Source organism: Gymnoscopelus microlampas (genome assembly GCF_963454915.1).
Source record: "Gymnoscopelus microlampas genome assembly, chromosome: 21".
Taxonomy (NCBI): domain Eukaryota; kingdom Metazoa; phylum Chordata; class Actinopteri; order Myctophiformes; family Myctophidae; genus Gymnoscopelus; species Gymnoscopelus microlampas.
The window spans coordinates 10,456,244-10,516,243 of NC_139958.1; the positions used below are offsets into that span (position 1 = coordinate 10,456,244).

The 60,000-nt window shown below is 42.2% G+C and overlaps 3 protein-coding genes across 3 annotated transcripts in view; 2 read left to right on the forward strand and 1 right to left on the reverse strand.

Annotated features, from left to right (window-relative positions):
* Positions 1-22,974: 22,974 nt before the first annotated feature.
* Positions 22,975-32,650, reverse strand: alad (aminolevulinate dehydratase). Its single transcript, XM_084046142.1, has 12 exons — positions 32,602-32,650; positions 31,583-31,710; positions 29,988-30,038; positions 28,817-28,913; positions 27,195-27,330; positions 26,982-27,065; positions 26,271-26,359; positions 25,938-25,993; positions 25,210-25,297; positions 24,306-24,392; positions 23,731-23,860; positions 22,975-23,629 (listed from the first exon to the last, which is right to left on the reverse strand). The coding sequence occupies exons 2-12, from the start codon at positions 31,699-31,701 to the stop codon at positions 23,571-23,573; spliced, it is 996 nt and encodes a 331-aa protein (XP_083902268.1). The 5' UTR covers positions 31,702-31,710; positions 32,602-32,650; the 3' UTR covers positions 22,975-23,570.
* A 740-nt stretch (positions 32,651-33,390) lies between these two features.
* Positions 33,391-36,994, forward strand: tmem203 (transmembrane protein 203). Its single transcript, XM_084046762.1, has 2 exons — positions 33,391-33,509; positions 34,428-36,994. The coding sequence occupies exon 2, from the start codon at positions 34,841-34,843 to the stop codon at positions 35,255-35,257; it is 417 nt and encodes a 138-aa protein (XP_083902888.1). The 5' UTR covers positions 33,391-33,509; positions 34,428-34,840; the 3' UTR covers positions 35,258-36,994.
* A 2,411-nt stretch (positions 36,995-39,405) lies between these two features.
* Positions 39,406-60,000, forward strand: part of tprn (taperin) — a 40,314-nt gene continuing 19,719 nt past the window's right edge. The window contains exon 1 of the mRNA XM_084046366.1: positions 39,406-42,021. Coding sequence (XP_083902492.1) covers positions 39,595-42,021 — 2,427 coding nt within the window. The 5' untranslated portion in view covers positions 39,406-39,594. The remainder of the gene's footprint in view (positions 42,022-60,000) is intronic.

A 60,000-nucleotide genomic window follows, 5' to 3' on the forward strand; every position in this document is an offset into this window, starting at 1 on the left:
TGCCACATCGTGTACATTGTATTTTTAGAATGTACAGTATGTGTGGTTTATGTGTCATACTGCATTGTTTCCCACATGGGTCGCAAGTAGATATCCCATTTCTGTATGTTTCCCATATACATTTTTAAAATATATATATATATATATATATATATTATATATGTTTTTTGTTTTTTTTTACATAAATCTTCTCTTCGTGGGGTCCCTGGCACAAAACGTTTTCAGATGGGGGTCCGCAGGCTTATATATATACCAATTTGGGGGTCCTTGACATGAAAAGGTTCGAGAACCACATGTGTGTGTTTGTGTGTGTGTGTGTGTGTGTGTGTGTGTGTGTGTGTGTGTGTGTGTGTGTGTGTGTGTGTGTGTGTGTGTGTGTGTGTGTGTGTGTGTGTGTGTGTGTGTGTGTGTGTGTGTGTGTGTGTGTGTGTGCTGTGCTGTGCTGTGCTGTGCTGTGTGTACAGAGAAGTGTGCTGTGTTTATCTGCTGCTTGTTGTTTGTGGAGACTGTGAGAGTTAATCAGTAATAAGCTGGTGGGTCACCAGCCTCTTACATTTCTCTCAATAGGATCAACCTAGGCTCTATACACACACACACACACGCACACACGCACGCGCACACGCACGCGCACACGCACACGCACACGCACACACTGCCTGTTTGCTTTGGCTGGCCTTGATCTCCTCGTATGGTCATTCAGTTTCCTACTCCCTCTCAGAAAACGGCATCATGGGTCTGTTTTCTAGGTCCATATATTGCACGATTACGTGACATTTTTGATTAATCCATCATAAAATGGATAGGATGGGATGAACTTTATCATTGATCCTCAAAGGTCAATTTATTTTCCGCCATACAAAGCCATTCACAATACAAACAATAAATAACACTAGGTGGTGTGATGATGGCCACTCCAGCAGCCCCACATTAAGTAAATGTGGCAAAATACTGTTCTTTTTTTTGTTTATTAATCTAGTTTTAGATTACTTTTCAGCACTACAATACACATATAAATAACTACACCGGCTAAATTATATTCTATTGTAAGTTTGACAGAAAGCTTGCTGATTGCATTTGTTTAACCTTTGTTATTGTTAAGTTGCTTTATTATTTTATTATTAAATTAGAATTTAAGTTTATTTAGTTTTCTTTGGGTTATCAGTTCTGAGGGGTGCTGCTTGGAGGTGATTGGCTGGCCAATTAAAGAAAGGGGGTACCAGCTGCTTCAGATCAGCTTTTAAGGAGCTGATGGGGACATTGGACTGCACCATGTTCCGTTTGAGAGGGACGGGGGTTTATTCGTTTGATTCTGATATCAGGTTTTTTAATAATATTGTTTTCTTCTTTTTTTTCTTCTTTTTCAGTTGTATTGTATTTTCATTAGTTTAATATTAGTTAGTGTTGTATTGGTTTAGGTTGTAGTTATTGTGTCTAAATGTTATGTCTCGTATAAAGTGTATTCCCCTTTGTGTGTTAAGAGTGGACCGATCTCCCACTATATATGTTCTCATTTTAGTTAGGTACGTTGTGCTGCTCAGTTGGGTTCTGTTTAGTTCTGTTGTGTTGAACTCATTTGTTTGGGCCCAGAATTACGTGGAGGGACTAGGCTCTGTCGGTGGCCTCCTGGCCGTGCTCCTCCTTCGTCTCACCAGGTCCAAGACCTAAGCGCTGTACCAGATCCTCTGCACCATCCCGATCCAAACATTTCCTTCTGGCGTGATGGTTCCTTGGGCCGATACCACTAGATTGGGCCGTCTAATGGTATTAGCACCACTTGCGGTTTGCTTGAATGGCCCTCCTAAAGGTCTCACCGTGGGTTTGTTGGGCTTCTTCCTCACGGAAGACACAGGCTGGGGCGCTAACCCATACGGCTCCCGGTATGCCGTCTACATTCCGGCTGTCACCCGTCTCTCCGTCTCTCTCTCAGTACTTGAGTAGTTACTTTACACCACTGATCACTGCACTATATGGAGACAAATCTGGACAGCGAACACATCAAAGTAGCGTGGCATGTTGTCGTCATCACTGAGACCAGCATGGTGGTACAATGTTATAGCTTAAAGGTCCATTCATAGGCTATAGTTGCTTTTCCACTGTTGGAACCGTCAAGAAAGGAATCCACTACCAAATCCTGCTTACCACCCACAAGGCAAGGCACTCAATAATCTGGCTTCCCCCCCTACCTCTCAGATCTTCTCGAGCCTCACGTCCCCTCCCTGTTCCCTCATGGTCCAGTGAAGCCAACCTCCTGGAGGTCCCCAAGGCCAAGTACCACACCTGGGGGCGACCAAAACTAAGAGAGGCGGTTAAAAATAAGAAATCCCCGCCCATTCACTTGGAGTTGCTCACCCAGCCATAGAGTTATAATATATCACTCCTGCTCCCTCTCGGTTTTCTGCGGGGCTTTGGGGGGGAGGGACAGGGCTTTCTCTGTTGCTGCCCCCTCCCTCTGGAACCCACTCCCCAACCATATTAACCCATTAAGACCTGGAACGCATCTGTGTCACTTCTTGATTTGAGCTAAAAAAGACATTATTTTACACTTTAGCTATTAAAACATAGCAGATACACAAGCTCATAGCGCGGCACTCGTGCCATGCTATGAGCTTGTAGATCTGCTATTTTTGAAAAATCCTGAAAATGTGTGCAAATCTTTGAATATATATATTTTTAAAGCGAACATTTTTAACTCAAATCTTTACTTCTGGTCCCTGGAACAACATATTTTGGAGATGGGGGTCCGCGGCCAAATACGTATTATTTTGGGCATTTGACATGAAAAAGTTTGAGATCCACTGATGTAGCAACAAAAAAATGTTTTTGAAGATACTTTGTAGAATCGGTACCTTAATGACACCCACTACCTCACTTCCTTCAAAACCACACTCAAAACACATCTCTTCAGGATTTCCCAGCTGAGTTCTAGTTAGGACGTCTCCCCAACCCATGCTTAACTTTTTATCCTTTTTAATCTAGCACTTATATCTTTATTGTGTCACTTATGTCTTCATTGCTTTTGTTTTCCTCTTGTTAAAGTTGGTTCCTTCCTTTCCCTATGTAAAGCGTCTTTGGCTATAGAAAAGCGCCATATAAATTTGAGCTATTATTATTACATCGTTTCCCAGTTTGGTCTATCTATAGCAAACAAAGGGTAGCAGTCTCATTTCTACCCATCTGTCCTGTCGTTTGTGCTCTCTTCTGCTCCTCCTTTCTGGTTTCTCCTCTCCTCATCTCACCTCCCCTCTATTCTCCTCTCCTGTCCTCTTTTTCTCTCTTCTCCCCCCCCCCTCCCCCCTTTACTCTCCTCTCCTCTCACTAGAGAATATTAATATAGTTATCAACGGTGGATGCCGGCAGGGACTGAGAGGCCATTACACAGCAGCTAAAAATAGTCAAGTGTTGTGCCATGATGTTGCAATTAATGACTGCAGTCCAGAGGGACAGACAGAGAGAGAGAGAGAGAGAGAGAGAGAGAGAGAAGATAAATGACACAATTAAAGAGTGCTCGATGACACCTTGGTGACTAATGGCTTTCCCTTCCTGTCTATCTGTGAGCACAGACAAACACACAGCGGCAGGGAGTGTGTGTGTGTGTGTGTGTGTGTGTGTGTGTGTGTGTGTGTGTGTGTGTGTGTGTGTGTGTGTGTGTGTGTGTGTGTGTGTGTGTGTGTGTGTGTGTGTGTGTGTGTGTGTGTGTGTGTGTGTGTGTGTGTGTGTGTGTTGACACATGACTGACAAGCAGTGTAGAAGTATTTTTATTTGTGTACAATTTCTGGATTTATATCAAGGCCATCATTTTCTGGTCTGCTGTAAATTTAGAGGTCAAATCTCGTAAGTTAGTGTGTGTGTGTGTGTGTGTGTGTGTGTGTGTGTACGTGCGTGTGTGTGTGTGTGTGTGTGTGTGTGTGTGTGTGTGTGTGTGTGTGTGTGTGTGTGTGTGTGTGTGTGTGTGTGTGTGTGTGTGTGTGTGTGTGTGTGTGTGTGTGTGTACGTGCGTGCGTATGTGTATCTATGTATCTGTGTGCATGTATGTTGTGTGTGTGCATGCCTGTGAGCGTATGTGTGCGCGATTGCGTGCCTGTGTGTGTATGTGTGTGTGTGTGTGTGTGTGTGTGTGTGTGTGTGTGCGTGTGTGTGTGTGTGTGTGTGTGTGTGTGTGTGTGTTCATGTGCATGCGTGTGTGCACGTGCGTGCTTGTGTGTGTGTGTGTGTGTGTGTGTGTGTGCGTGCGCGCGTGCGTGCGTGCGTGCGTGCGTGCGTGTGCGTGTGTGTGTGCGTGTGTGTGGAGAGCATTAACGACCCTCTCTATCTCGCCGCTGGCAGGTGCGTTTTACAGGAGACGGAGAAATAAAAAGCTCATTATCTCCCCTCATCGCCACGCCGACAGAGACTAACAGCGTTGTCTTCCCCTAGAATTACTTTTAATCATATGAATGAGCTGTTGACTCGTGTCTGTGTGTGTGTGTGTGTGTGTGTGTGTGTGTGTGTGTGTGTGTGTGTGTGTGTGTGTGTGTGTGTGTGTGTGTGTGTGTGTGTGTGTGTGTGTGTGATTCAAAAGCTGCACGTTAATTTAAATATCCAAATATCCAGCACTAGAGGTTATCTGCTATTTTCAAATGATTTTTATGTATATTAAAACTTGTGAAATGGGACATTCATATTTTGATGCCAATACTTTTATACCTTTACTCAAGTAAATTTTGAATACCGGACTTTTACTTGTTACAGAGTATTTCTACATTGCAGTATTAATACAGCAACAAAAGCTTCTCACTAGATCTTTATTTTCCTCCATTGCTTCATGTTCCATCACAATCATAATTTAAAGAATATTAATAAAAAATATGAATTAAAAGTAGTTCACGAAAGTGAAGTAATTAAACCACATCCAACCCATGTCTAAACTTAATCACCTGCAAATTATAACCATTAATAGAGATTTGATCACACACACACCTGATGAATGAATAAATGGTTTATTTTCGGTCTTTGTTTACAATGAATCAAAACACACTTGTGTGGGCTTAGAACAACAAAATCATCATCATAAATCCAACCAACTCACACACAAAATCCTAATTTATTGACCAAAAAAAATAATATTCTGTAGCACAATGCTTATTCTTTGCCTATCCTTTACAATCTATTACAAAAAAACGTAATATCTACTGCAAGATAAAAGAGAAAAAAGAAAGAAAATGCTTCACTCAAAATTGTAATCCTGAATATTTTTTTACTTTTTAAGGCTTTTTTAAATCTCCCCTGAGATCCACACAATTTCAACTCATCACTCAGGCTATTCCATAGTTTAACTCCCAAAACTGAAACACATCTTGCTTTTACATTCAAACTTGCTTTTCTATGTGTTTTAAAAATACATGACCCTCTTAAATGATACTTTCCTTCTCTTGGTTTAAAAAAAACGTTGAATACAAACTGGAAGGCTTTTCCACAAAAAAAAAATTGTAATGTTTTTATATACACCATATCTACACATTTTAATGTGCAGGACTTTACTGAACTGATCAAAAGACCTAAAACACATGCTTAAATATTCATAACCAATCATTTCAGTTAAAGTGGTGTCAAATCACCTGCGATAAGCGTCAGCTTGAGGAGTAATCATTTCAGCTTTTGTACACTTTTCATTTTGATTAATAGACACACATGCATTTAGCCTGAGAAACAATTGTTTTCATGATAAAAAAAACGACTGATGAACAACAACATATAATTACATTGTCATTTTCGAAAAACAGTTTTCTCTACCATTAGTATTTCAATAAATAACAACATAACACATAGCTGAATGATTTAAATAAGTTTATGACTCAGTGGAAGATTTAGATTAGGTTTAACCCATTAAGACCTGGAACGCATCTGTGTCACTTTAGATTTCTTTGGCTATTAAAAAATAGCAGATATACAAGCTCATAGCTTGTAGATCTGCTATTTTTTTTTAATCGTGAAAAACACATTTTTAGATTTTTTTTCCAAAAAAACGTTTTTAGTATCGCCTCAGGTCTTAAAGGGTTAAAACATAATGTTACACACAGGTCTGGTTAAGGGATCTATTCTGCTTTCAGAACCCCTTGAAGCAAGGCAGTTTCCTTACTTTATGGATGTAGAGCAAAGGATGAACAAACATTGATATCATGGTTACTGCGATATATGTGATGGCCGCAGGAACTGAATAATACATTGACAGTATTACACACAGACAATAGGGAATAAAACTCATTGTAGTCAGCAGCATTACTACCAAGCTGATCAGAATAATTCTAAAAGCCCTGCTCTTCATGTCTTTTCCCTCCCCACTGTTCCTCTGTCCTTCTCCTGGTCCAGGCTGTTTCAGAGCTCTGAGGACCGAAACGCAGCAGAAAGACACCACAGAAATGCACACAACGGAAAAGGCCAGTAAAATGTAACTCAACACTATTCTTGACCAAAAATATAACAAGCTGAATATAAGCACCATCAGCCATTCAACGCAGCACCAGCCCACCCTGTACCGAAGAGCTTTGTACCTGATAAACACCACAGGGTGAACCACGGCTATGTAACGCTCCACACAGATACAACACTGGAACGCTAGAATAGAGAAGAGGAACAAAAAAAGAGAAAAGTTACAAATCCCGAAAAGAATAACGTTGCGGGTGAAGAGCCATGCAAAGTAAATGACAGAGTTCAGGGAAAAGACGATCAAAGATGCAGTCAGGTTGAGATAGAAGAACTCTGAGGCTATCGTCCCACCAGCTCCACTCAGTATCAGCCACAGAACGTAGCTGTTGATGGGGAGACCCGCGATGATCTGGATAGAGTTGAGAGCAATCGCTAGCGCCTGACTGATGTCGTCTATGGAGTTGGTGCCATTTTCCAGTGTGTCATTCATCTTAAGACTCTGGTGTTTGCCCTGCCACTGGTACAGAAGAGCAAAACGTGATGGCTGGATTTTAATGCAGTTGACTGAATATAACGATCAATGACACAACAAAACATTTTAAACAACTCTTCGCAACATTCCTCTGAAAATAACAACTGTTCTAATGAACAATGAACACAAGGTTTAAAGTGATCTCACGTTTTGGTGTCTCAGATCTCTGAGTTGGATGTTTTGGTGAAGTTCCTTCTGCCGACACTTTCTTCCTGATAGTAAATCCTCCAAATGATGTACTCTCTTGCTTTGTCCTCTAATCATTCCCTTCCCTCCTCCTCATTCCACTGTATTGCTTGTTGTACGCCTGCGGTGCACATATAAGAATTTTCATATTTATTTTGACAGCTAATCCATCAAAAAAATATATTTATCATTTGGACAGTCGTTATCCAAACTTTGACAGGGTCTCATCAGCGCCGGCCCTTGGTTGGATAACCTCAGTCCACAGCAACGTGTCAATATTTGTTTATTCCACACCTGCATGTGGCCTTTATTTGCTCTGCCTGGGTTAAGAGTTGATGAATGAATCAACCCCACATTTGAATAGCATGGTGACATGACTGACACAGCCCTGGGTAGGCCACCCAGCCTGGCAAAGATGTGCGCTCCAAGGAGCAGCCTTTTCTAGTTTGATCTCTTTCGTTTCTTATCTTGGGTTAATATTGTTTATTTATTATGATTATTATTATTATTATTATGATTTTGTATGTCTTTCGTTTACTACTTGTTGTCACTTACAGTGTGTTGTTTGTGTCAGAACATCATTGTGTTGTGATGCCTTGTGAGCTTGTAGATTGGTTATTTTTGCTGCGTGACAAGTATAGGGCTCAATTGGCTAAGAGCTGCACAGCAAGGATTGCCTTGTGAGCTGTCAAGAGGAGGATGACAAAAAAGCCTTCACATTCGTAAACAAGCTGTTGTCATCATTCTCTCTGTTTGTATCTAGGTGTGTGTGTGTGTGTGTGTGCGTGTGTGTGTGTGTGTGTGTGTGTGTGTGTGTGTGTGTGTGTGTGTGTGTGTGTGTGTGTGTGTGTGTGTGTGTGTGTGTGTGTGTGTGTGTGTGTGTGTGTGTGTGTGTGTGTGTGTGTGTGTGTGTGTGCTGCTTATACAAGTGTGGCATGTGTACCAACATAACGAAAGTTGCGTATGTAGGGGCCGGGGCGGCTGTGGCTCAGGAGGTAGTGCAGGTCGTCCAAAGAACCGTGGGTCGGCGGTCGGAATCCCGGCTCCTCCACATGTCGAAGTGTCCTTGGGCAAGACACTGAACCCTGCATGGCCTCCAATGCGTCGGTCGGCGCTAGCTTGCCACCATTGGTGTGTGAATGTGGGAAAAGTGAGGACGCTGCAGGCGTCGACTGTTCGCCGACTTCACCTCCCAATGCCCCCCCCCCCTATGTATGAATGAATGAACCATTGTAAAGCGCTTTGAGTAAGTTTGAGTACTTAGAAAAGCGCCATAAAAATGCAATTCATTATTGTTATTATGTAACCGTGGTTATGTGAGCGATTGGATCACTCCAATATGACATATCCCTCCGCGGCAGCGGAGGCACCGAGGTAGACTTAATACCAGATTAATCCGTGTACGGCGGTGTGCCGCGGCTGTGGGTGTCGCCCTCTGCGATGCCCAAATCCCCACGCGGCCCACCTTTCCACCTCGTGTCCTTCTCGAGGCGCCTTAGAACACCACCAGACGATTGGAGTGATCCAATCTCTCACATAACCATGGTTACATACGTAACTTTCGTTATGTAGCGCTACTGTATATTGGATCACTCCAATATGACATAAACAATATCAGATAAAAGCTAGGAAAGAGCTAGGAAAATAAAAAAAGCACAAACTCACCTCTTAGAAGGGGTTGGGCTGAAGTCCTCACAACAGAGGGCTGTCGTCCGTGTCCATATATTCGGAGTTAACCCCCAAAACGGCTTGTTCCACGCGGTAGAACCTAGCAAAGGTGCTATAGGGGACGTCTATCTGGGCCGAGGCACAGATATCAGACACGGGAACCCCCCCCCCGGAGCTGTGCCCAAGAGACGGCCATGCCTCTTGGGCACAGTGGAGTGTGCCACCACAGAGGATGGCAAAAGTCGCCCTGGGCCAACCGATACGCGTTAGGGATTACATCAACAAGACAGTGCGAAAGTCTCTGGTTTTCTCACCATAACAAATAAAAAGCTATTCAAAAATAGCAGATATACAAGCTCATAGCGCGGCATCGAGTGCCGCGCTACGAGCTTGTAGATCTGCTATTTTTGAAAAATCCTGAAAATGTGTGCAAATCTTTGAATATATATATTTTTAAAGCGAACATTTTTAACTCAAATCTTTGCTTCTGGCGGGTCCCTGGAACAACATATTTTGAGATGAGGATCCGCAGCCAAATACATATCATTTTGGGCATTTGACATCAGATCCACTGTAGCAAAAAAAAACTGTTCGGATTCGAATACATTTTGTGGAATCAGTACCTCAGGCCTTAATGACACCCACTACCTCACTTCCTTCAAAACCACACTCAAAACACATTAGATCACCATAACAAATAAAAAGCTGATCAGTTTGTCTGAACGCTCAAGTCCGCGTGATGTAAACGTCCAAGGCCCTCACTGGGCATACAGTAGGTCACTGCGGGCAGCCCTCACATCACCTTCACCCGAGGGAGGGATGTAGGCCGACAAGTGCAAAGGCCGGTTCACATGCCCAGAGGACACCACCTTGGGTAGAAAAGACATAGGGTTAGGTCGGAGGGTGACACTCATCCTGTCAGGACCCATCCCAGAAGCGAACTTGTGAAATGGGACATTCTGCAGAATGAGTACTTTTACTTTTGGTACTTTAAGTACATTTTGATGCCAATACTTTTGTACTTTCACTCAAGTAAATTTTGATTACCGGACTTTTACTTGCAACCGAGTATTTCTACAGTGCAGTATTGATACTTTTTTACTTAAGTGAAAAAATGTAGTACTTTTTCCACCACTGTACTTTTATACACATGCTTCCATATTGCAAGTGCATGCATGCGTATGCATGTGTACTGTACCATAGTAACCCTGTACTATACATATTTCTGTGTGTGTGTGTGTGTGTGTGTGTGTGTGTGTGTGTGTGTGTGTGTGTGTGTGTGTGTGTGTGTGTGTGTGTGTGTGTGTGTGTGTGTGTGTGTGTGTGTGTGTGTGTGTGTGTGTGTGTGTGTGTGAGCGCGTGCATCCTGTGCATCCTGTGCATCCTGTGCCTCTTTCCTGTCATATTAGCATATGAAAGGCTGCTGGTCCAGTCAGGGTGGATAGGAGGGACAGTCTTGCAGTAATTAGCTCTGCTCATTAAAACAGACCTCAGGGCTTTGTAGTGCCATCTGGATAGACTGCTCTACCTCCTGTCAGCGACCGTGTGGTGTGTGTGTGTGTGTGCGCGCGCGCGCGTGTGTCAGTGTTGATTTCCTCGACTAAAACTATGACGGAAAATGTTCGTCGACTACCTTTTTTTCAGTGACGAAAACTAAATAAAAACTAAATAAAAACTAAATGAAAACTAAATGAAAACTAAATGAAAACTAAATGAAAACTAAATAAAACTAACCTACTGTACGATGACACAAACTATGACTAAATATATTGACAATTTCGTCCAAAAATTCAAACGAAAATGTTTGCTTGTGCACTGGTTGTGCTCCCCTGCGACACAGTGTGAGCTTGTAGATCAGCTATTTTCTGCTCTCAGCTAATACATTTGCATTACAACGCCATCACGGCCCACCATGAGACATTTTAGTCGACTAAATTAACTGTAGAATTAGTCGACTAAAATCTAGATATTGATATTCAGTCGACAAAAAACTAGACACACAAAACTAGACAAACCTAAAGCAGAAATGTGACTAAAACTAAATGGAATTGTATTCAAAAGGCTAAAACTAAATCCAAATTTGCTGTCCATATTAACACTGGTGTGTGCGTGAACGTGTGTCTGTGTGTGTGTGTGCGTGTGCCTGTGCGTGTGTGTGTGTGTGTGGTGGTGGGAGGGGGGAGGGGGACTCAGGTGTCAAAACTTTGCCTCTTTCTTATATTATTTGACAATTTGCCCAATGTTTGTCCAGTTTTTATAGGAGCCTGTTGATTACTATTGATGCAGTAATGGTCTTTTTTCATTTCCTTCTTCTATTTTTTGTCAGTTTTGACAGTACTTTTCAAGGGGTTTAGCTTGGCACAAGCTGGTATAATAATATGACTTTGTCATTCTTGTTTTTAATCAGTCACTCACTGTATAGAAAATAATAGAATTGCCAATATTGACGATTTAACTGTTCAACATTCAAATGAGAAATCAATCTTAGCCACACGCTGACATCCTACCATGAAAGTATTTTGCCACCACATGTTATGTAAGCCAGAACATAATAGGATTAAGATTTACACTTTATTTAAACCCCCATGTGGGGAATGAAGCTGACAGAGTAGCCAAGACCAAACACCATCAGTGCTCACTAGTCAATACATGTAATATGTACTCGTATACATGTGATTTATTACATACTCTGCCTTTATTTGGGAGTGATAACATGATTATGTAAACAATGTCCTCGTTGAAAATGAATAGGTGACTGTGTGACAGCAAAGTGGTCAGCTGATTTCTTTCCTGTTTTTTTAAATGAGGCTTTTAAAATGTGAAGTGTCTGAGTGGTACAGAATGGAATGGAATGCACCAGCTATGTCACTACATAGAATCCTAATAGAAAACTGCAGGGAGGATGGATGGATAGATGGATGGATGGAAGGATGGGGGTGAGTCACACACACCACACACCACACACAAGGACCACCATTCTCCCTCACATCACGTGCCCCACGTGTCTGCAGGAGAGAGAGAGAGAGAGAGAGAGAGAGAGAGAGAGAGAGAGAGGGAGACAGGGAGAGTGTGGGAGAGAGAGAGAGAGAGAGAGAGAGAGAGAGAGAGAGAGAGAGAGAGAGAGAAATGACAGAGAGAGACAGACAGTTCAAGAATGCCTATAGCATAGGGCCTGGCAATGAACTGAAGATATAAGTAAACCGATATTTAGAACCAATAACCGACTCAACCTTGCTCATGTTGATTCATTGAACAATCAAAAAGGGTAATTTAGAATATATATATATATATATATATATATATATATATATATATATATATATATATATATATATATATATATGTATATGTAACAGAGTTTAGTGTGTTCCACTTGCTCCTTAAAGTAAGGGCATTTCTTATTGGTTAGTGGGCGGCACCTCATTGATTAACACAGGTGTCCATGTTAGAGTGGTGCCAGTCTAAATTAGATTTGCCCAAGGTAAGATGTGTTCTTCAGCACACTATGTCAATAAGAGTCTGTATGTTTACTGTGATACCGTGATGAATACTGGTTATTGTAAACATGCTAAATGAGTCATTTTGACATACCAAACAGTATATGGTTTACAACAAACTGCTGCTAATTCTGTTGTAGACGTTCTGAGGCTTGTGTGTGTTACACCAAAAGAAGTGTCTGACCAGAGAATTGTGTCTATTCTTACCAGAATAAACTGTCAACAGAGAGAGAAGTGGTCTGGAACTTCATTAATCGACCACCCAACGCAGATGGTGCCGTGAGCCGTACCGGTTTCCCCGTGGGAGGAGGTCAAAAGGGGGGTGAGTGTAACAGGGTGGTTCACTACCTCAGCCTGACGGCCAGAAAGTGTAATATGTCCCCTGAGCAATAGGGACATCCCTTTGGCTTAGTGGTTAACATGTTGGCTTTCCACGCGCGAGACCCGGGTTCGAATCCCGGGCGTTATATACATATATATATATATATATATATATATATATATAGACACACACACACACACACACACACACAAGTATCTGGTCCCTGTTTCATCTCTCTCTCAGCTAAGGGGTCCTTGACCTGAACAAAAATATTGAAGACCCCTAGTATAGTGCCATATTGACTTGGCCGGAACACAGTCAGCAACATTGTAGCAGAATGAACGACAACATGTGGTCATACGCTGCAACAATGTAGCTGTGTTGTTGCTGCTGTTGTTGTTGCGATGCTGCGGCATCAGGGATAATCTGTAATGACACACAGCAGACAGCGTTCTTCTCACATGACGGCCATCTGAAACACCATGCAGGAATTCAAGGACCCCCTAGCTGAGAGAGAGATGAAGCAGGGACCCCCACTACATATTGCATAAAATTGTGTTTTGGATTAAACTTTGTTTACTTGGTCTGCCGGCTATTTTTGGCTAAAGCTCTCTTCAGAAAAGGGATGCTAGGGTTCAAGTGGTTAAGGTTAAAAAAAAATCATATCACACACAGATTTGGCTGACCCCCTGCAGTAACTCTGAGGACCCCCTAGGGGTCCCGGACCCCCTGTTGAAGAACCCTGCTGTAGTCTGATTATCAGACTGAAGCTGCGTGGAGCTTCAGTAAGGAGAGGCAGTCCACTCAGAGAGTGAGGTCTATGGGCTGGATCCAAGCTAAGAATGCTGCTCTCATCAGGATCAAACATGGCAACATGGGGTATTTTATGGCACACTGCTTCTTAAGTTTAACCCATGAAGACCTGAGGCAGATTCTATACAAAATGTCTTCTAAATCAGTGGTTCTCAAACTTTTTCGTGCCAACAAGGACCCCCAAATTGATATATGTTTGGCCGCGGTGGACCCCCATCTGAAAAGGTTTTGTGTCAGCCAGGGCCCCAGAAGACAAGATTTCTCTGGGAACCCAATCTATACTGTAATGCATTGGTTCTCAAAGTGGGGTCCGGGGACCCCCAGGGGTACTTGAGGGGGTTCCAGGGGGTCCCCAGCTAAATGATGGACAGGAACCAAATCGACCCTTATGGGTCTGTAACTCTGAGAGTGTACAAATGGAACCAAATGGACCCTTATGGGTCTGTAACTCTGAAAGTGTACAAATGGAACCAAATGGACCCTGACGGGTCCATTTGGTTCCATTTGTACACTCTCAGAGTTAAATTAACATTGATTTCACGATATGAATTGGGGTCCCATAGATAGAAATGTCATTAAATGGGGGTCTGTAGCCTAATGCATGTCAAACTGGGGGTCCTTGAAATTAAAATGGCTGAGAATCACTGCTAGAGCCGTAAAAAAAAACTTCTCTTATTGGGGTCCCTGGATTATCTTTTCAAATGGGGGTCCGCGGGCTAATAAGTGTCAATTTGGGGGTCCTTGACATGAAAAAGTTTGAGAACCACCGCTGTAAATGCAGCATTGTTGTGGATCCATTTGGTTCCATTTGTACACACTCAGACAGACTTACAGACCCATAAGGGTCCATTTACGTTCCCAAATATCAATCATTTATCTTGGGACGCCCTGGAACTTTAAGAACCACGGCTTTTTATGGGATGTGATTACAAACTTTAGTGTGATGGAGCAGCTGACTCAGGGAGGTAGGATGGCCACTTGCAGTGGTGTAAAGTAACTAGGTACATTTACTCAAGTACTGTACTTAAGTACAATTTTGAGGTACTTGAGGTACTTTACTGGAGTATTTCCAATTTTCTGTACTTTTACTTCTACTCCACTACATCTCAGAGGCAAATATTGTACTTTTTAATCCACTACAATTATTTGAAAACCTTAGTTACAAGTTACTTTGTAGATTTCGATTACTTTATATTCAGCTATTTGAAAATAGCCGATCTGCTATTTTCAAAAGATTCCTATACATTTTTGAAAACTTGTGAAATGGGACATTCTGCGTAATGTGTAGGCTAATTTTACTTTTGGTACTTTAAGTACATGTTGATGCCAATACTTTTGTCATTTTACTTTTGTAAATCTTGAATTCTGGACTTGTATTTCTACATTGTGGTATTAATACTTTTACTCAAGAAAAAAGAAATGTGAGTACTTCTTCCATCGCTGGGTGTGTCCAGATCGCATTGTCGTGTGTGTGTGTGTGTGTGTGTGTGTGTGTGTGTGTGTGTGTGTGTGTGTGTGTGTGTGTGTGTGTGTGTGTGTGTGTGTGTGTGTGTGTGTGTGTGTGTGTGTGTGTGTGTGTGTGTGTGTGCGTGCGCGCGTGTGCGCGTGTAGTATGGGTGCGCGCGTGAGTGAGTGAGTGAGACCTGCATACTAATAGCATAAGCAAGCCACTGTCGGTATGATGAACTGTTGCTAAGCAGTAGTGGTTGCTAGGTGATAGAGGGGGAGGGGAGTCACCAGGTTGATAATGTGAGGAAGTCGGAGGATAGACCTACCTTTGTAGAGCTATAATGGTTCAAATCTAAAATGACTTACTTCAATTAACACACTGTTCTGTTCTGTTCTGTTCTGTTCTGTTCTGTTCTGTTCTGTTCTGTTCTGTTCTGTTCTGTTCTGTTCTGTTCATCCAATTAGTACAAATGCACTGCAAACAGAGGCTAGTATACCTCTACAACAGAGATGTTCCAATCAATTCTATTCAGCAGTGGTGGAAAGTAACTAAGTACGTTTACTTAAGTACTGTACTTAAGTACAATTTTGAGGTGTTTGTACTTTACTTGAGTATTTCCAATACTTTTACTTCTACTCCACTACATCTCAGAGGCAAATATTGTACTTTTACCCCACTACAATTATTTAAAAATGTTGGTTACTAGTTACTTTTCAGATATAAACTATGAGATAATGAAACATACATTAACCACTTCAGCCCTATTTTATACATAGGCTATTTGAAAATAGCAGATCTACAAAGATGCGACGCGTTGTGAGCTTGTAGATCGGCTATTTTCGAATATTTAGTACTTTTACTTTTGGTACTTTAAGTACATTTTGATGCCAATACTTTTGTACTTTTACTCAAGTAAATTTTCAATTTTGGACTTTTACTTGTAACAGACTATTTTGTATATTGCAGTATTGGTACTTTTACTTAAGTAAAGAATTTGAGTACCTTTTCCACCACTGGCTAGTATACCTCTACAACAGAGATGTTCCAATCAATTCCAGTCAGCTTCATGACCAGCTCAGATGTAACCAATCAGCCCCTCCCTGCCCTGCAGTGTGATGCCCTTAGACCCGCCTTTCTGTATTTAGTGAATGAACGTGTGTGAAAGGAGGGGGGGGGGGGGGGCAGAGTATCAATGAGATGTGAGGTCAGGGAGAGAGAGAGAGAGGCAGTGATGGAGAGATGGAGTGTAGAAGGAAAGGAAGAGAGGGGGATGGACAGAGAGAGAGAGAGGGGGGGGGGGGCAATGAGTCACTTCCCTGCCCTGACCTAGATACTAGTGGTCTACTTTATACCCTGGTCACGCCTTTGTGTGTGTGTGTGTGTGTGTGTGTGTGTGTGTGTGTGTGTGTGTGTGTGTGTGTGTGTGTGTGTGTGTGTGTGTGTGTGTGTGTGTGTGTGTGTGTGTGTGTGCGTGTGTGCGTGTGCGTGTGCGTACTGCTGGTCAGAGATGCATAACAGCCACCTTTTGAAAAGCCAAATATAATCTGTTTGGTCACATAATATCCTGTTGTGTTGTCATATTGTATCATTATCATAATGCATTGTGTATATAATAAGCCCCTCATATCACATTATTGTACCATATTGTATGATAAAATTATCATTGGATCGTATCTATCATAGTTATATTGTGTCATGTTCATTATATTGTATCAATATGATGTCGTATCATTATCACATTATCATCTTTATCATAATTATCATATTGTAACATTAGTGTCTCATTAGTCCATTAGTTTCCCATAATGGACGGGTCCATTTGGTTCCATTTGCACACTCAGAGTTACATTAACACTGAGTATCTGTTTGGAATTACATGTTCCTTCCCACACGCTATGTCCTACCGGGGAAAGAAGTGGCCTGCTCACTAGTCCTCATGCTTTGAAGGAAACATGAGCTCAGTTCGGGGCTCTCCCCAGGCTGGCAGAGGGAGAGTAGCGCCCAGGATTACATGCGTAGGCAATTGGCACTGGGTGAAAAAATGGGTCACCAAATCGTGGGCTAAAAGTATTTATGTTCAAGTCCAATTCATGCTCCCATCATACGAAGATTTGTGCGATCCGCAAACTGTAAATAGCCGATATTAAGCTGCGACACGTTGTGGGCTATTAGAACGGCTATTTTCGGCGCAACGCCGCCATACGACAAAGTGATAAATTGGGCTCAACGGTGATGATTGTGTTTGCAGCCAACTCCCTCCCCCCACAGTCGGGGAATCCCAGTGGGACTTCCATTTCATTCAGCAGGGCAGTTCCTTGGTGACAGTACAACGTTAATCAATTTATTAAATTAGTGTTGATTCCACTTTTACTTGTAACAGAGTATTTCTACATTATGAAATTAATACTTTTACTCAAGAAACAAATGTGAGTACTTCTTCCATCACTGGGTTTGTCCAGATTGCATTGTCGTGTGTGTGTGTGTGTGTGTGTGTGTGTGTGTGTGTGTGTGTGTGTGTGTGTGTGTGTGTGTGTGTGTGTGTGTGTGTGTGTGTGTGTGTGTGTGTGTGTGTGTGTGTGTGTGTGTGTGTGTGTGTGTGTGTGTGTGTGTGTGTGAGTGAGTGAGTGAGTGAGTGAGTGAGTGAGTGAGTGAGTGAGTGAGTGAGTGAGTGAGTGAGTGAGTGAGTGAGTGAGTGAGTGAGTGAGTGCGCGCCTCACAGTACTGATATCATAGACATAGTGACATCATAGACTGGTCTCTAGGTGAACAGGTAGTGTGCATGGAGTTCCTGTCATGATCTGTCTCCTTGTTGTGCTGTGTTCTCTTATCTTATTGTGACATTTTATTGTGTTTGCTGTTTTCCGTTGTCGTTTGGTTTTCTATTGCAGTAGTGGTTTTCAACCTTTTCAGGCGGCGACCCCAAAGTCCTGCTTGGTGGTACAGTACAGTACAGTACAGTACAGTACAGTACAGTACAGTACAGTACAGAGTTCACCTCTCCCGTTAGTCAACAAGCTGCTGCTCATAAAGTCAATCACTCTCCTAATGCATCCTATCTTCCTGAAACCTGAACCACCACAACACAGGAAGGAAGAGAGCGTGTGTGTGTGTGTGTGTGTGTGTGTGTGTGTGTGTGTGTGTGTGTGTGTGTGTGTGTGTGTGTGTGTGTGTGTGTGTGTGTGTGTGTGTGTGTGTGTGTGTGTGTGTGTGTGTGTGTGTGTGTGTGTGTGTGTGTGTGTGTGTGTGTGTGTGAGAGAGAGAGGAAATATAAAATAAATACAAAATATTTAAGCTGAGTTCACTTGTCCGTCCATTTCACTCCCCCCCCCCCCGCTCCCCCCATATGAAGTTATACAATGTATGTATCACTGAATAGAGTGGGAGATAATCTATTTCCACCTAGCTAATGCATTCAATCGACAGGAAGTCAGTGTGAAAGGCAGTCTACTCTACTCTACAGTATTGTCCGGTAAGAATGCTGATTCTATTACAGTCCCTGACCTGAGGCCTGAACCCTTTACACACAGAGTAGTTATCGGTTACCACTCCATGTACACAAAGCACATGGCAGTGTTTGTTTGAGACCAAGAATTTCATTTTCTATAGAGCACCGAAGTCTGGCGTAATTTACACATCCTACCTGGGTCGTGTTTTTTTTACCCCCCGTTCTGAATACCCATAGACGTTTTTAACATCGCGTCAAATAAGAACTGTGTTCCAAAAATAAACAAATGACTCTTATGGATATGAACCATCAACTGACGGTGAGAAAACACTAATGTTACTTCCGCCGAATTAGTTACATTTTTCGCCAGAAACAGACTGTATCAAATATAAGTGACTGACTATCATAGACGATACAGAGCCACCTCCTCTCTGACAATATCTCCGAGACAGTTTGTTTATTTTTGGACCACAATTCTTTATATGAGACGATTCTAAGATGACCCAATGTTATTCTCCATAGAGAAATTACTTCCGCGACCCAGGGGATGAACGAGTGACGTCAGGACTTCTGTACTCTATTTATTTGCTGCACTATTCTAGAAATGACTAGTTAACCTTATTAACCCTGTCGTCCCTATTTTGGGGTATGTGTGTCATTGTAGTCAAACATTGTCCAGAAAGGGCCTCTATAGCTCCTGAATCACTAGCCACGGCCATAAAAAAACAAAAAACAAAACAAATCTTTGCTGCGATGAATAATGGAGTGACACGAAATGTAAATTCATGGTCAGGCTAGTGGATTAGCAGTCCATACATTCATTAACAGACTGCCTTTTATCTCTGTCAGGTAATGCTTCCTGTTCATTTACCTATGACCACATCATGTGTGTGTGGGCGTTTGACTGATAAGCAGGCAAGTTCACCAGCTATACATGTATACCAGTGTTCTCTCTCTCTCTCTCTCTCTCTCTCTCTCTCTCTCTCTCTCTCTCTCTCTCTCTCTCTCTCTCTCTCTCTCTCTCTCTCTCTACTCAAATTCTTTACTTGAGTAAAAGTATCAATACCACCACCATGTAGAAATACTCTGGTGCAAGTGAATGTCTGGTATTAAAAATGTACTTGAGTAAAAGTACAAAGGTATTGGCGTCAAAATTAAAAGTACTCATTATGCACAATATGCCATTTCACATGTTTCCAACTGTATACAAATCTTTTGAAAATAGCAGATCTACACGCTTGTAGATCGGCTATTTTCAAATACCCATGGCTAAAGTGGTTAAGGAATGGCTTACAAAGTAACTAGTAACACATTTTACATAAGTACAGTACTTGAGTAAATGTACTTAGTTACTTTACACCACTGCACACGCGCACGCGCACACACACACACACACACACACACACACACACACACACACACACACACACACACACACACACACACACACACACACACACACACACACACACACACACACACACACACACACACACACACACACACACACACACACAGCTGATAAGGCTGTATAGGAAGCATACATGGCCATGTTATGTAAGAGTTCTCATTGAACAAGCACGTTGGCCAGTAAAGAGAGTAAGACAGATTCAACTAGACAGACAGACAGACAGACAGACAGACAGACAGACAGACAGACAGACAGACAGACAGACAGACAGACAGACAGACAGACAGACAGACAGACAGACAGACAGAGGGATGTTGTGATTATGTGGTCGACACAGTTTGCAGTTTAAATTCATACAAAACAAGATGAGTTCCTTTGTTGTTTCTCCATTTCATTGTCTGTGTCCGAGTGTCCGTGGTGACCCCCCCCCTCTCTCTCTCTCTCACACACACACACACACACACACACACACACACACACACACACACACACACACACACACACACACACACACACACACACACACACACACACACACACACACACACACACACACACACACACACACACACACACACACACACACAGAGAGAGAGAGTCAGGGAATCCCCATTGGTAAAGATGGTATCAGGTGACCATGTTACCATGGCAGCAGCTACCTGCAGGTTCAGTCTTCAATGAAGACACAGATGAACACACTGAGCTTCACTGGAAATGAACCAATGAATGAATGAAAAAATGAATGAATGAATGTATGTATGCATGCATGTATGCATGTATGCATGCATGCATGTATGAATGAGGATTAAAGAATGAATGAACGTATGTATGTATGTATGTATGTATGCATGAGGATTAAATAATGAATGAATATGGTTGGTTGAATGAATGAATAGGGTTGAATGAATATAGATGAATGAATGAACGAACAAACTAACCGATGAATGAATGATAATATAAGAGGGAAAGAGTGATAGATCCATTAATATGGTTGGACGGGCGAATGATTAATTTCTCTGCACAACTGAGTTCAGTATTTCTCTCTCATTCTCTCTCCTGCCGTCTCTCTCTCTCTTAAAGGAGTAGTTCAGCCAAGTAAATGACTTATTTTCTATCAGTTACACCCCCCATGAAGCCTTGAATTCATGGAGATGTTTTTGTTTTTGTCGCATTCCTGAGGCAATGATTTGATGAACGGCGGAGAGATGCTAATGTATCCGGTAGGAGACTCAAAGTTGACACTTTGAGTCATAAAAAAGAAAAGTAGACAGGCTTCCGAATAGCTGAAGTATAGAATAGGGGTTTTGTATTATTAATACAAATCTGCAAAGTAACTAGTAACTCAAGTTTTCAAATAATTGCAGTGGAGTAAAAAGTACAATATTTGCCTGAAGTATTAAGAATCCAAACATTTACAATATACTTAAAGTACAGTACTTAAGTAAATGTACTTAGTTACTGTCCACCACTGCTGACGCATGCCTGTATCGGCCTGGGGATGACAGGCCATCGATGGCAGGAACCAATCAATGGCTGTGATTGGGCTGTTGCGTAACCCTCTGATGAGGTCATACGGGTCGAAGGCAGCCAGTGTGTGTGTGTGTGTGTGTGTGTGTGTGTGTGTGTGTGTGTGTGTGTGTGTGTGTGTGTGTGTGTGTGTGTGTGTGTGTGTGTGTGTGTGTGTGTGTGTGTGTGTGTGTGTGTGTGTGTGTGTGTGTGTGTGTGTGTGTGTGTGTGTGTGTGTGGTGGAAATGGAGTCCCCTCCACCCCCTCAGTGTAACCAACACACTAATCAGGTGATGAGACTGGGACCAAGGGACTAACAATGTACTTCCTGACAGGGATGTCATCCAGTCCCAGCCATCACGCAGGACGTGCATTAGGTTAATTGAGACATGTATCTCTTTGAATTGAATTGATCTCTCAAGACAATTTGACAAAAAAATGTTTTTTCTTTTTCCCTAGATTGGTATAGCACAAATATGGAGGGACGGCGGGACAGTGAAAAATATTCACACAAAGAACATTTTCACAATACTGTATGTGAAAAATAATTGGAAGTCGGCGGCCAAATACATATAATCTTGGAGGTCCTTGACATGAAAAAGTTTGAGAACCACTGATTATAGCAGCCTACGTTTTTCAGAAAACTGTTTAACAGTAAAACAGTAAAAAAAATATTTTTACTGTTTTACTGATTTAGAATACATTTGTAGAATCGGAACCTCAGGCCTTAATGGGTTAAAAAAAAGGTGAATTGTATTGTAAACCCTAACATTTCTTATGAAAGTCACCTGGAATTCCATGTACATCTCTTATGTCAATTGTGCATACTGTAGCTCACCAGTCAGGTTACAGTAGATAGATAGTACAGTATCTGGTGATGTTGTGGTTCATATGTCAGTGAGTTCCTCATCCTGCAGATGCACCAGCGTCTCTATCAATCCTATGGGTCACTGGTTCTCAAAGTGGGGTCCGGGGGCTCTGTTTTTCCTTTTTTTAAATTTGACGATGGCGATGGGTTCCCAGATGGAGAAAATATAGACGTGCAATACAATGAAATATTCTCTTATGTGGTTGCTGGCACAAAATCTTTTCAGATGGGGGTCTGTGGCCAAATACATATCTATTTGGGGATCCTTGACATGAAAATGTTTTGAGAACCACGGCTATAAATAACTAACTACTACTATAACTGTGCAGATTTGGGAGTTAATTTACTACACTTGCACGCTATATCTATCTTCCTACCGTGTCTGTCGATATCTGTATCCTGATACTGGCTGATAATGAGTCAATTCCCTCTTGAGGATCAATAATATTTTATCTAATCCTATGTGACAGAGAGAGTTAAATGTAAATGGACTTGCACATCTTCACATCAGATGATCTAGACAGATATCTTACAATTGATCAGTATTGATGGCTCATCCAATAACACACAATCAGTGAAACAGATTCATTGTAGTTTTAAATGAAACCAATCAGAACTTTTTTACTCATCAATATTTTAATTTCCAATGTGGTAGGGTTGGAAACGGCTATAGAAATGGTTAATTTGGCTCCTAACACAAGTACTTAAATAGTAAGCATGTAAACGCTTCAAAGAACAGTTTACACCCCAACAGGGTCAACACTGGCAAGTAATCTGAAAAGAACACAGATATAAAAGAGAACAGGAACATAACATACTGTATGTAAAGAAAACATAAATTATACAGGCTATAAGGGATAGATTGCCTCTAATGCCCCCTCTTTCTATTGGTTCTTGTTTCTTGTCTGTAAAGCCAAAAGTATTTGGCCATTTCCTCTAATATTGGCAGTGCAGGACAGTGGCAGACTGCCTTCATTTATTTGACTTCAATCAAGAGAATCAACAGGGTTATTTGTCACTCACTCACACAGGTACATACATCTTAGTGTGGCATTTTCAGCAAGACAAGATACTGAAACAAAACATATTATTATCGTGTATACTGTTATTTCTGTTGTTAGCAGTCTTGCGGAACATGCCACACTAACATATCGCTGTGTCTACCTGTAGGAGTGACAAGTGAACCCTCTTGATTGAAGTCAAATTAAGGCAATTACGTGAAGCTGTCCCGACTGCCTCTCCCAATGTTAGAGGAAAGGGACAAAGCAACGAAGGAAAGCCAAAAAGAGACATATCATGTGGGGTAAAATGTCTAATTTGGCCCCAAACAAAAAGTACTTGGTAAATAATTCAATGACTGTAACCAATGTTGTACCAGGTTTGTTGAAACAAGCAGAAAGACAAACTGACAAAAAAAAAAGAACTAGTGTGTATCCTGGTCCAGTGTTTCTCTATTAGGATGAATGAGGTCTACTGTTTCAGCCAGGTGAGTAGTTGAGGTGTGTAGTAGGTGATGATGATGTCAGCACCTGGAACAAGGAAATTACACACTGAGCTTTTGTTCGTTTTCTTTTTAACCAGAAAGACATGTTTAGTTGTATAAGTGATCATGTAGCCTCTCCTCTCTCACCTGCCCTGCGGAAGGCGGTCATGGCCTCCATCACAGCCGCCTGCAGGTCAAACGCTCCGGCCTGGGCACCGTGCCACAACATGGCAAACTCCCCGGAGACATTGTACACGGCCAGGGGGTGAGTAGGGTGCTGAACACAACAAGAGAGAGGAAAAATAAATAGGTTTTAAAAGGGATAGTTCACCCCAAAAATATTGTTTTTGTCGCATTCCTAAACCAATAATTTGATGACCGGCAGCGGTTCCGGTAGGAGACACAAAGAGTCTCCTTTGTGTCTCCTACCGGAACCGCTGCCTACCGGTCCGCTGGTCATAAAATTATTGGCTTAGGAATGCGACAAAAACGAAAAGAAATATCCATGAATTCAAGTCTCCATGGGGTGACTAATCGATATTTTTTTAATTCATTGCAGCGCTCCACTTGGACCCATCAAAATACATAAGGCAAATGGAAGGGATGAACGGCTGGTGTTTTTAATAATCTAGTTTGATTGGATTTGGTTATCTCATGTAACGCATTTGGTTAACAAATGGAGCTTCCTGTGCCTGCAAGGCGCTGCCAGTTAAGCCACTGACCTTGTCCTTCACTTCTCTCAAAATGTCCAGATAGGGGAGTCCTGGTTTCACCATCAGCATGTCAGCTCCCTCCTTCACGTCTCGCTCCTGATGCGCAGCAACGGTCATAATAATTGTACAACGATTAGTTTGTATATCACTTTTCTAAAGTCCAAATCCAAGAACATTTAAAGCACCATTGAATTAAAAGCCATACACTGCTAATCATCAAGTACTATTTTAAAGTATCAGATTTGCGTGCACGATGCAGAAATGACCTACACCTAATAAATACATTTTACACAGTATTTTCTGAATGTTTGATCTGAGAAATACAAATTTTAATCAATGTCCTTTCCAAATACGTTCAGGACCTGAACAAACTTTGAATGCAATATCTGTACCTCACCCCTGAGCGGTGTTGATTTTGTCGACTAAAACTATGACGAAAAACGTTTCGACTGTTGAAAACGAAATGAATATATTGACAATTTCGCCAACAAATAAAAACTAGACTAAAATGTTAGTGAGGGACGAGTGGAGAAGAGATCCAGTAGAACTAAAAGACAAGTCATTTCACGTTTGTTTGCGCTCAGGTGTTGCGCTCTGAAAATAGCAGATCTACAAGCTCACAACGCGTCGCAGCGCGACGCGTTGTGAGCTTGTAGATCGGCTATTTTCAGCACGCAACCAAGTGTAAAATTTGCCATTACGACGCCATCAAGGCATCGCCTTGATACATTTTAGTCGACTAAATCAACTGTAGATTTAGTCGACTATAATCTATAATCTTAAAACTAGACAAAAACTAAAGCATTTCAGATGACTAAAATATGACAAAAACTAAATGGAATTTTATTCAAAACGAAATAAAAGATTGCTGTCAAAATCAATACTGCCCCTGAGCCATACGCACAAAACTCACCACGGCTCGTAGGGCGAGACCTCTGGCACCAGGAGGTAGCTGATAGCATTTTCTGTCTCCAGACGCAGGCTTGGACTGAGCAGCATCTCTATACAAGAAACAATACAATAGTGTCTTAGGGTTTTAATTTCAAATCTAGCCATCACTGAAGATCAGTGGTGGAAGAAGTACTCACATGTGTTACTTTAAGTAAAAGTATCAATACCACAATTTAGCAATACTTCGTTACAAGTAAAAGTTCGGTATTCAAAATTTACGTGAGTAAAAGTACAAAAGAACTGGCATCAAAATGTACTTAAAGCACCAAAAGTTAAAGTACTCATTGTGCAGAATGTCCCATTTCACAAGTTCAAAATGCATACTTTTCTTTTTTAAATGGCCGATCTACAAGCTCACAATGCGTTGCGACGCATTGTGAGCTTGTAGATCGGCTATTTTCAAATGGCGAAATACATATACGGCTGAAGTGGTTAGTGTGTTTTGTAATAATAATCAAAATCTACAAAGTAATTAGTAACTTAAGTTTTCAAATAATTATAGTGGAGTAAAAGTACAATATTTGTCTCTGAGATGTAGTAGAGTAGAAGCAAAAGCATAGACAATTGGAAATACTCCAGTAAAGTAAAAGTACCTCAAAATTGTACTTAAGTACAGTAATTGAGTAAATGTACTTATAGTTACACCATTGCTGAAGATGAATACCTGGCCTCACGAAGCACAGTACATACCTGAAGGGACCATAGTAACAGGAAGCAAACTTCGCACTGTAGCTCAACACTGACACCTAGGGGACAAAAGGGGTCAAGTTTTAATTAAAGAGCCATGAAAAACTGGCAGGCCAATAAATAAATAATCTGCTGTCATTTCTAACCAGAAATGGAAAACAAATACAAACAAATTTAGCCTAGTGCTTCCCGCCCCGCCCCCCCCTTTACATTTTGACAGTAAAATACAGTAGACTTAAAATATCATCATTTCCTTTATTGTACGGTTGCCATTTTTCTAAACACATCACATGACTCAAATCTTAAACAGTGAGAAGAGGCCCTCTGTTTTGTTACCTTGTTGCCCATCTCGTTGGACATCAGTGCTTGTTTGATGGCTCTGACTCTCCCATCCATCATGTCGGATGGAGCAATGATGTGGCAACCTAAGAGTAGTGACACAATACACCTGTAAAATACATACTAACTACTATATATAGTTAATCAATGTCCTCTGTCTCTGTATTTGCTGTAATGACCGTGGCTGACTTTAATGGGAATCCTATCATTCTATAATTGTGATGAGAATGTGACTCTTTCCATTGTGTTCCGTCTCGAAAGCTTGCTTATGGAAAACGGCATGCCTACGTGAAACACATGGAAACCTGTCATCTTACAACTTCATGATTGGATTCACATTATATTGACACAAGTTGTATGTTAGGATTGTGTGTTAAAAAAACCAGACATTTGTACAATCCCCAGAAGCAAAGATTTGAGTTACAAATGTTTTCTTGAAGAAATATATATATATATTCAAAGATTTGCACAAATGTTCAAGATTTTTTTTAAATAGCAGATCTACAAGCTCATAGCGTGGCACTCGGTGCTGCGCTATGAGCTTGTAGATCTGCAATTTTTTAATAGCCAAAGTATAAAATAATGGTTAAAGCGGTTACACTTTACACGTTACTGAAAGGAATCGTAATGTGGGTAGAAGGTAAGAGTAGTACGCTTATCAAGTTTTAATAACAACACATGCTTATAAAAATAACTAATAATTCTTACCAGCCTGGGCATACGCCACTGCCACCTCTGCCAGACGTAGACAGCTGGCATCATTGTTAAGTGTGCCGTCCTCTCGTAGAATGCCTGGAACATGTTTGACAGCGTTGTCACCATGTATCAATTCACAACAAGATATATAATGGGTGATTGTAGAGGTGATCTATATTATATATAATTGATATGGAAGAGTTGTTTATAGAGATTAGCACTGACCACAGTGTCCGTGTGACGTATAGGGACAGAGGCAGACATCACAGGCCACCAGGAGGTCGGGGAACAGGGACCTGATCTTCTTCACCGCCAGCACTGCAGGTGTATCATCAGTGTCTGCACCAGAGCCCCTCTCGTCCTGATGGAGATACGTGTGGAAAATGTGAGTGTGTCCAACATCCTGTAACTCAGAGGTTCTAAAACTTTTTCATGTGAAGGACCAGATCAGAACACCTCTGGAAATTTTGGACTGACTTGATAGATACATACATACATACATACATACATACATACATACATACATACATACATACATACATACATACATACATACATACATACATACATACATACATACATACATACATACATACATACATACATACATACATACATAGATAGATAGTGCCCTCTACCATCATTATCAAAACACCAAATGAAGGAGCACATTTTGTTAGAATAGTATTCCATCTTTCCAGTAGAGTTCCAGCAACTAAAATGTACGCCAAGGTGCACTGAAGCTGTCCTACACTCCTGGATCCCGCATGAGTCTCCTGGTTTTTGACCACGTCTCCTGACACTCTCCTGGATCGTCATTTATTCTGTTTTTCTCCTGGATTTGGTATCAAACTCCCAAAATTCACCAGAACACAGGAAATTACATCTACTATGTTAAAACGTTTCTGGGGGAGGACCCCCAGACCCCCCGGTTCGGGGGTGTGGTCAGTGCATGCCATCATATCCAGAGATATTAACTTTTAAGTAATGAATGGTTATTATTAAAGATGGGTCTTACATTGCTTCAGTCAACAAATCAATTTCTGTAGGCCTGCCTTTTTAATGGATGAAATTGTACCCATTATTTTCCAATACTAGTAATGCAAGCCTGATAAAAGCATCAAACTCACAAAATCACTGGAAATTACATCTACTCTGTTAAAAAAAAATGTGGGGGGAGGACCCCCAGACCCCCCGCTAGCCACACCCCCAACCAATCTCCTGGATTCTGACAGTCCAATGTTGGCAGCCCTGCATTATGTTGGTGTTTCCTTTAATTTGTCATCTGTCTGTATTGGTTCAATAGCTGAATAGTCTCGCGTAGCCAGACAACTATTCCACAATCTCTGAATGCTATATAGAGTCTGGAACTACAGCTCCCGAAATCCGCTTGAGGAAACTGGCACTTCTGTTCACGAAAATATATTTTAAAATATCTTTACATTTTCTTTTTTAATTTCAATTTCTGCTAAGCAGCAAGCTAAATATACTTAGATGATTTGTACTTATATTAGGATAAATTTGCGCGACTGTAAAGACGAAACGGAAATGGAGAGGAAGCTTCACATCCGGTTTATATTGTAATCATGATCAGAGCTTCCGAGTCCCAGACTGTATGACCGGAAACATTTGAAAATTGTGGGAGGCAACAGTCTGGCCACGCGAGACTAATAGCTGAAAGAATTATGACAGGATGATAAAAATGACTCTTCTCTTCCTTCAATGTATTACCAAAATGTAATTGTACTATGCACACAATGTGAGCAATGAAGGGAAATAACACACTGTATATCGTGAAAACAATACATCAAACTGGCCAAAAGCAGAAGAACCCACAGTTCACCCACCTTTGCCACTTTTGCAGGAACACCAAAAATCAACACGCACTTCAAGCCATTCTCCACAAGAGGGCGCAGCATTCCCTCAAGCTTGTTCACCCCATATCTATGAACAGGGAAAAAAAGGGTTATTCAGAACAGCAATATAATGCTGTACACCAAGGCATGTCATGATGGTGCATTAATTGTTATCTTACATTTATTCAAGGTTGAAGACATCACATAAAAGTCATTCAAATATTGACTGCAGCTTTGCATCTCATGCTGTGACATCCTGGCGCAATGTGTTTGTTCTTTGGCTATTCAAAAATAGCAGATATACAAGCTCATAGCGCGGCACCGAGTGCCGCGCTATGAGCTTGTAGATCTGCTATATTTGGGAAAACATCGTGGAAATGTGTGCAAATCTTTGAAGATATGTTTTTTTAAAGCGAACATATTTAACTCAAATCTTTGCTTCTCGGGATCCCTGGAACAAAATATTTTGAGATGGGAGTTCGCAGCAAAAATACATATCATTTTGGGGGTCCTTGACATGAAAGGTTTTTGATCACACCACTGTACCAACATAAGTTTTTTCAGAAAACTTATGTTGGTACAGTGGTGTAGAATCTGCCACAGGTCTTGGGTTGAAGCACGCTGCAGGATTGTTCACGTTATGAATGCATGCTTGCATTGTGAGCAACAGTTTTATCCAACGGATTCTCTTCTTATCTGGCTCCAGCTACAGTGGTTGGACACAGGCCCACCCTAACCTCACTGCGTTTATCTGAGGAGGAGCACACACCCTGGGCTTCAGTGGCTCAAAAATAGCCGATCTACAAGCTCACAACAACGCCGTGTGAGCTTTTCATACGATGCAAAAAAGGTATTCAAAGTATAATATTAATCATGTACACACACACACACACACACACACACACACACACACACACACACACACACACACACACACACACACACACACACACACACACACACACACACACACACACACACACACACACACACACACACAGGTGTCACATGGGTTCCTCGTTGTTAAAAGTAGAGATTCAAGGTCTTTTAATAGAAACAAATTCATTGGCTGCTGTAAAATATTTCACAATTGTAGCCTTCTGGTTAGGAGACGATTCTTCAATTCGTTGCCCATGTTACTAATAACAGCTGTGTTCCTTACCTAGCTATTCCCGGTAGGCTGGCGATTTGCTCAACTGCATCTTCACTGTCTCTGTGGGGAAGAATATGAAAAATCAATCCATCAAAATCAAATCATCAACAGTTCCTCTTAGCTCTTGTCTGTATTCTACCACTGTAACGTTGATTTATGGGTTTTGGGGGTACATAGGGAAGTGGGCTCTGGTGTTTGTTATCTCTGCCATTAGCTCCAAGTGTCGCCAATGTGTTACCATTATTACAGGAAGTCACTCTGGATAATAGCACTGACTAACTGCCTAAAATGTAAACAAAGCCAAGACAAGTGCAGAGGGCCTGCGTGCGCGCGTGTGTGTGTTTGTGTCAGAAGTGTAGCCGCCATTTAAAGGGCAGGGTTTGCTGCAACAGCAGAGACCCAAGTTGTATGTCCATACTGTTGGAGCGTCACATATACGGCATGCTAATTCCTGTTTAACAGTGCTGCCTGCCATGGTGATTAATTGACCATTGCTTAACAAAGGATTACTGGGGTGGGCAAAGTGGGCAGCGTTACACGCCTTCAACAACACCTTCAACATGTCGTCTCATGCTGTAGAGTCTAGACTACATGTTTGAACGTTATTTGATTTGTTAATTTTGCTGTTGTTATCACAATTGCAGATCTGGTAATGCTGCCCACTGTGCTTCTTTGAGTAAAGTAAAAAACATACATAGATTATTCTTCCATTTTGCATTTTATTAACATTTCTTTGTCTTATATTACGTTCGTTGTTTGCAATAGCTCTTTCTCAACAGACATATGTATCGCCGGTGCTGCGCTGTCTGCGGGAGTCACACAGCAAAGGTCGTCGGGATCGGGAGTCGAACCTGTGACATGCTGTCAGGCTGGTTTAGCAGCTTCTAAGATAATTGCTGTGATGCAATTCTTTACCAAAACTAGGTAGATTTTTCACCACAAAAAAAAGTGTCGCCCTGTATGAATGATCCTCACATCAACCTGTTTGAGGCGAAATATTTCGCCACCACATTTTTGGATCATATATTCGTCACGCTCCCGGTGACCTTTACAGTAAGTAAAGGTCACCTACTTATGATTCCATCCGTCTCTCTCTCTCTCTCTGTCTGTCCCTTTAACCAATTCAAATCGGGAACGCATCTCTGTCATTTTTAGATTTCTTTGGGCTATTCAAAAATAGCAAATATACAAGCTCATAGCACGGCACCGAGTACCGCGCTATGAGCTTGTAGATCTGCTATTTTTGGGGAAAATCATGGAAAATCGTGGGTCTTTCAATATATATATATATTTAAAGGGAACATTTCAACTCAAATCTTTGCTTCTGGGGATTCTACAAATGTCTTCTAAATCCTATACATTTTTTTGAAAAAACTCATGTTGCTATAATATCAGTGGTTCTCAAAAGAAAAATGTTTGCTTTAAAAAAGATATATTGGAAGATTTGCAAAAATGTTCACGATTTTTTTTTTTGCAGATCTTCAAGTTCATAGTGCATGCCGTGCTATGAGCTTCTATATCTGCTAAAATATTTTTGAAATCTTAAAATGACACACAGATGCGTTCCCGGTCTTAATGGGTTAAATAAATACATAGATATTTACGTGATGAAAATTGGGTAGATGAGGTTCTCGGGTCTCAGAGTGGTGGCAGAGGTCTGCCAGCACCGGAGTGTTGGGTGGAAATATCCACTGTGAAGAACTGACTCCACCGGTGTCTGCATCTCTTTGTCCTGACAGAGACACAGAAAAAACAACACACAGTAAAACCTCCAACAGTGTACGAAATGCAACCAAATGGACCCTTAATGAACCTGTAACTCTCAGAGTGTACGCTCACAGACCTGAATTGATCAAGCATGCATGCATGGTATTGGTTGTAAAAACAAATGTCTGGATCTGCTTGCATTTGCCACGCTTGCAAGAACCAAGGCTTTCTGTGTTGCAAACTGCAGTGGTGGAAAGCAACTAAGTACATTTACTCAAGTACTGTTTGAGGTACAATTTAGATGCTTTACTTGACATAAGAAGTTCTTTTTGATGATACTTGATACTTCTACTCGACTACATTTCAGTATTTTTCACACCATTCACAACAACTATTTCATTATTTATTTTGACACTTTTAATGACTAGCACTTGCTTTGCATAATGTAGATTATGAACATAAAACAAGCATTAACTGATAATAACATTAACTTCACCTTTAGCAGTTGGAACATTAAAGTGGTGAAAACATGAATGCCTTGGTAATTACAATATAATAACATGACTGTGAACTGATAATCAAATCTTTGCTTCTGGGGTGGTCCCTGGAACAAAACATTTTGAGATGGGGGTCCGCGGCCAAATACATATCATTTTGGGGGTCCTTGACATGAAAAAGTTGTGAGAACCACTGCATTCTGCACACTGTAACATTCTGTACTGGCAGCAAGGCCAGCATGACCGCAGCTACAGTGTAGCTGTTATAACTCTCCTGTCAGTTACTAAGTTACCATTACGTTCAACAATGTCGTCCCTACTGTTTGTATTACAATAGGTAGCATGAATAACTCCATATAAAATGTTATGAATACAAAAATGAATACAAATTGAAACAATAAATGAAGAGCCATGGTTACCTTGGAGCTTCCTTGTAGTGAATTGAGTGAACTACTGTCTGTCTTGACTTGGAACCACTCGCTTACCGTAGAATGAATGAAGTAGCACACCCCGGTCTTCTATTGGTTCTGCTGGGTGAAGACCCGCCCTCGCTGCCCCCCTTCCAGCCAATAGCATTCGTTTCGGTAACAGGATAGGTGGGCACTAGGGACATCTGGGCACCTCGTAAAATTGGCTATTTTGTCCAAAATGTTAAAACAATCAATATTTTGGGGAAAAAAATAAGTTAAAGTAAAGTATACATGATTAGAACATGCTCGACAATTAAGGTCTAATATTTCTACAATTGCTACAAAACCTGTATATCCAGTCATTTTGGGGCATAAACAAGAAGTTGACGGATAAATCAAGTCTGATAATGATGTACCGTGCATGTTCACATTATGTGTACTTAACATTACTTAAGAGCATTTTTCAAATATATATATATATATTTAACATTTTGGACAAAATAGCCAATTTTACATCGAGGTGCCCAGGTGTCCCTAAGTGCCCACCTATCCTGTATCCTTCGTTTTGGTTCCTTCGAGACCAGAAATTCTAAGATTTCAAGAAAAACGTATATTATATAACTCTATGATTACTCTATTATGAAAAAAACGAAAAATATGGTTATTATTATGTATTATTATTTCAGTTGTAGTAGTATCCCTGCATTTTCTGTGATGTGATGTACCCTCTATGGATGTACCACACTCTGGTACAGTAGGTGGCGGTATGCACCTAATAGCAGCAAACTAAAAGAAGAAGAAGAAGAAGACGAGGAAAATAATAGCAAAGCCAGCTAATGCTGCTAGCCTCAGATCCTCAGTAGCTGCTCACATTTACACCAGCTAGATGGGACAAATAACGTCCAACATTTGACAAGGTAAAAGGATATGCTGCTAAAATACTAGGCTATAAGTGCTGTACTTTAATAATAATGTGTTGTTATTGTGTATATAATTGTATGTGAGCTAGCCCTGAAACATGACTGTCATCATGACAGTCATGGCGCTGCTTGTTCCTGTTTTTTGAAATTTCTACATTTACAACCAGTCCATCTACACACACGTTCATATTTCAAATATAAAGTGCTGACCCCACGGCCATGGATGTAACAAGTTAAAACGCCCAGGTTTAAGTACCCGTATCTTCCGTATTATTCAATTAAAAGCATTTTACTCTTATCGGCGGCCATTATTTTCATAGTTATAATGTATCAGAGTGCAGTACACCTCCCAACCGATGGGGTCGCGTAGTTGAAAGTATATGAAAATAATTAAAAAAGAAATGGCCACCGATCGGATTAAAATGCTTTTTATTGAACAATACGGAAGATACGGGTACTTAGACCCGGGCGCTTTAACTTGTTACATCCATGGCCATGGGGTAAGTACTTTATATTTGAAACCTGAACGTTTATGTAGATGTACGGATTATAAATGTAGAAATAAAAAAAGAACAGGAACAAGTAGGGCCATGACGCTTGTGACAGACGAGCGTCATGTGAATCATGGCTAGTATGTGAGCATCACAGATCGGATGATGATGAGACATGTACACACTGTAAAATCCTGAGCATTAATTTCAACCCCCATGGTTCCATTTGTACACTTTCAGGGTTACAGACCCATGGGCCAGAAGGGTCCATTTGGTTCCATTTGTACACTCTCTGGGTTAAGACAACACACACACAGGGGTTCTTCTGTGTAGCATCACTAGCATGCTGTGTACCATGTTGTTTTTGTCCCTGTTTTATTTCATTTGAATTTAAATGCTGTTTGTTGTTGTTGTTCTCATCCAGGCTGAAGGTTGCCCCGCTGTGACTCAGGCCAGTCTTCTGATTTGTGCCGTCACAGCCTTTTTGGGAGGAGTTCCGGTTCCGCTCTCCTCTCCCCTCCTGCCTGGTCGGTGTCGCCTCTTTCCTGCAACAGAACACACACACCCTTGGGAAAAGCAGATTCAAGGATGTGACCGCGTTTACTCGGTTGCATTTCCACCGAGGCAACAACATCACGGCTCACTGCCTCTGCCCATTCCCCTCCCTCCGGCTCCCACCCACCCACACAGATTTTTTTAGGTGACCGCATCCCTTAACTTTGGCCAGTGTGTGACTAGGACTGAGTTAGTTCCATCGCCTAGTTGAGGGACCCCCCTCCCACAGCGGCCTCCTCCTCCTCCTGTGTATACGGTACCCCTCCCTATTCCCCCATCATCATGCTCTTCTCTCTCAGGGAGCTGGTCCAGTGGCTGGGCTTCGCCACCTTCGAGCTCTTCCTCCACCTGACGGCCCTGCTGGTGTTCAGCGTGCTGGTGGCGCTGCGGGTGGACATGTTCGCGCCGGCGCTCAGCTGGTGGCAGGTGTTCGTGCCGCTGTTCGCGGCCGACGGCCTCAGCACGTACTTCACGGCCATCGTGTCCATCCGGCTGTACCAGGAGAACGACAAGCGGCTGGCGGTGCTGCGCTTGCTCTGGGTGCTGACGGTGCTGGGCCTGAAGCTGGTGTGCGAGGTGCTGCTGTGCCAGAAGCTGGCGGAGCGCGAGCAGGCGGCGCACCTGTGGTTCGGCCTCATCGTGTCGCCGCTCTTCATCCTGCTGCAGCTGCTGATGATACGGGCCTGTCGCGTCAACTGAGCCACGGATGATGATGATGCTCTGGTCCGTTTCTCTCACGCGCATGCTCTGCTGCTCATGCACTGTCAAATCCTGATAGTTCATTTAAAGCACGAGGGCACTTTGGTGTGTGTAGGGATGGGACGATATTACAATTACATGTCACGATTATTGTGACCAAAATAATTGCGACGTTATCGTGATAATCAAAATATGCTTTTAAAATTCTTAAAATGCCACTTTTGTTAACCACTAGAACGCCAGCATCCATAGTCTGGGATGGAACATTTGCCAAAAATAGCAGATCTACAAGCTCACAGCGCGTTGTGTGTTGCGACACGTTGTGAGCTTGTAGATCTGCTATTTTTGACAAAGAGATTAAGAGAGTGAAGAAAGACTATCAAGTACAGGTGCGGTTTTACCGATTCTAGAGGGTTTAAGTGGTACCGGATATGCAGCTCGGAAAATAAAAGGTGAATTGATCCCAGTGTATGACGGAGGACAATTTCACGATAAATAAAAAATCTCGATTCTTGTCCCATCCCTAGTTGTGTGTAGTTTCCTTGTCATGATGTAACTAGTCCTAATTGGCGAGATGTATCGCTACTTGTGCAGTTGATTCAAAAGTAGTAATTCAAAAAGAAACGGCGTCTCCATTGTACGATGAAACGTCTCTCAAAGTCACTTTTTAGCACATAACTGAGAACGATATATAACATCACAAAACCCAAATATTTATTAAGACATTACAACACATGTATGTTTCTATATACTGTGCATGGCAACAACAACCCCAAAAGGGGTTCCCGTCCTGAAAGGTAGTTACAAATGGGGGTTCCCGCCCAAAATGGGTTAATAAACAGATAAACTTCACGTTGAGCCATGTTCTGTGGAAGAAGTATAGAAGATCTGAATCTTCAAATAGTAAAATCAACAGGAAGTTTACATTGTTCTTCAAAACAAACACCGTACTGGATTTTGTGACGTTATATATATTGTCAGAATCAGCTTTGTTTTCGTTTGTTTATGTACTAGAAGAATGACTGTGAGAGCTGTACAGTGGAAGTCAGTGAGACACTGTTCTTGGATTATTGATATCTGATCAACTGCCATTGGACTAGCTGCATAATGACAAGGTGACTACACAACACAAACCTCTGTCAAAGTGTCCTATTGCTTAAAAGAAACGTTTTAGAAATTAGGCAAAACAAGCAGATCTACAAGCTCACAGTGTATCACGATGCACCAAGTTTGTTATTTTTGAAATGGGGCTTAATTTTTACACAGGTATCATCACACACTTTTGCTGGGGATGCCAACAATCGGTTCTGAAATTCATCTCAAATGAATTGTAGAGACAACTGCTTGTTAGAGAGCTGTTTTTGTTTGTTTGTTTTTTAAGATAAAAGTAAACTAAGACCAGGAGAGATATTGAGTTTTTGCTGGTCACCCTCCACAGGTCTGTCGACTCTGCAATGTCACCCCCACAGTATGTTGCCTTTGGGAGTTTGCTCTGTATTTGGTTCAAGGTCCCAGGTTCACTGGGGGCTACACAGTACTTGAACTGTTGTGTATATTTGATCTACATTATGATCCTACCACTCCTGCATGTGTCCAATGCCTCATTTTGAATGTAATTCTTTCTTGTTGTGAAATTCAATGTAAAATACGAGTTGTTTCTGGAAAGACGTGCACCGAACTTTATTTATTGTTATGCTGTTTAGTATCCTTGCTGCCATTTGTATATACATATGTAAATAAACCAATATTTAACAGTGTATAGTTGATTATGTCTGGTCAATGTACTTGAGAACGCAGGTTATTTATCTGCTTTAAGGCCAAGTATGTATCTACATGTATCTACTATTTAAATCTAGCACCCCAGGGAAATAGCAGATCTACAAGCGTATTGAGAGCTTTTATTATTTTACACTTTGGCTATTCAAAAATAGCAGATATACAAGCTCGTAGCGCGGAACCGAGTGCCGCGCTACGAGCTTGTAGATCTGCTATTTTTGAAAAATCGAGAAAATCTGTTTGGGGCAAAGACATTTGGTGTAGAGAGGGAAAAAAGCGCACCAAGTACAGAAGCAGGGTTTACCAGGCTAACTCATGTCCAGTTTACTATTAAGAATAAGAGGGCTGAAGTGGTGAGGAGGACCCTTTACCACAAGGTGGCAGTATTTGCATTGTTTCTGGGCGTGGTGAGGGAAAATGGTATATCAAAATCAGCCTGATTGGAATAATACCTTACATGGTTTTGTTGTTGACAGATTTGACTAAAACACAACATATTAATTGTCTTTAGTTTACACGGAGGGAGGGTACACCGACGGACGGGCAGAAGGGAATTGTTGGGACATTATTCAAGCTCTCAAGTTATGGTTTGCGCCACACTTTTAGACCAGAGGATGTATGTGTGTAGCTGAACCAGGCAGGGGTCTTCAACAGGGGGTCCGGGACCTCTAATTTGGGACAAAGTGTTTCTTTTGTACAGTGAGTGGCGCACAGCTCTGTGACAGCAGCATGGTCATACATATTTGATGAGGTACAATAATCTCCTATGCGTTGTTGCCAAGAATAGAATAGCCCCGTTAATGCAGATTCATGCACTTCTTAATGTATTTACACCAAACGGATTATCTTATTATGCCGCACGAATTCTCTTTTATACTGGCCTATTATTATAGAGAGCCCAAATCTAAAGGTAGGCCTACAGCTGGCTGTATCGTTTTACAATGTTGGCTTATGATGTCACACTATGGATGTGTAAATAAATAAAATTCGCATGGGTGGGTGCAGTGGTAGAAAGTAACCAAGTACATGTACTTAAGTACAATTTTGAGGTATTTGTACTTTACTTGAGTATTTCCAATTTCCACTACTTTTACTTCTACTCCACTACATCTCGGATCCAAATATTGTACCTACTTTTACTCCATATTTTTTCCAAAGGATTTTTATACATTTGAAAACTTGAAATGGTACATTCTGCGTACTTTACTTTTGATGTACATTTTGATGTCAATAATACTTTACTTGTACTCTTGCAGCAGAGTACGTCGTCTACGTTGCAGTATTGATACTTTTACTAAAGTAAAACATATTGTTGAGTAGGCTACTACTACTACCCCTGGCCCCTGGGTCAGTGGTGGGTGGGGAATAATCTATGGGTGGGAATAATCACGACGGTGTCGCGCGCAGAAGATAGCGGAGACCTACGGCAAGTGGGTGGAGCTGAATGACTTTGATTGACAGCCCGGTGTCGCCTTGTCAACAATAGAAATGGGTGGGGTTTCGTTATAGTGGGCGGTGCCCTTCAGTGAAAAGGGTGTGTCTTAGCCCATTCTACCAAATGAGGTTCTTTCTTCCTTTCTTTCTTTCTTTCTTTTAAATGTCAAATCAACACAACATACTGTAAGTACAATACACATAGACTATCAAAGCAAAGTATAGTCAATGGGGGGAATAGGAGACTAATACATTACGTGCCTTTTAGTCAAAGTCTGTCAGTCACACACAAACAGTGTTACAATGGTTCTACTACACAGCTTTAAATGCGTCACTCTCCATCCAACCTGAACCTACACTATTTCATATCATATCGGGTTACAAAAAGGTTTAAAGGGCGTTGAATGTGTGTTTTGTAGTTTCTTGAGTGCTTGCCTGGAGGGAAATAGGATGAATGAAACATGGTAAGGTTTTTGAGGCATTGTATGAAGTCTGAAGCAATAGGAAGTCATCAATATGTCGATTATGCTGTTTGTTTCTGTAATATTCTGCACCTTTTCCATTTCTATTAAAACATTAAATGGTCTACAGGTGCTTGAGAGAGAGAGAGAGAGAGAGAGAGAGAGAGAGAGAGAGAGAGAGAGAGAGAGAGAGAGAGAGAGAGAGAGAGTCAGAGAGAGAGAGAGAGAGAGAGAGAGAGATGCAGGCAGGCAGAGAGAGAGAGAGCAAGAGAGAGAGAGAGAGAGAGAGAGAGAGAGAGAGAGAGAGAGAGAGAGAGAGAGAGAGAGAGAGAGAGAGAGAGAGGCGGAGAGAGAGAGAGAGACAGGGGCAGGCAGAGAGAGAGAGAGAGAGAGAGAGAGAGAGAGAGAGAGGGGCAGGCAGAGAGAGAGAGAGAGAGAGAGAGAAAGAGAGAGAGAGAGGGGGGCAGGCAGAGAGAGAGAGAGAGAGAGAGAGAGAGGGGATGTGTGTGTGCACTGGTGTATGCTGCAGGTAACGCAGTGTAACAGGCGGACATAGAGCTGCTGTCCCACAGAACTGAACAACAGTCCTCCTCCACAAGGTAATATCCCCGCCGGGCCGGGGGGGAGACATTCTCTCTCTCCGGACCGTCGGGACCGACCGAGACGATGTCTTCTTCTTCTGGCCGCGGAGAGACCCGCGTCCTCCGCCGGGAGGAGGCCACCGCCGCCGGCACCGGGCAGCCCGAGAGCCCGAGGATGATGCCGGCCTGGAAGCGAGAGATCCTGGAGCGGAGGAAAGCGAAGGGCGGCGGCGGGTCTCCTGGAGGAGCAGGTGCCACGGCCGCGGAGCTCTGTCCTCCTCCTCCGGGGGGAGCAGGAGGAGGAGGAGGACAGCGGGTTAGTAATGGCGAGGGGACGGGGAACGCACCACCGCCGACGACAAAGGACAATGGTCGGAACTACACCGTCACTACGGCCAACCAGCACTTCGCGAGCAAGAAGCGCGGCGGCGGCGACAACGTCGCCTCGTCGCCCGACGATCTGTCGCCGGTGAAAACAAACAAAGAGAACCCGGCTCTCGTGATGATGTCCCTCGCCGCCGGCGAGGGACATCATCACGAGAGCCTGGTTCTGCACGACAGCCTAGGCCCCCTGGAGGATAACCCCTTCATCAAGCTGGAGAAGGAGAGGAAGAGGCGACAGGACCGCGACAACGCCGCGCGTCCCGTGCAGCACATACTGGAGCTGTACGGCAGCGTGCCGGGGATCCGCACCATCCGCGCCGAGAACATCATCATCATAGAGTCGGACCCGGATTACTTTCCGGAGGGGCACCACCACGCCGGTGGAATACTAACTAACCAGAACGGCGTCGGCGGCTACAGCTCCCTCAGCGACCTCCTGGATCGGAGGGGGAGCGCGGTCACCGAGATACGGGCGAAGGAGGTGGTTATATATGACACCGCGTTGAGCAGGAGCGAGGAGAACTTGAGCACCCTCGGTCACGACGGCTCCTTCTCCCTGTACGAGACGGCGGGGGGCGAGGGTCGAGGCCGCGTGAGTCGAATGCTGCAGAAGTTCGACAGCAATTACTACGGGAAGCTGCAGAAGAAGTCTCGCAGCACGGAGAACCTGCTGGAGCTGGACATCAGCACCAGCAGCAGGCCAAGGCTCCGAACCATGCCGCCACAGCCAGATCTGGTGCCAAAATACACCTGGCAGCCTCAGCCAGGCTCGCCGGTTCGCAACCCGGTAGTGGGTACTGCCCCCAGCAGCAGTGCCCCGTTGTCACCTGTCTTCCAGAGCTCCCCGTCTTCCAAACCAAAGCCCTCTGTCCCCGAGACAGACAGGGCCCACCACCACGCCGCTGCGGTACCGCCTCAGCCGGCGTCTGCGTCCCCCAAATCCAAGGTGCCATGCTCCCCGGAGACCCGCCGTGTCAGTGCCGCCGAATCACCCGCCAGGCCAATCTCCTCCCGGACGCCACAGACCTCGTCTGAGTTCGAGATCCGTCCCTCGCCCAAGCCGGACCTCACCTCCATCCCCGAGGGGGACGCCCAAGCCCGCGCCCTGGCTAACCTGAGGCTACAGTCGAGGAACTCCTTCACCGTCATTCCCAAACGTCGCAGCGCCGGCCCGTCCTCGCCGGGCAGCACGGCGCCCTCCACGCCCGTGAGGTCTCCCCCCTCGTCTCAGAAAGCGGCAGAGGTGCCCACACTGGGAGTGCCAACCCCCCACATCACCCTCACGTCCGTCCCGACGCCCTCGAAGTGGAAGGAGGGGGACAAGGCGAAGGTCTCGGAGGAAAAGGAGGTGAAGAGGGCATTTAAGCCCGCGTCCGCGACCACTCAGATGTCCCCTCCTCCTTCGCCCACGCACTTATCCCCCTCCTCTTCGTTTACGTTCGCCCCGATGTCCCCCTCCAAGACGAAGGAGGTGGACAAGGTGAAGAAGGCCTTCGAGCAAAAGGAGCAGGGGAAAAAAGTGTTTAAGCCTAAAACCGTGACCTTCTCCCCTCCTGCTTCACCCACGCGCTTATCTCCCTCCTCTACTCCAGTGGAGAAGGTCTGGAAGGTCTTGGAGCAAAAGGAGGAGGTGAAGAGGGCATTTAAGCCTGCGTCCGTAGCCACCTCCATCTCCCCTCCTCCTTCGCCCACACACTTGTTATCTCCCGTCCTCCCTATCCTAGCCCCGGTCCATCGCGTTACCTCGCCCGTCTCGTCCCCTGTCCCCTCGCTGTCGCCGCCCCCGTCTCCCGTCCCCTCTTCTCCCGTCCCCTCCGATCCCCCGTCCCCGGCTTCGGAGGAGCCTCTGGTTCCCGAGGACCGGCTGCCGGTCACCAACATCGACGACGTTCCCTACGAGAGGAGCTGGGGGAAGACCTTCACTGTGACGCCTAAACAACGCCCTGAAGCCCAGCCCCAGCAGCAGGATCAGGACCAGCCTGGCTCGACGCCTCCCCAGGCCCCGTACGCTCAGCTGGGCTCCCTGCTGAAGAAGCGCTACCCTGCCGTGGAGGAGATCGAGGTCATCGGCGGGTACCTCTCCCTGACGAGGTCCTGCCTCGCCAAGACGGGCTCCGCGGGCAAGAAGGTGAGACATGACCATGACCTTTCACTTTGCTGAGCTCGCCTATGGTGACATTTAACATTTTACGTTTCAGGAATGTTAATGATGCTCATGATATTATTGCACTGTTTGCGTTGGCAGAACGCTGCTGTAATTCCTAGGATCATCAACATAGCAAACAGGCTTTTAGTAAAGAGGTGCAAAGGTCGAAAAGCGCAGCACACACAGACATTAAGATAAGGTTTCTGTGTCCTGAAACATTAAGTCCTCCAGTCCCAGACCTCCGCCACATGATATGAAGTCTGTGGATTCGTTCATTATGCTGCAAGTTAAAAGGGACAATGTTTACAGTGATACATTTCCCCCAAACCGACAAAAAGTGTAGCTGCCGTACACTTTTTGAATAGTCTCAGGTGTGGGTGTGCAACAGTTAATCAAAACTACTCAATTTAACTCGTTTAGACCTGAGGCCGATTCTACAAATGTCTTCTAAATCCTAACAGTTTTCATAAAAACGTAATGTTGCGTCATCAGTGGTGCTCCAACTTTTTCATGTCAAGGACCCCCAAGATTATATGTATTTGGCCACGGACCCCCATCTCAAAATATTTTATTCCAGGGCAGGCAGGGAGGGACCCCCAGAAACAAAGATGTGAGTTAAAAAAAGTTCGCTTTAAATATATTCAAAGATTTGCACACATTTTCACAATCTTTCAAAAAATGGCAGATCTACAAGCTCGTATGAGCTTGTATATCTGCTATTTTTGAATCAATAGTTTCAGCCCTATGAGTGGGAGGTATACTACTTTAAACCTTCAGGTCACATCAGCTGACCTGTTCTCATGCCATATACTGCATAAGTGGATTACAGTGTGTGTTTACACAGCCTTAAGAACCACATGGAGCTGAGTCGTGTGTGTGTGTGTGTGTGTGTGTGTGTGTGTGTGTGTGTGTGTGTGTGTGTGTGTGTGTGTGTGTGTGTGTGTGTGTGTGTGTGTGTGTGTGTGTGTGTGTGTGTGTGTGTGTGTGTGTGTGTGTGTGTGTGTGTGTCGCTGCACCCTACAAAAGCATGTTATTCGTTGCGGGGGCACTTTATTATTGGGTTAAACAGCCCTCCTCCTTCAAGCCTAATCGACCCAAACAATCTCATCAAGCCTTGATTAAATAAATTCCCCAGGATTTGGCTCTTGGGGGGGAAAGCTCTAGCTGTCTCTACACATTAAGATCCTGAGTGTTAATTTAACTCTGGGAGTGTCAGTGTACAAATGTAACCAAACGGACAGACGGGGTCCCTTTGGTTACATTTATATACATCCTCAGAGTTAACCAGAAAACTCATAACACACCTGTGCTAACAGAGATGAAGAGGAAATGTTCATTCTACCCCAAAGTACGTTTTGTCAAAGTTTGGGTATTCTGGCCCGGACCACTGGCGTAGCGGTCCAGGGCACCCAGGCTACAATGTAGCCTGACAGCGTGTCGCGAGTTCGAGTCCCGGTCCCGCAACAGCCTTTTGCTGTGTGTCACTCCCACATCCCTCTGTGTCCCCATTTCCTGTCAGCCTACAAGGCCATTATAATATATTAGATACCATTATTTTATACTCTTTGGCTATTCTAAAATAGCAGATCTACAAGTGTAGCAGATCTGCTATTTTTGAAAAACCATGAACATTTGTGCAAATCTTTGAATATATATATATATATATATTTTTTTTTAAGCGAACATTTGTAACTCAAATCTTTGCTTCTGTGGGGTTCCTGGAACTAAATATTTTGCGATGGGGGTCCGCGGCCAAATACACATCATTTTTGGGTGTCCTTGACATGAAAAAGTTTGAGCACCACTGATATAGCAAACATATGGTTTTCAGAAAACTGTTAGGATTTAGAAGACATTTGTAGGTGGGTAGATAGATAGGATTTAATGGGTTAAATGGCACAAAGGTTCCTGTTTACATAATGTATAATGGATTCATAAATCATCACTCCATCACGATTCACCTTTTTTCAAGGGGATCGTGCAGAGTCCATTTTTAGATTACAGCTCAAGTCAGTCAACCCACATGGCAGGATCGATGTCAGCATAGGGTTGCTTTTGTTCCTCTACTACATGTCGTTAGCTCCTTTCCATTTCACGTCACATTACTAAACAGAGATCGAAACCCTAGGCCGGCCGTGATGTGAGCAACACAGCTGCGGCTAATATAACATTAATAATGGGTGTGTTACATTTAGATATGTGAACGTGCAACTTAAGCATTGACCAGTGGCACATCATCCATGGCTCTGGGCACAGTGGCACACCCAAAACAAACACACCCATTATTCATTTCATTGTAGCTGCTAATACCTTGCTTTATAAGCCTGCTTATAAACCTGCCATGTACAGTATATACTGTAGTTTATAACCTACCCTGGAAAACAATGAATCTACAATATCAGCATAGGATTTTATGCCCCTTCATCATCATACTTTGAGTGCCCTCGTGATCCCAGGCACAAGCTGCTTCGGCTGGTCTCTGTTGTTCATTGCTGTCCTGTCCTCTTGTAACCACTTAAACCATTATTTTATACTTTGGCTATTTTTGAAAAATCGTGAAAATGTGTGCAAATGTTTGAATATGCATATTTTTAAAGAAAACATTTTTTAACTCAAATCTTTGCTTCTGGGGGTCCCTGGAACAAAACATTTTGAGATGGAGGTCGGTGGCCAAATACCTACCATTTTTGGGGGTCCTTGACATGGAAAAGGTTTGAGCACCACTGATATAGCAACATAGGTTTTTCAGTTAGGATTTAGAAGACATTTGTAGAATCCCCCAGAAGCAAAGATGTGAGTTAAAGATGTTCGCTTTAAAAAAACATATATTTTCAAAGATTTGCTAAACTTTTCACCATTTTTCAAAAAATACCAGATCTACAAGCTCACAGATATATCTATATATCTGATATATCTGCTATTTTTGAATAGCCAAAGAAATCTTAAAATGACACAGATGCGTTCCCGGTCTTAAGATACCCATTTCAGTTCATGGCTCAAATCTGACTTCTTATTACATGTGTGAATGTATTATTAGCACTGTGTGTGTGTGTGTGTGTGTGTGTGTGTGTGTGTGTGTACATATTTTTCAGCACGGAGGTGAATATGATTATTGCCATTGTAAACCTGCTGAGTGTTACTGCTGTGCTATATCCATTTAGCTGTGTGTGTCCTGTACAGGACCACACCTTTTTTATTGACACTGATTATGTTGAGCCTGCTGGCAACTCTGGGCCAGGGCTGTCATAATCCTTGGCTCCACAAGCACAACATTACTGTCTTTTACTACCAGGGCAATAAAGGCCTGATACTGACTCCCACAAGGGTGTCCCACACCGAAAATCGCAGATCTACAAGTTCACAATGTGCTGCAAATTTGCGACACGTTGTGAGCTTGTGGATCTGCTACTTTCAGCGCTGTAGTACTGTTGTACAGTGGCGTATAAAATAGGCATAACTTTCATTCTAAAGCTAACCAGGCTGCTAAATCCCAACGTAGCATATAATCCATGATAAGCTGTGTGACCAGCACTCTGTTTACACTTGAAACATTTTGGACCGACTGACCTGCAGGGACCTATTTGGTCGCAGTTAAGAACTTGTGGCCATCATACATTGAGGCAGCTAGGAGGTAGTTACCGCTTTTTCTGGTGTTAAAGTTGTTGTTAATGCAGACATAACAGGCACCACCAATACAAAAGTTTGAACATTAAGTTTGGTTTTGGTGTCTATTGCCTACTTCTAGCTGGTAACAGTTCCAGGCATAAGTGTGTCTGTGCGTGTGTGCGTGCATGTGCGTGCGTGTGTGCGTGCGTGTGTGCGTGCATATGTGTGCGTGCGTGTGTGTGTGCGTGCATGTGTGTGTGTGTGTGTGTGTGCGCGTGTGTGTGTGTGTGTGTGCGCGTGTGTGTGTGTGGGTGCGTGTGTGTGCGTGTGTGCGCGAGCATGTGTGCCAAGAGTGTGTCGGCGGTGTGCGGCTCCCGTGTGTGTGCGGCTAGCATTGGTGAAAGAAGTACTCATATATTTTACTTAAGTAAAAGTAGCAATACCACAATATAAAAATACTCTGTTACAAGTAAAAGACCTTTGCTCAAAATGTTACTTGAGTAAAAGTACAAAAGTATTGGCATCAAAATATACTTTAAGTACCAAAAAAAAAAATAGCAGATCTACAAGCTCACAACGCAATGCAACACGTTCTGACTTTTTAGATAGGCTATTTTAAAATAGCCTAGGTATAGTAAAAACACCTCAAGTACAGTACTTGAGTAAATGTATGTACTTAGTTACTTTGCACCACTGGTGGCTATAGGAGACACAGACTAATCCGTGTGGTTTTGTCACCCTTTGTATTTCATCATCCGTGTTGTGTTTGAGGGCTCAGAAGAAATGCCCTCTCCTTTTGTCTGTGTTCGACTCTCTCTCTCTCTCTCTCTCTCTCTCTCTCTCTCTCTCTCTCTCTCTCTCTCTCTCTCTCTCTCTCTCTCTCTCTTATCTCTCTCTCTATGTCTCTCTCTCGTCGTGATCATCATCATCTAAGGCTTGTCATGGCCCCAGAGTTCACTGGGCAGGGCCGTGTGCTACGCAATTACAAAGGCATCGAGGGTTAGGCCTGGCCTGTATAATTTGTGTGGAATTTTTGTCTCAGAGCCACTGGCTTGTATGAGAGCTCAGACTGAGCCCAGAATGGGCTTTGGGAGAGACTCAGCTCTTTGGTTTTTTGGGTGGTTTGTGAGCACTGTTTTTCCACCCCGAAGAAACCCTTTTTTTTAAACCATTGAGACCTGAAGCCGATTCTACATGTCTCCTAAATCCCAACAGTTTTCTGAAAAACGTATGTTTCTATATCAGTGGTGCTCAATCTTTTTCATGTCAAGGACCCCCAAAATTATATGTATTTGGCTGAGGTCCCCCATCAAACTGTTTTGTTCCAGGGACCCCCAGAAGCAAAGATTTGAGTTAAAAATGTTCGCTTTAAAAAAATATATATTCAAAGATTTGCACACATTTTCACAAATTTTCAAAAATAGCAGATCTACAAGCTCGTAGCGCGGCACTCGGTGCCGCGCTATGAGCTTGTATATCTGCTATTTTTGAATAGCCCAAAGTGTAAAATAATGCTTTTTAGCTCAAATCTAAAAATGAGACAGTCCCAAGTCTCAATGGGTTAATATGGGGAACAAGGCTGAATCAGAACATTCCGGATGCGTGGTTTGTTTCTCATGGTTCACATGAAGAAAGCAGAACTTGGAAACAAACACATCATACTTACATTTTTATTGCCTTTTCTGTTTCACACAAACTGTTTCTGTTGTCACAACAAGCTGTGATTATACATGTGCTCTCTGGGAAAACTGTAGATCTCCTCTTTGAGATGGGTCGTGTTAAGATGACGTGAATAAAAGCCTCTGCAGACAGGGTGCGATTTTTCGCATGGGAAAAACGGACAATATCATTTTTTAACCCATTAAGACCTGGAACTGTGTCATTTTTTGATTTGAGCTAAAAAGCATTATTTTACAATTTGGCTATTCAAAAATAGCAGATATACAAGCTCATAGCGCGGCACCGAGTGCCGTGCTACGAGCTTGTATATCTGCTATTTTTGAAAAATCGTGAAAATGTGTGCAAATCTTTGAATATATATATATATTTTTAAAGCAAACATTTTTAACTCAAATCTTTGCTTCTGGGGGTCCCTGGAACAAAATATTTTGATGGGGTCCGCGGCCAAATACATATACTTGTGGCGGTCCTTGACATGAAAACTATTGAGCACCACTGATATGGAAACATAGGTTTTTCAGAAAACTGCTGAGATTTAGGAGACATGTAGAATCGGCTTCAGGTCTCAATGGGTTGAACACATGGTTCTCAATGACCTCATGCACACCGGCTCCGAATTTACCGTGCGGCGATGCGATGCGTTTTTTTTTCTTCAATCGAACCCAGTTCGATTCGTGCTTCTTTTCGCATGCGGTAAAAACTGATTGACTAATCGCAACCTGTCTGCAAAGGCCTTAATACTGTGCTATATCATACACCATTGGTTCTCAAAGTGGGGTCTGGGGACCCCCAGGGGTACTTGAGGGGGTTCCAGGGGGTCCCCAGCTAGATGATGGACAGGAACCAAATGGACCCTTATGGGTCTGTAACTCTGAGAGTGTACAAATGGAACCAAATGGACCCGTTAGGGTCCATTTGGTTCCATTTGTACACTCTCAGAGTTAAATTATCATTGGTTTTACAATGTGAATTGGGGTCCCAGAGGTATAAATGCCATTAAATGGGGGTCCGTAGCCTAATGCATGTCAAACTGGGGGTCCTTGAAATTAAAATGGTTGAGAATCACTGCTAGAGAGCCGTAAAAACCTTCTCTTATTGGGGTCCCTGGCTTATCTTTTCAAATGGGGGTCCGCGGGGTAATAAGTGTCAATTAGGGGGTCCTTGACATGAAAAAGTTTGAGAACCACTGTCATACACTACATATAGATAGGTCGTAAGCACCCCCCCTCCTCCATGTTCACAGTCATCAACTTTATAGTTTCTGTTTACAAAGTCTGGAAGGAAAACAGAATGTTTTATTTGTTCCAATGTTCAGTGCCAAAAACACAGTTAAATCTTTAATCGCAATTATTTTCATTATTATTTCATGATGGTGACAGCCCTCGTAAAACAAAAACACATTCATATGGATATGGAACAAATGTGTCACAGGGCCTGCTTCCTCTTCTATGGATGGGATCACTGCTAGCGATGGAAATACAGATCCATTCGTTTCCATTTGTACACTCTCTGAGTTGAATTATTACCGAGGATCTTACTGTGTGGTTAACCTATGTCCTTGTAACTTTCTCTACAAAATCCTTCATTAATACATAGTTAATTTAACTCTTACAAGTCCTTTTTTCACTTTCAGAGTTAAAGGTAGGGTAAGTGATATTTTTTTTGTTTTTTGGTGAAAACAAAAAGTTTTTTGTTGAAAGGTTAAAGCTCTATATTCTGATAGTAATCCTTGCTATAGTGTGTTTGCTCAGTCACAGGAGTCTCCCCGTCTCTCCAGCTCTTTAATAAATAGAAAATACATTTTCAGGTAGATGACAATATTTCAGCCAATCAGGAGAGAGTACCTATTTATCAGCTTAATATTTTATAGTGTTCCAGTTCTAATGTTGTCTGCTCGTTTCTTAGGGTCACCACTTCCGGTTTCACTTGTTTAATCTGTATCCTAACTGAATTCTCCATCCTGATTGGATAAAATTAGTATCCCGACCTGAAAATGCATTTTCTGTTTAATAAAGAGCTGGAGAGACATGGAGACTCCTGTTACTGAACAAACACTCCATAGCATAGAGCATTGGTTCTCAAAGTGGGGTCCGGGGACCCCCAGGGGTCCTTGAGGGAGTTCCAGGGGGTCCCCAGCTAAATGATAGATTAGGCACCAAATGGACCCTTATGGGTCTGTAACTCTGAGAGTGTACAAATGGAACCAAATGGACACTAACGGGTCCATTTGGTTCCATCTGTACACACTCAGAGTTAAATTGACATAGATTTTACAATATAAATTGCGGTCCAAGTGATAGAAATGCCATTAAATGGGGGTCTGTAGCCCTAATGCATGTCAAACTGGGGGTCCTTGAAATTAAAATGGTTGAGAATCACTGCTAGAGCCGTAAAAAATCTTCTCTTATGGGGGTCCCTCCCTGGCATATCTTTTGAAATGGGGGTCCACGGGCTAATAAGTGTCAATTTGGGGGTCCCTGACATGAAAAAGTTTGAGAACCACTGGCATAGAGTACTATCAGAATATAGAGCTATTTAACACTTATTCTAACCAAAGAAAATCACTTACCCTACCGTTTTAAATGAACAGTCAGGGTGTATTTTATTTTATTTTAGGCACTGCTTTTTCTTTATCCCCCCTGAGGTTTGCTATCCCCCCCCCCCCTCCATCCTTCTCACCATGCTCTGCTGTATTCCTGTATTGTGTCGGTTAATAATAAGGCTCGTCCTGCTGCTTCCAAAGAGTCCCTCCTTTGATCCTCTTCCTCTCCGTATTGGAGAGGCAATGGAAGAGGGGTGCTTATATAGGTCAAGTGCAGCTTCATCGTGCACTGCACTGCATCGCTTACACATTTGCATAAAATCTAAGGAGAGGGCTTTGCCGAGGAGAAAAATATATAGACGGGGCTCAACCACCAAAAGATTCCCATTTGTTGCTTTGATTGGGCCCCGGCGTGCGGGGCCCCCTTGGGTTTTGGTACATTGAGGTCAGGTGTGTTTTCTATACTCTTGGTTACAGTACATGATGATGATGATGACACTGCTCTTTGTTGAGCAGAGGGGGGTGGGAGGGGGGTTGGGCAGCTGGCAGTGAGATGTGATGGGAGGAGGAGGAGGAGGAGGTGGAGTGGTTTGTTTTTGAAGTCTCCTCCTCCTCTTCTGTGACTGGTTGTTATGAGAGGAGAGAGAGAGAGAGAGAGACGGATGAGAGGAGAGAGAGAGAGAGAGAGACGGACTCGCTGTGTGTGTGTGTGTGTGTGTGTGTGTGTGTGTGTGTGTGTGTGTGTGTGTGTGTGTGTGTGTGTGTGTGTGTGTGTGTGTGTGTGTGTGTGTGTGTGTGTGTGTGTGTGTGTGTGCACAGCATCCACAGAGAGAGAGAGGGAAGAGCGTGTGTTTGTGAGCCATTCAAAACCGGGAAAGCACCTGACCTGTGTTTTAGATTTCTTTGGCTATTCAAAAAATATCAGATCTACAAGCTCATATCGCGTCACTTCGTGCCGCGCTATGAACTTGTAGATGTGATATTTTTTTTAAAAACATTTTGTGCAAATCTTTGAATTCACCTGTTTTTAAAGGGAATATTTTTAACTCAAATCTTTGCTTCTGGGGGTCCCTGGAACTAAATATTTGACGTGATGGGAGGAGTGGTTTGTTCTCCTCTTCTGTGACTGGTTGTTATGAGAAGAGAGAGACGGACTTGTGTGTTCGTGAGCACAGCATACACACAGAGAGGAAAGAGTGTGTGTGTGTGGATACACACACACACACACACACACACACACACACACACACACACACACACACACACACACACACACACACACACACACACACACACACACACACACACTCCTCTCTTGCACTTAAACTCCTCTCTTGCACTTACAGAGTCCCATCCCTGTGACATATTTTTAGATGAACCTTTCTTAGGTTTTTGGTCATTTTGATGCATTTTTAAATTAGCAGATCTACAAGGTCACAACGCGTCACATTGTGACGCGTTGTAAGCTTGTAGATCGGCTATTTTCAAATAGTCGCTGTATAGGTTTAAAAGTGCTCACGTGGCCTAATACAGTAGCTTCTTTTTGGACTTGTTTTCATAGACCTGGTTTCTTATTTCTCTTGCAGAATCTGGCAACGGTGGCGGTCACATAATTTTCTCGGTTATCTGAAGCCATCAAGGCGTCAGCAGTTCAATGTATCTTTGACCTTTTTTTTTATCACGTGTTCTTCTAGTCCAGGAGGTTATGGTTATTATGGTGATGTCATTGGTTGGCAGAGCGCCAGATGACTGTCACCGTTCCCCCTGGGGATCAGGAAGTTGTTTTGTATTGCTTTGTGTACACGTTAGGACCATCACGTGACAGCCTACTTTATCCCTTTAAGACCATTGACGGGAACGCATCTGTGTAACCAATTAAACCATTATTTTATACTTTGGCTATTCAAAAATAGCAGATCTACAAGCTCATATAGGGTGCCGTGCTACAAGCTTGTAGATCTGCTAGAAAAATCTTGGAAATTTGTGCAAATCTTTGAATACGTTTTTAACTCAAATCTTTGCTTCTGGGATTCTACAAATGTCTTCTAAATCCTAACAGTTTTTGGAAAACACTTATGTTGCTATAATATCAGTGTTTCTCAAATTGTTCATGTCAAGGACCCCCAAAATGATATGTACTGTATATGGCTGTGGACCCCCCCCCATCTCACAATATTTTGTTCCAGGGACCTCCAGAGGCAAAGACTTTGCGAGTTCAAAATGTTTGCTTAAAAATATATACAGTATATTCAAAGATTTGCCACACATTTTCACGATAAAAAAAAACCCCAGCAGATCTACGAGCTCATAGCGCGGCACGAGTGACGCGCTATGAGCTCGTAGATCTGCTGTTTTTGAAGAATCGTGACACACACTCTCAGACATATACTGTAGTAGCTCAAATCTAAAATGACACAGATGCTTTCCAGGTTTTAATGGGTTAAAAAAAGACTACTAATCATATGTGAACTCCTTCACTACGTGCACCAAGTTAAACTGCTTTTTGTCTCAAATGTTTTATACCAAGGGACAGCCAAAATCTCTAAATAGTAATACTATTTGTTGTAAAAGCTTTATACTAAGTCAGGGGTCTTCAACGTTTTCAGGCCAAGGACCCCCTAGCTGAGCGAGAGATGAAGCAGGGACCCCCTCTATATTTTATAGAATTGTGTTTAAGATTAAACTTTTCTGTTTACTTAGTCTGCTCTTTTTACCCTCTACACCTATACACCTCTTTGCCAAAAATGTTGCTGTTGAAGACCCCTGTACTAATTTATCCTCGCTTGCAAGTGGCAACGTGACACAGCCCTGTGTTTACACATGTCTTTATTCCCCGTCTTGTTTTCTCTTGCCAATAAAGCTCTTTGAATTGAAAACTTTGAATTGAGAGAGAGAGAGAGAGAGAGAGAGAGAGAGAGGAGGGGGAGGGGTGAGGTGGTAGCATTCAGGAAGTGTGTGTAAGGGAGGAGGAGATGAGGGAATAGCTACAGCTTGGTAAATAATTAAACACAATGGACTTTCACACCTGTAGTCCTGTGGGCTGGCGCACTATAAAAAAAGAAAAGTCGGAGAGTTGCCCTTTCATTAGCCTTCCTGTTCCTGTGCCAGAACAAAGCTCTTACCCATTACAAGTTTGGGTATTTTTACTCTGCAATAATACATGCCGTGACATTTGACCCGTGAATGACAACCATGGGGCCGTGGTCAAGCCAACGCTGAAAGAAACATCCTTCCTCTGCAGACGCAGAACAAGAGACACAAAATATGTGTCCACTTTGTTACAAATTCAAACGATTACAGTAGTTAGGTCGAGGACAATGCAGTTACAAACACCGGTGGAAAGTACAATTTTGAGGTAGTTTTTACTTTAATGGTTAAAGGTGGTTGTATTCCATTGGATATCCTGCCCCTGTCACGGTGGCTCACTAATCTCGCTGCTGTGTTTGCACATTGTTGTACTTCAGACAGCAGATTCGGGAGGGTTTTTGTTGTTGTTATTAGTCATGAGTTTATCTGTGTGAGTTGATTGATTGAAATACTTTATTGGGGATGTTAACCCATTAAGGCCTGAGACCATATTCTAATGTCTTGTAAATCCTAACAGTTTTCTGAAAGTACTTATGTTTCTATATCAGTGGTTCTCAAACTTTTTCATGTCAAGGACCACCCAAAATTATATGTATTTGGCAGCGGACGCCCATCTCAAAATATGTTGTTCCAGAGACCCCCCAGAAGCAAAGATTTGAGTTAAAAATGTTCGCTTTAAAAATATGTATATTCAAAGATTTTCACACATTTTCAAGATTTTTCAAAAATAGCAGATTTACAAGCTATGAGCTTGTAGATCTGCTATTTTTGAATAGCCGAAGAAATCTGCGGGTTAAAACACACCAAATGGATGACACAAAACGCCAGAGGCTCGTTTCCGTTGTGGTCCATTAAACATTCAACACTCAAACATCTGGACAAAACGACAGTGCATCAACAAAAAAAACTACACAAAAATACAGAATACAGTTTAAATGAATGATATAGAAGTATTTGTAACATGTTGCACAGTAATCACGTTTGTTGGTTGTAGTGGTTGCACAAATTCTCACGATTTTGCAAAAATAGCAGATATACAAGCTCATGGTGCAGCACGAAGTGACGCGCTATGAGCTTGTATATCTGCTATATATATATATAGCTAAAATCTAAAATGACACAGATGCGTTCCCAGTTTTAGTGGGTTGAATGTGCTCTATAAATAAAGTGGATTGGATAGGTTATTATTAAGTATGCACAGTAAAATCCCTAGTGATCCTTTCTCTCACAAAATGTACAAATGTAACCAAACAGTGCACTCTCTTGAGTTAAATTAACCATGAGGACTTTACTGTGTGGGTTCATTGTTTTGACTGGAGTTGGATTCGAGCCACTATATCGCCTTGAACATGACTTTGTCTCATTGTTTGTGCAATGGTGGAAACTAAGTACATTTACTCAAGTACTGTGTGTGTGTGTGTGTGTGTGTGTGTGTGTGTGTGTGTGTGTGTGTGTGTGTGTGTGTGTGTGTGTGTGTGTGTGTGTGTGTGTGTGTGTGTGTGTGTGTGTGTGTGTGTGTGTGTGTGTGTGTGTTTGTATTACTATACTTGCGAGGACCAAGTATAGTAGAATTTGAAGAAATCTACATTGTGAGGACAGCTCTCCTGGTCCTCACAAGACAAATGGTTGTTTTATAGTTAAAACATTTTTTTAGAGATACGTTTACAATTAGAAAAACATTCAGGTCAGGATTAGACATTTAGAGGTTAGGTTTAGGGATTGGAATTAGAGTTCAACATGATTTATACTTAGTTGCGCGCCAGTGTCATGCACCGAAAAACAGCCGATCTACAAGCCCACAACGTGTGGGCTTGTAGATCTGCTGTTTTTCGGCTTTAGGCTTACGGTTAAAAATAGCAATTTTTTTTTTGAAATGGCATTCATAACATGGCTGTCCTAAAGTGTTGATGTCCTCACAAGTATAGTAATACAAACGTGTGTGTGTGTTTGTGTGCGTGTGTGTGTGTGTGTGCGTGCCCATTCGTCCCCCTGTCGACCCAAACAGAGGTGTAAATATGTGGATGATAAGGGCTTGCAGTCTCAGCGGCCTGTTTGACTTTGAACAGGCTTGACATTTGCACCGGGTGCTCTGTGTCTGGCTGCAGGGGTCTGTGTGAAATAACCTACCTCATGCATCTACACACGTACAGTACACACTAGGCATGTAACGATTGATCATAAATCAATTAAAATCGATTCAAACTGGTGACAATTTAAATCGATTTAATAGAAAATGTATTGCGATGCAAAAAGCCGAGGGTGCGTAAAAAAAAGAGAAGAAAATACAGGATCTTTGTAAAGAGAATAGATGAAAAAAATAGTTTTCAGTCATTTGCTACTGTATTGAAAAGAGGATTAGAGAAAACATAGTATTGTAAAAAATATATATATAAGAGAAGAAAATTCTGGATTTGAAAGAAATTATTTTCTTTATTTTCTTTATTTAATGAAAAATAATTTTGTGTTTAAAAAATCGTGAAAAATCGTATCGTGAACCCAGTATTGTGATTCGAATCGTATGGTGAGTTGAGTGAATCGTTACATTCCTAGTACACAGTACACACACACACACACACACACACACACACACACACGTTTGAATTACCATCTTTGTGACACGCAAAATAACTGATCTATAAGCCTCAAAACACATTGCAACAACACCAGCGCACAACTATGTGTAAAATTGTGTATAATTACCTAACCACTAAATGCCTAACCCTAACTAACCCCAACCTGAATCCTGTCCTAATTGTATGTTGCCTAACTAATAATCTTTTATTTAACCATAGAACATTCATTTCTATTGTGAGGACCAGGAACATTGTCCTCACAATGTCTATTTCTTAAATTCTACTATACTTAGTGTAGTAAAAAAAAGAAAAAAAGAACACACACACGGTTCCCACACGGCATCACAGATTCACATTATGTAACCCCAATGTGATTAGAATTCACTCGGCAAAGCTGTGCTGTCATAGTCATGTTTAATTCAGGATGTATATCTTTTAAGACCGGGAACGCATCTGTGTCATTTTAAGATTTCTTTGGCTATTCAAAAATAGCAGATATACAAGCTCATGAGCTATGTGCTTGAAAATGTGTGCAAATCTTTGAATATATATATATATATATATATATATATATATATATATTTTTTTTTTTTTCTAAAGGGAATCTTTGCTTCTGGGGGGGTTCCTGGAACAACATATTTACATATGGGGGTCCTTGACATGGAAAAGTTGGAGCACCAGTGATATAGCAACCTACCGTAACATACATCTCAAAACGTTTCGTTCCAGGGACCCCCAGAAGCAAAAAAATCATTTACAAATGTTCGCTTAAAAATATATATATATTCAAAGGTTTGCACTCATTTTTAAGATTTTTGAAAAATAGCAGATCTACAAGCTCATAGTGGTGCTCACTCGGTGCCGTGCCATGAGCTTGTATATCTGCTATTTTTGAATAGCCAAAGTCAATATAAGCAAATATAAGATAGATAAGATGTTTATTGTCACTGTATGGAACATACAACAGCATTTTGTTCCAGTGCATCCACTTGAAAACATATACGTAGCAGCATCAACAAAGAAATACAGATAGAGCAACATTATGCTGTTATAGTCTGTCATAGTCAAGTCAGCATAGTCTGTTGTCAAATAGGAACATTTGACATATGTGAGTATATTGTGTCATATAATATTTGTATTTGTTGAACAGCCACGCACACACTCACTCACTCAGAGGTGTATAAAAAGAACTTGTGTGGGCTATGGCGTAGAGAGCATCTAGGTGGAGATCGGAGAGGCCGCTCTCTCTATAAATAATAACTGTATAACCGTATTTATAGAGCACTTATAAAGAACAAGGTTATGGAATGCTTTACACAGTACATATCGGCCTCCACTCCGGAACAGCGTCATCCCCGAGAGGACCTCCAGGCTACGTACAGGCCCCATAAAGGGTTAATAACTCTCAAATGTAATTAGGGCGCCAGGCCCTTAAAGTGCTTTAAAGTTAACGAGTAAAATCTCAAAATCAATGCTAAAGCAGACAGGCAACCAATGTAGGGACGTTAAAATAGGAGTCATGTGTTCATCTGGTTTTAGTTAATAAAGCCTATTTACTTACTTGACTTGGTAGAACGCTCGTTCTTGCGAGAGGGGTGTCAAGTTCTATCAAAATCTATCAGGCTGGAAAAATTTCCCAGTTTTAATAACTGTTGGCTGAAATTCCCAGTTTGTTGCCTTGGTAATCGCTTCCTAACGTTAACGTGGTGGGACAAAGGGGGGGTTTGTCGCTGTTAATATGCAATGCAAATGGTATTCAAATATACCAGCATACCGCACAGCCTAGTCATAAACTGCATCGTTCATAAAATGTAGGCTAATCAGCGTTCACAAGTTCAGGGTGTTTATCTGAGATGTATGTAAATCTGTTGTTGGTTTGTCATGCATTTGTAGTTTTCATTAACATACCGTATATTGCATGCTAGCGTTGGCATGTTCTCAATTAACAACTCGACCCATTAAAACCGGGAAAGCTCCCCTGTTTTGTGGAGAAAAAAAAAAAATCATGATACTGTGTGCAAATCATTGAATATATATATTTTTAAAGCGAACATTTTTAACTCAAATCTTTGCTTCTGGGGGTCCCTGGAACCAAATATTTTGTGATGGGGCCGAATGCGTATACATTTTTGGGGGTCCTTGACATTAAAAAGTTTGAGAACCATTGATATAGCAACATGAGTTTTTCTGAAAACTGTTAGGATTTAGAAGACATTAAAGAATTGGCCTCAGGTCTTAATGGGTTGAACCCTAGTTGGCCGGTGTCCCCCAGGGCTCTATGCCAGGTCCGCTAGTATCTGCATCATATTTCTCCGCCGAGAATAGGCGATCTACAAAGCTCACGTGAATGATGCCTTGTGAGGCAGGCTGTTTTCGGCAGATTCATGTGGTTAAATCATTAATATTTTTCATCGTTGTGAGCTTGTAGATCGTCTATTTTCCAGTATTTCTGCACAACATCATTGTTAGACGAAGTATAAAATAATGGTTAATCAGAGTCATTGATTTATTTGATTTTTTTTTTAAAAATCGATTGGAATTTGTTTTGTCAATTCGATGATGAATACATTTTTTTAAATGATTATTAAAAAAACACGCTTCCCGATTATTTGATTAATTAAAAAAAAGTAATGTATAGAATAATAAGAAAATATATGGTGGATAGCTGCAGCCCTATTTGATTAGAATAAATGTTCTATTTCTTCCTGGCAGAGAATAGCCTCTTATCAGCATGTGTGCATGCCACCCCTCTCTTTCTCTCCGTCTGTCTGTCTGCATTCGGGGGGCAATAATTAATCCATTAACCCATTAAGACCTGGAACTGTGCCATTTTTAGATTTGAGCTAAAAAGCATTATTTTACACTTTGGGCTATTCAAAAATAGCAGATATACAAGCTCATAGCGCGGCACCGAGTGCCGCGCTACGAGCTTGTAGATCTGCTATTTTTGAAAAATCGTGAAAATGTGTGCAAATCTTTGAATATATATATATTTTTAAGCAAACATTTTTAACTCAAATCTTTGCTTCTGGGGGGTCCCTGGAATAAGATATTTTGATGGGGGTCCGCGGCCAAATACATATAATTTTGGGGGTCCTTGACATGAAAAAGATTGAGCACCACTGATATAGAAACATACGTTTTTCAGAATACTGTTGAGATTTAGGAGACATGTAGAATCGGCTTCAGGTCTTAATGGGTTAAGACCTGAGGCTGACTCTACAAATGCCTTCTGAATCAGTATTTAAAAAATGTAAAACAAAATGACGCGCTGTGAGCCTGTATGTCTGCTATTTTTGAATCGCCAAAGCAAAAATGTAAAATGACACAGATGCTTTCCCGGTTATAGATTTAATAAATTATAAAAAAAAATATTGATAATTAAAAAAAAAATCTATTCATTAATAATCGATCACCATTGTAGGAGAAATGTTTCACGAAATGAAAAAAAGGAAAATCGCGACTAGCGATGGGTCGTTCATGATCGGTTCGTTCAAAAGAACTACTTCATTGCACGCCATCGTTCATGCCGCCCCCCAATAATAATAAATAAGTAATAATAACGCTCCCGCGATAGTGTTAGAAAATAGCGCTACTGAACGAGAACGTGAACGAATCATTTGAACGAGTCATTGCCGTGAACAAAATTGTTCGTTCACTGATTTTTTTCCCCACCACTAAATCTTTAAAAAAAAGCTTCTTGATTAATCGAAAAAGTTATCAATAGAATAAGCTAAGAATAATCTAATAAACCATAGTTGCAGCCTTAAATACCTGTGTCTCTCTCTCTCTCTCTCCTCTCACTCTACCTCCTCCACTCTCCCGTTTCTCTCTCTCTCTCTCACATATCCATGGCGCCTGTCGCCACGGCAACGCAAGCCACGGCCATTCTATCCTGTCATTAGGATTCCAGGATAAGACACACACACACACACACACACACACACACACACACACACACACACACACACACACACACACACACACACACACACACACACACACACACACACACACACACACACACACACACACACACACACACACGCACACCATGCTCTCATGTCTATGTTCTAGTGTTGGCTTCTGTAATTGACAAGTCTAGATGAGTCTTCCTTTAACCCCTTAATGCCCTATTTTATTGGCCAAAGCGGCTTAAAGGGATAGTTCACCCCAAAAACATTTTTATTTTCTATCAATTACACAACCCACGAAGCCTTGAATTCATGGAGATGTATTGTTTTTTGTCACATTCCTGAGCCAATAATTTGATGACCGGTGGAAAGATGCTAATGTCTCCGGTAGGAGACTCAAATGACCTGCATTTGAGTCTAGTACTCTGGTTAAGAGTGGCTGCTTAATGCCTGCAGTGTAAGAAATGTGTTTTTTTGTGATTTGAGGGGCTCACATAATATCTATAATGACAAAACTAGTCTCACCCAGAGCCATTGAGATAGAATGAGGGCTCAAAAA

Coding starts and splice junctions, on each gene's coding strand:
- alad (XM_084046142.1), bottom strand. CDS start 31,701: ATGCAGACACCGGTGGAGTCAGTTCTTCACAGTGGATATTTCCACCCA. Junction 26,360..26,981: donor AGTGGCGTATGCCCAGGCTG/GTAAGAATTATT, acceptor CACTACTCTTAG/GTTGCCACATCATTGCTCCA. Junction 23,630..23,730: donor GACCGCCTTCCGCAGGGCAG/GTGAGAGAGGAG, acceptor TCCTTGTTCCAG/GTGCTGACATCATCATCACC.
- tmem203 (XM_084046762.1), top strand. CDS start 34,841: ATGCTCTTCTCTCTCAGGGAGCTGGTCCAGTGGCTGGGCTTCGCCACC.